Consider the following 72,089-nt stretch of genomic DNA (forward strand, 5'->3'; position numbering starts at 1 on the left):
CCCATGATAATGGAAGCTCCATAAAATGTGTTTAGATTGTAGGCATATTGTATTACTGTTTTGAAGAGTGAGAGTGGAGCAGCTCAACCACTCTAAACAGACAGTGTGTTCATCCCAAATGGCACCCTATTCACTATATAGAGCATTACTTTAGACAACAGCAATATGGGCCCTGGTCAAAAGTAGTGCACTATGTAGGAAATAGGGTGCCATTTGGGACTCAGGCGGTTATCCTCTGCTGGTTCTGAACAACAATAGCTTTTAGGCCACATGCAGTCAAGCTTTTTCCCATTAACCTCTCAGCTAATTTGAGGGCACCTACTGTAGCTATATTTTCCTTTCAAAAGCCCACCCGTATAAAAAACAATTTTGTACACAAAGCAATAGAGGGTAAAAGTGTAATAAGATGTTTACCCGACTTCACTACCTTAAGGAAAAACAGTTAGTAAAATGAACAACTAGTAGTCTACGCAGCATGTTCTCCATATTACATTACCACACAGTATCTCTCTGGATTCATCCCAAATAGCACCCTATTCCATATAGTGCACTACCGTAGACAGGCTCTGGTCAGAAGTAATGCACTATAAAGGGAACATGGTGCCATTTGGGACATACTCTATGTATTTCCTTGGCTCAGTACTTTGTAACCAGAGTAGATGTAAGTGAGCACATTTAGCCAGCTACGGCTAGCTGGGTCCCTCTGTAAGCTGTTTAACAAATTTAGGCTTGTGTGTCTGATGCGACATGCCTTTAAGCTGTTAGTGTATGATACAATTCCAGTGAGACAGGCAGCCTGGCGGCCATGGAATCGCATCAAAGAATTCTCAGGCACGCAATTGACAGAGGAATTACTTTTGGTCTGCATCTGAGAGAAAAGAGGCCATTACTGAGGAACACTGAAATGAGCTTGGCACAGAGGGAGAATGCTAAATAGACCACTAAAGTGACAAAGCACATAGGCTTACACACAAAGGCCCCCACACAGCGGTACTGTAGGCTAATGCCTAAACAAACAAGACCCCCTGTGCACTAATATATCAATACAAATAGTTATGTTCTCTTTATGTATAATAGTGTAGCATAGGAACTCAGTTATACACACTTACCTGTGGCTGGTTCAACATTGATTTATGTATCTGATAATTTGCTAGTTTAACCCATTTTGGCAGACACTGTTCAGCACGGTGCTCAATCCACCAGGAGTAACTGCTGGTTTTACAGCAAATATTTCAGGATATGGTATTTGCCTCCAACATTGCAAGCTGTAAATGTGGGAATGGGTCTTCTCATCATTGAACTTAATTTTGCCTGACGGTTTTGAAATCTGTTCATCATGAGCAATTACACCTCATGGCACAACAAGCTGATTATTAATACTAATGTAGAAGTATACTTATATTTCTTCAAACATGCATACAACATTGTGTAAAATAATCATGAAGTCAGAAAATGTTGAATTACCTACAGTCCTCAAAAACAGCCACATGGCAAGATAGGAAGTGCAAGGAAATTAAAACCAGACTTCCAATGAGTTCAATAACTACATTTTCTCCGTATTTGGTTATCCTCGTAAAATATATTTACATTTTGAGCAACATATTACGTTGGATTTATTTTTTGTAAAATGAAATGAACAAAGCATTGCATTCATTTTATTAAGTATATGTTGTTGTTTTTTTTGTTTTTTTTTGCCAATTTCAATTCACCCCAGAATATATCTTTTTTTTACAGTGTGGCTGTGTTGATTGTGAAAAATGCCATTGAAATTCCAATCAAATTTACCATTTTACTGCCCCAGAAGTCAGGGGTTAAATTCCCACTTCCGCCTGTCTCACGTTCACGCCTTCTCTGTCTTCTCCTGTTTCTAATCTGTCTAAATAAAGGTGGAATTCCACAACAAACATTTCTCTGTATACCCTTATCATCAATCAATATTTTAAGCTATAAACCATTTGCATTTCTCAGTCTCACACAGTCTGCAACAAAATATATTTCTCTGTGTTTTGATACTGCCTTTTACATACACTGAAACTGCAAAAAGTATTTTCAAACTCTCTCTTAAAAACACTAATATTCAGATTGAAGAACCACTTTGGGCGTTTCAGAACAATGCTATTCTGTTTTCAAAACACTTTCTGTGCATCATAACACTTACATTGGGTTTACATTCAAACACCCTCCAAACACCAGATCTCAGCTTAGGTGCACTGCTTTTCATGGTTTCATGCAACACAACCAACATTACACAATACCAGTGTTTTGAGTCTTTCTATTTTTTTCAGTGAAGCCACTGTTACCGCCATTGCTGCCTGATCAATTTCTCAATTTAGAAACCAATACACAATTTCAGCTTACAGACTATGATCATGTATTACTTCAATATCAATGAACAGAGGTGTATGTGAAATTAATACCAGTATTTTGGGATATGAGCCAAATCAAATAACTCCCAATGGACTAAATAGACTACAGGCCAGCTTTAGTTTAATAGACCTGTGACAAATAAATAAATAAAATACTAGAATTGAGGGACATGTTTTCTTAATCATAAAAATCACCAAATATTAGGCCTACTCCCATATCTCTCGTGCGCTCCCTGTTTGAATTTCCCACGCTCTGGCATGTCACTTCCTGGTTCAACACCGTGGACAGCTCCGCCGTCTCTCTAATTTTTTCACCCATCGCTATTCTGAGGCTCGAGGCAGGGGAGGAAAGTTTTGGCAAAATCTGAGTAACCGGTGCAGCTTTCCGTAAACCAACATCTTCCTTAGCAAATGTTTATCAGAACCCGTGGTGGCGATTAGAGGAAGAAAGGGAGGACGAAAGAGGGAGAGCAGAAACACGGAGACTGAGAGGAGCCGAGATGAAATAAAAATATGCGAAGAGACTGTGATTCCGCACAGATTTATCGCTTTCCACTATTTGGTTGCTGAGGGATAAACAGAGGGCAAGCGACCGCAGCGCTACGAGGGAGCCGAGAGGAGTGGACTGCCGTGCGGTGGACGTAAAGGAACCGATCTGCATGTGAGAGCGTTGGTACGTTCCACACAGCGGAGGCAAGAGATGCAGCCCTCGAGCAAGATCCTGAGTCTTATCGTCCTCGTCTTGATGGGCACAGAACTCACCCAAGTAGGTTTGAACACACGCCATTTTCCCCTCTGTATTAGAGCTACAACGTGGCAGGCGGTTAATTGGCTCGAGATCCGATAAAAGATTAAGAGTACCCAGTGCCTGCTAGCTAGACAGAGCTCTGGTAAATCTGACAGTTTTAGCACTTAAACAGATTAACGGGTGGGATTACATGGCGATGATGTGGATACATTGTGCTACACGGGCGCAGATAGCGCCAGCAGCGCCTATTGAATGTCACATAGCCTGACCCTACCGGGCTCTCTGTCTAACGCGCAGAGATAGAAAGATATACAAAATCCTAAACGCACAAATATGTGTCAATATACAAATATATTACACACGTATAAATTATGAGCAAATGTAATTAATCAAATGACAAATCTACCCATCCAAATAATCCTTGTGCGGGTTAGGATTATGTCAGAATGGGTATAGTTTTTAATTCCAAATCGAATCGTTGTGATTTGTCTGCTAGATGTAGCGTTATTCTGCATGTGTCGTTTGTTTTGAATAACAAGCAGTCAAAGATGATTGCATTTCAAGTAGCACAGCTCAGCTGGTCCTTTGAAGATGCCCAAAGGAGCAGGAAGAATTTGACTTCTGAGAGGAGTAAGGTCTTCATTTTAACCAACGAAGTACATTTTATTTGTCTGGTATAAACCATTATCCAACATATCGATCCAATCACCAAAAATGGATCCAAGGCTGTAATGCATGAGTTGACAATGTGATGGAAGAATGTTGCCAAGTGTTGTTCTCTGTCTGAACCACACACACAGCACTTCTGGGAGATGCTTACGGTGGTGCTGTCCATGGTGCTGATGGTTGGTTTATTGTTGTGAGGGAGTTGCCTTTAACTCACAGTGTGCACATTTTACTCTATAGTTTAAAGCAAAGGGTTACTCAGATATTCTAGCATTTATTTCTGTTTCACAAAACTACAAGTGTGTCTGTTCATTCCCAGAGACGTACAGAATAATGGTTCTAAATAGTATCAGATTGAGGTTATTTGGCTTGTAACCATAGCTGAACCCTTTTTGGTGCTATATAGAACCCTTTTTTCAAGGTTCTATAAAGAACCATGCTCATGAGGTTCTAAATGGAACCCGTATGATGCTATAAAACACCCTTTCCTAGGGTTCTATAAAGAACCATTAAAAAGGTTCTATATAGCACCAAAAAAAAAGGGCTCCGCTATGGTTACAATCCTTTTTGGGGCTATATTTAACACTTTTTTATGGTTCTTTATAGAACCTTTATAGAGAAAGGTTATTTTATGGAGAATGGTTCTATACACAACTGTTATCAATCTGAAAGGTTATTTGTAGATCCTTTTGAAGAACCATACAGGGTTTTTTATTCTGGTCAGCCATATTGCTAAAATTCCATAGGTGTTAATAGACAAGTTGAATCAAGTTAGCTACCTCTGGAACAGCTGGGGTCCCTGAGGAGAGAATTGAGAAACTCTGACTGATTTAGTCAACCATTCTCAATTGACACAAGGCCATACAAAATCTTTCACAAGACATGCCACTGGCCATAATCATAGCATAACACAACACATTAGATAAACTGGAATGACACTCTCACTCACGGTTGAACAAAAAGAGCCCCAAAATATCTTAATGAGCCACCTCCCCTGCATTGTAAGTACCACTTAAAGAGCAAAGAACCCTTATGTGATCTGTAAAGAACCATTGAAGAGCTCAAATGGGTTCTTGAGTCATTATGGTTCCACATAGAACCATCACCCTTCCTAAAGAACCCTTGAGGAATCCTAATATTTTTTTGTCTGTACACTGTCCTTTCCCCCTAGGCATAAACAAGTGGACAACTGGTTAACAAACAAAATGGACATTAGTTCAACATAATAATCCTGTCAACATGAATACATTATGTGGAAATCTATCTGGCAATGCACAAACATAGACCACACAATATTCTACCAAATTTGAACCCTGCTTTTAATTCAAATTCAACCCCAGGCCTCAAGATTTAACTAATTTCAGATTGCATTAATGCATTAATGTTAGGGACCGATCAAAATTTACTGGGGACTGGTCTACCTCAAGGTGTCATAAACAAAAATGCACCCCCCTCCCCAAAGTTCAAAATATTCTCACATGACCCTCCCCTTGTACTGTACAATATATGGAACACCCTCCCCCCTCATAGAATTAACTCAAAATAATGTGTTTATGACCACAAATAACAATAACTCTAGGGATCCTGTGTTTATAAACGTGGATATCGACTTTGCCACTTCAGCATGCTTTTGTGGCACAGTTGATGCCACGCAGGGCTACGGGCCAAAAGGTTGAGGGTTCGCCGACCACCCCAGACGAGCTCCCTCTCCCTGCCTGTTTCATTACACTACGATTAGAGCTGGCTGCAGACAATGATCAACTAGGGGGAAATCAGATTTTCAAAATTCTGATGCAATATTTATAATTATATAAAATGTATGCAACGAATTTTCCACCAACAGGTTTCTGTGCCAATGCACCACACAATCAATAAACAAAGCATACCGACTTCGGGCACTTCAATATCATGGTTTGCATTTTCAACACAATAACTAGATTATATCAATCTCGACAAACAGAAAATACCTTCTAGGCTTACCCAGTATCAAAGGCTTGGCTTGACAATGTCTGAACGTCATTAAACTTTTTGGTGTTTTGTAACAGATGTCTCTTTCCATTCATCAATTGGCTGCTGCGCAGTTTGGATTGATTGATTTTATTTGTCAATTAAAAAAACACATATATACACAAAAAATATTTTAAGTGACAGTGATTGCACATTAATGTCAGGGACTTATTTCCATTGTGGTGCCTATTTTTTACATAAATACATATACAATTACATAGATACAGACACATTACAGAGATAGAGACTAAAATAATGCTAGTGAAGTTATGATCACAACTATGAAATAACACATATGGAATCATGTACATTTACATTTACATCATTTAGCAGACGCTCTTATCCAGAGCGACTTACAAATGTAGTAACCAAAAAAGTGATTCCTCAAGGCTTCTTTAGGAAGGGTGATGGTCCTATGTGGAACCATAATGACTCAAGAACCCATTTGAGCTCTTCAATGGTTCTTTACAGATCACATAAGGGTTCTTTGCTCTTTAAGTGGTACTTCTGCTAAATCACTAAAATGTTAATGTAAAAATTGCAAAGCATGCTGAGTGTTATTCTAATGAGCTCTGTATCGAAACGAGGCCATTAATAATACCCAGTGTGCTTTGCTGTTCATTTTGGTATGTTCATTTTCACATTTACATTTTGGTCATTTAGCAGACACTCCTATCTAGAGTGACTCGCTCAACTAAGGTAGATAAAGAACAACATTTCACAGTCATAACAAGAAAAAGGTTTTTGTAACCATTACTGAAAATGTTGTTGCTGTTCGGGCTGGCTACTTGCACATTTATTTTTGCATTTTAATTAAATACATTACTAAATACAAGTGTTTTGTAGTTTATTTTGATACACTGATCGTCATTGTATTTTCTATCAGAATTATGTAATTATATTTTGTAGTTTTTGCCCATCTCTGTGCATCACACAAAAAAATTGGGTTCTTCAAATGTTCTTTGGGACGGGTGATGGTTCTATGTGGAACCATAATGACTTGAGTATCCCTTTGAACTTTGGTTATTTACAGTTCACAAAAGGGTTCTTTGGTCTTCTAGTGATAATTAAAATGTAGGGGAGGTGGCTTATTCGAATATTTTTGTGCGTGGTTTGCGCACAGCTCTTTTTGTGCAACCGTGAGTTAGGTCATTCCACTTTATCCAATGTGTTGTGTTATGCAATTGCATGTTATATATGCCTATGGTTAGTGATAGTGTTGTATGAAACACTCATGTATGGGCTTGTATCAATTGAGAATGGTTGAGTAAATTTGTCAGTATTTTGTAATGCTCTTCTCAGTGACCCCCAGCTGTTCCAGAGGTAGCTCACTTGATTCAATTTGGCAATTAACATTATAACACCTATGGAATTTTAACAACATGAGATGGCTGACCAGAATAAAAATGGTATGGTTCTTCAAAAGGATCTACAGAGAACCTTTCAGGTTGAGAAATGTACAGTGCCTTGCAAAAGTATTCATCCCCCTTGGTGTTTTTCCTATTTTGTTGCATTACAACCTGTAATTTAAATGGATTTTTATTTGGATTTTATGTAATGGACATACACAAAATAGTCCAAATTGGTGAAGTGAAATGAAAAAAATAACTAATAATAATGTGGTGCGTGCATATGTATTCACCCCCTTTGCTATGGAGACCCTAAATAAGATCTGGTGCAACCAATTACCTTCAGAAGTCACTTAATTAGTTAAATAAAGTCCACCTGTGTGCAATCTAAGTGTCACATGATCTGTCACATGATCTCAGTATATATACACCTGTTCTGAAAGGCCCCAGAGTCTGCAACACCACTAAGCAAGGGGCACCACCAAGCAAGTGGCACCATGAAGACCAAGGAGCTCTCCAAACAGGTCAGGGACAAAGTTGTGGAGAAGTACAGATTACGGTTGGGTTTTAAAAAATATCTGAGACTTTGAACATCCCACGGAGCACCATTAAATCCATTATTAAAACGTGGAAAGAATATGGCACCACAACAAACCTGCCAAGATAGGGCTGCCCACCAAAACTCACGGACCAGGAGAGGAGGGCATTAATCAGAGAGGCAACAAAGAGACCAAAGATAACCCTGAAGGAGATGCAAAGCTCTACAGCGGCGATTGGAGTATCTGTCAATAGGACTACTTTAAGCCGTACATTCCACAGAGCTGGGCTTTACCGAAGAGTGGCCAGAAAAAAGCCATTGCTTAAAGAAAAAATAAGAAAACACGTTTAGTGTTTGCCAAAAGGCATGTGGGAGACTCCCCAAACATATGGAAGAAGGCTCTGTCGCCGCCGGCCGCGACCGGGAGACTCATGGGCGGCGCACAATTGGCCCAGCGTCGTCCAGGGTAGGGGAGGGAATGTCCGGCAGGGATGTAGCTCAGTTGATAGAGCATGGCGTTTGCAACGCCAGGGTTGTGGGTTCGATTCCCACGGGGGGCCAGTATAAAAAAAATATGTATTCACTAACTGTAAGTCGCTCTGGATAAGAGCGTCTGCTAAATGAATAAAATGTAAAATGTAATCTAAATGTACTCTGGTCAGATGAGACTAAAATGGAGCTTTTTGGCCATCAAGGAAAACGCTATGTCTGGCGCAAACCCAACACCTGTCATCACCCCGAGAACACCATCCCCACAATGAAGCATGGTGGTGGCAGCATCATGCTGTGGGGATGTTTTTCATCGGCAGGGACTGGGAAAAACTGGTCAGAATTGAAGGAATGATGGATGGCGCTAAATACAGGGAAATTCTTGAGGGAAACCTGTTTCAGTCTTCCAGATATTTGGGACTGGGACTTGGGGTTCACCTTCCAGCAGGACAATGACCCTAAGCATACTGCTAAAGCAACACTTGAGTGGTTTAAGGGGAAACATTTAAATGTCTTGGGATGGCCTAGTCAAAGCCCAGACCTCAATCCAATTGAGAATCTGTGGTATGACTTAAAGATTGCTGTACACCAGCGGAACCCATCCAACTTGAAGGAGCTGGAGCAGTTTTGCCTTGAAGAATGGCCAAAAATCCCAGTGGCTAGATGTGCCAAGCTTATAGAGGCATACCCCAAGAGACTTGCAGCTGTAATTGCTGCAAAAGGTGGCTCTACAAAGTATTGACTTTGTCTTATTTCTTGTTTGTAAAAAAAAAAAAAAAGTTTTTTGCATCTTCAAAATGGTAGGCATGTTGTGTAAATCAAATGACACAAACCCCCCAAAAATCCATATTAATTCCAGGTTGTAAGGCAACAAAACAGGAAAAATGCCAAGGGGGGTGAATACTTTCGCAAGCCACTGTAAATAAGTACCACCTTGTAACCAACATCGGAGAAGGCATGTTTGGAGAGGGGCATGGTTTATATAGCTAGATAGCTACTCTACCGGGGCCAAAATTTGACTGTAGGGTCTCTGCAAATAGTGTATAATTAAACGTTTACCCGGTTCATCTATGGCAAAGATACGTATAAGTTTCCCCTTTCATCTGTGTCTGGTGTTTGCTAGTTACTGGCTAGCTAGGTCTTCAGCCAGCATGGAACAAAAGTGGAGGAAGGGTCGTTCAAAACTCTGTCACAGTTGTCATGTCAACACATCAATCAGTATTGCTGTGAACTGCATCACAAGAGACATGCCAAATGGTATATATATATAGATATATATATATATCTATATATATATATATATATATATATATATAAAACGTTATTTTTTTAATATTTCTTAACATGAACTCATTGAAGCAATTTTGATGTTGTATGAGTTTCTTTGTGTATCTCCAAATTTGCTTGAGATGATTTTACTGCAACACTGCTCACTGAATCCAAGTTGCTTGACATAGGTGTTTCAAAGAGCTGTCAGTCAAGGCGAGCTCATAAATTTAAGCTCCCTGCCCACTCAGCCTGTATTTTCAAACTTCCTGGTAACTAGCCATGAGATAAAAAACAAATTTTCTCACATTTTGAGCATTTCTATCCAAAACAAATATTATGGGTGATATTTTAGTCACTCTAAAGGCTATTTTATATGGGAATCAAAATAACTGTTCGAGACCTTTAATGGTTAGGAAAGGGTTCTATATAGCACAAAAAAAGTGTTCCACTATGGTTACAATACATTGTTTTTGTGTGTACACAGCTTCGGCGAAAAATAGCTGACCTCACACATCACATAGACACTCTACTGCCCTTATCTCTCCCAAAGCTTGTGCCCATGCACCTCTCACCATGACCAACAACCTACTGTAGTCTCACTGTAACACTGTGACACAAACACAGTGCTGAGCTCTCAGTAATGCTGACTCTGTTGTACCTATTGCCCTTCTGATCTCATTGATTGAAGAGGAAAAGTCATATGATGTTAGGGAACGTACTGTGCTTTGGGCTTCATACTGTGTTATGCAGTTTGGGTGCTGCATGGTGTAGTCAGTAAGAGGCTGTGGATGTGTTCACACTGTAGTCTGTGGCCTTGGATGGCACTGGCGTGTGATTGTGTGAGTGTGTTTGAGTGTGTGTGTGTGATTGCGTGCGTGCGTGCGCCTTGGATGGATGCAATTTGTACAAGGTCAGTCAATAGATTCTGTACCATTCAAGTTTCATCATAACATGCCCACTTCAATTTCCCCCTACAGCCTAGGCAGATACAGATGTCTTTCTGAAAGCTATGCCACTGCAGGCTATTGTTTGCTTTTAGAGGGAACAGTGAGAGTATATAGGAATAGCCATGGAGGTAGCCAGTGTACAGATACATCTGGGTTATTTCACTGTCAGCAGTATGTGCTGGAATGAAATCTATTATTCATACCTGTGTACTGTGGAGGATCATTTGTGTCAGATTCTGGAGCAGAACAACAAGTCACAGTGCTGGAAATCATCTTTCTCTCTCTCTGTTGTTTTATTTCTCTCTCTGTTTCTCTCTCTATCACACACACACTCATTCACGCAGACACTCACTCTCTCTCAACCCCACAAAGACACACAAACACAAACAGAAAGAAAGAAAGAATGAAAGAAAGAAAGAAAGACAGACAGACAGACAGACAGACAGACAGACAGACACACACTGTTCGTCAATTCTTCAGGCAATGTAACTGACATCCCTCCACACATCTTGACAGATCTACTACCATAAGACATCACATGATTCCCGACCACATTCATTACATCATTATGGGCTAGATTAAATCAGTTCATCATTAACCCGCGATAACTGACAACTGCATAGCATAATCATTACTTTTGTTTAGATGTCAGAGGTGTAACTTCGTTGGAGCTGTTAAATCAGCGAGCGGTTGCTGCTCTTATTTATTTAAAAACTTTAATTTAAATGAAATAATAAGGATTTGTATCAGCCTAATCTACAGTAGGTGTAGATTAGATCACACATTCCAGTGTTTAAACTTGTTACATGGCTATATGGGTTTTCTACTAATGTACGCGATAGGTATAACACTGGTAGCCGCTTGTGGATTTGACATTGAAATTATATGCTATACAGTTGTCGGTTATCGTGGGTTAACGCTGTACTGATTTAATCTAGGCCTATATTAGCATACATTATATTAGCATACACTTCAGACCCCCTAGAGCAGGGGTCAGCAATATTACTTTTGTTTTTTGTGGATTTTAGGTTTTTGTCAAAAAATACTCTAAAATCACCAGGAATTCAGCTAAAATGTGTTTAATTTAGGAAATCTGTTTCCAAGTATTCCCACACAAAAAAAAGAGACGTGATTGTTTCTCAATGTAATTAAGGTCAGCAATTATTGTTATTTTCAAATCAATCTCTATTTGGGCTTAGTTTTGGTCAATTTGCAGTGTACAAATTATACTGAACAAAAATATAAACCAACATGTAAAGTGTTGGTCCCATTTTTCATGAGCTAAAATAAAAGAGCCCAGAAATGTTCCATATGCACAAAAAACGTATTTCTCTCAAATTATGTGCACAAATTAGTTTACATCCCTATTAGTGAGCGTTTCTCCTTTGCCAACATAATCCATCCACCTGACATGTGTGGCATATCAAGAAGCTGATTGAACAGCATGATCATTACACAGGTGCACCTTGTGCTGGGGATAATAAAAGGCCACTAAAATGTGCAGCTTTGTCACAGAACACAATGCCGCAATTGGCATGCTGATTGCAGGAATGTCCAACATAGCTGTTGCCAGATAATTGAATGTTCATTTCTATACCATAAGCCACCTCCATTTTAGAGAATTTGGCAGTACGCCCAACCAGCCTCACAACTGCAGACCACGTGTAACCACGCCAGCCCAGGACCTCCACATCCGGCTTCTTCACCTGCAGGATCATCTGAGGGTGTGCTGAGGAGTATTTCTGTCTGTAATAAAGTCATTTTATGGGGGAAAACACATTCTGATTGGCTGGGCCTGGCTCCCCAGGGGTGGGCCTGGCTCCCCAGTGGGTGGGTCTATGCCCTCCCAGGCCCACCCATGGCTGCACCCATGCCCAGTCATGTGAAATCCATAGATTAGGACCTAAGACATTTATTTCAATTGACTGATTTCCTTCTATGAACTGTAACTCAGTAAAATCATTGAAATTGTTGCATGTTGCATTTATAATTTTGTTCAGTATATTATCATTATTATAAAATAGTTGCCTACTCCTGCCCTAGAGCACTACATATCCCATAGTTCCTTAATGAAGATGTACTCAGAGCATAGCTAGTATGTGGGCAGTATGTATTCCAGAATTCCTTAATTAACATGTTTTTAGCATAGATAATGAGGGCAGTATTTGTTGTTGTTGTTGGTTCAGGTTATCAGTCGTGCAGAGAATGGCCAGCTGTTCACCTGGCAGCTCCCTCAAGGCTTAAGGCCCACTACATCTCCCTGCGTGGCAGCTTTAGACCACTCTCCATGCCTGCCCTCTCTGTAACCCTCAAGGCTTAAGGCCCACTACATCTCCCTGCGTGGCAGCTTTAGACCACTCTCCCTGCCTGCCCTCTCTGTAACCCCTCAAGGCTTAAGGCCCACTACATCTCCCTGCGTGGCAGCTTTAGACCACTCTCCCTGCCTGCCCTCTCTGTAACCCTCAAGGCTTAAGGCCCACTACATCTCCCTGCGTGGCAGCTTTAGACCACTCTCCCTGCCTGCCCTCTCTGTAACCCTCAAGGCTTAAGGCCCACTACATCTCCCTGCGTGGCAGCTTTAGACCACTCTCCCTGCCTGCCCTCTCTGTAACCCTCAAGGCTTAAGGCCCACTATATCTCCCTGCGTGGCAGCTTTCGACCACTCTCCCTGCCTGCCCTCTCACAGAGACCTGAAAAGCAGCTGCTGCTGTTACAGTAATATAACAACCCTCTGTAACCCTCAAGGTTTCAGGCCCACCTCTCCCTCCAGCTTCTGACAGAGGCCTGCTCTCCTGACCTGGGTTCAAATACTATTTGAAATCTTTCAAATACTTAGAGTGCCTGGAGTGTCAGGTGGGCGCAGTTTGCACGTTTGAGACTTTTCTATTGGTTACATTGCACCTGACAAGCTCAATCAAGCACAGTATTTGAAATGATTTTGAATAGTATTTGAATCCAGGTATGCTGCTGTAACAGTAGGATAACAGCCCTCTGTAACCTTCAAGGTTTCAGATCCACTATATCTCCACCTCTCCCTCCACCTCTCCCTCTCCCTCCACCTCTCTGTCCCTGCATTCTTACAAAGGCCTGATGTTCAGACCTGGGTTCAAATACGGTTTGAAATCATTTCTAAATACTATTTGAAATCATTTCAAATACTTTATCTGTGCTTGAATGAGCTTGCCTGGCTTAATTTACCAATATAGTAGTCCCAAAACGGTATACCCACATTTGGCACTCTATGCAGGCTAGAGCAAAGTATTTTTTAAATATTTGAAATAGTATTTGAGCCCAGGTATGCTGCTGTTACAGTAATATACCAACTTTCTCCTCTGTAAACCTTAAGGTTTCAGGCCTACATTCCCATGCTACATATCACACACCTACAATCCGCAGCAAAGTGTAAACCTCTACATATCACAACACACCTACAACAAATACAAACCCACACACAGTTACAGGCTAACTCAGAGCAATATGTAACATACTCCCACTAATGCAAATACATGCGGACTCCCTCATAGATCAAATCAAATGTATTTATGAAGCCATTTTTACATCAGCAGGTGTCACAAAGTGCTTATACAGAAACTCAGCCTAAAACCCCAAACAGCAAGAAACCTAGAGAGGAACCAGGCTCTGAGGGGTAGCCAGTCCTCTTCTGGCTCTGCCGGGTGGAGATTATAAGAGTACATGGCCATTAAGGCCAGATTGTTCTTCAAGATGTTCAAACGTTCATAGATGACCAGCACGGTCAAATAATAATCACAGTGGTTGTAGAGGGTGCAACTGGTCAGTACCTCAGGAGTAAATGTCAGTTGGCTTTTTCTAGCCGAGCATTCAGAGGTCGAGACAGCAGGTGGGTAGAGAGAGGAGAGAGAGGGAGAGAGAGGGAGAGAGAGAGAGAGAGGGAGAGAGAGAGAGAGGAGAGTCGAAAATGGCAGGTCCGGGATAAGGTAGCACGTCCGGTGAACAGGTCAGGGTTCCATAGCCACAGGCAGAACAGTTGAAACTGGAGCAGCAGCACGACCAGGTCGACTGGTTACAGTAAAACCTTGAAATCAGCCCTAGCCTTAACAGGAAGCCAGTGTAGAGAGGCTAGCACTGGCGTAATATGATCACATTTTTGGATTTAAGTCAAGATTCTAGCAGCCGTGTTTAGCACTAACTGAAGTTTATTTAGTGCTTTATCCAGGTAGCCAGAGAGTAGAGCATTGCAGTAGTCTAATCTGAAAGTGACAAAAGCATGGATTAGCTTTTCTGCATAATGTTTGGACAGAAATGTTCTGCTTTTTGCTAAGTTACGAATATGGAAAAAAGCTGCCCTTGATATATTCTTGATATGTTTGTCAAAAGAGAGATCAGGGTCCAGAGTAACACCGAGGTCCTTCACAGTTTAATTTAATACGGGTGTACAACCATCAAGATTAATTTTCAGATCCAACAGCAGATCTCTTTTTTTCTTGGGACCTATAACTAGTATCTCTGTTTTGTCCGAGTTAAAAGTAAAACATTTGCCACCATCCACTTCCTTATGTCTGAAACACAGGCTTCCAGGGTAGGCAATTTTGGGGCTTCACCATGTTTCATCGAAATGTACAGCTGTGTGTCGTCCGCATAGCAATGAAAGTTGACATTGTGTTTCCGAATGACATCACCAAGAGGTAGAATATATATTGAAAACAATAGTGGCCCTAAAACGGAACCTTCAGGAACTCCGAAATGTACAATTGATTTGTCAGAGGACAAACCATCCACTGAGACAAACTGATATCTTTCCGACAGATAAGATCTAAACCAGGCAAAACCTTGTCCGTGACGACAAATTAGGGTTTCCAATCTCTCCAAAAGAATGTGGTGATCGATGGTGTCAAAAGCGGCACTAAGGTCTAGGAGCACGAGGACAGATGCAGAGCCTTGTCTGACGCCATTAAAAGGTCATTTACCACCTTCATGAGTGCAGTCTCAGTACTATGATGGGGTGTAAAACCAGACTGAAGCGTTTCATATACATGATTTGTCTTCAGGAAGGCAGTGAGTTGCTACACAACAGCTTTTTCTAAATGTTTTGAGAGGAATGGGAGATTCGATATAGGCCAATCGTTTTTTACATTTTCCGGGTCAAGGTTTGGCTTTTTCAAGAGAGGCTTTATTACTGCCACTTTTAGTGAGTTTGGTACACATCCAGAGGATAGGGAGCCGTTTATTATGTTCAACATAGGAGGGCCAAGCACAGGAAGTAGCTATTTCAGTAGTTTAGTTGGAATAGGGTCCAGTATGCAGCTGGAAGGTATAGAGGCCATGACTATTTTCGTGAATGTGTCAAGAGATACAGGATAAAAAAATATTGAGTATTTCCATTGATTCTAGGTCCTGGCAGTTCTGTGCAGACTCCAACTGAGCTTTGGAGAAATACGCAGATTCAAAGAGGAGTGCGTAATTTCCTTTCTAATGATCATAATCTTTTCGTCTAAGAAGTTCATGAATTCATCACTGCTGAAGTGAAAGCCATCCTCTCTTGGGGAATGCTGGATTTTAGTTAGCTTTGCGACAGTATCAAAAATAAATGTATTCCACTGGACAAACTAGATCCAGGGTATGACTGTGGTAATATGTAGGTCCGGAGACATGTTGGACAAAACCCACTGAGTTGATGATGGCTTCTTAAGCCTTTTGGAGTGGGTCTGTGGACTTTTCCATGTGAATATTGAAGTCACCAATAATTTGAATATTATCTGCCATGACTACAAGGTCCGATAGGAATTCAGGACCGCTGTATATGGCCCAGGAGGCCTGTAAACAGTAGCTATGAAAAGTGTTCAAATAGGCTGCATAGATGTCATGACTAGAAGCTCAAAAGACGAAAACGTCTTTTTTTTTTTTTATTAGAGAAAAATGCGCGGGGGATATGGTCACTAGTGTAACCAGGAGGGGAGGCCTCATTTAACACAGTAAATTCAACAGGCTTGAGCCATGTTCCAGTCAGGCCAATCACATCAAGGTTATGATCAGTGATTAGTTCATTAACTATGACTGCATTGGAAGTGAGGGAACTAACATTAAGTAGCCCTATTTTGAGATGTGAGATATTATCACAATCTCTTTCAATAATGACAGGAATGGAGGATGTCTTTATTCCAGTGAGATTGCTAAAGTGAACACCGCCATGTTTAGTTTTGCCCAACCTAGATCGAGGCACAGTCACAGTCTCAATGGGGAGAGCTGAGCTGACTACACTGACTGTGCTAGTGGCAGACTCCACTAAGCTGGCAGGCTGGCTAACAGCCTGCTGCCTGCACCCTATCTCATTGTGGAGTTAGTGGAGTTAGAGCCCTGTCTATGTTGATAGATAAGATGAGAGCACCCCTCCAGCTAGGATGGAGTCTGTCACTCCTCAGCAGGCCAGGCTTGGTCCTGTTTGTGGGTGAGTCCCAGAAAGAGGGCCTATTATCTACAAATTCTATATTTTGGGAGGGGCAGAAAACAGTTTTCAACCAGCAATTGAGTTGTGAGACTCTGCTGTAGAGCTCATCACTCCCCCTAACTGGGAGGGGGCAAGAGACAATTACTCGATGCCGACACATATTTCTAGCTAATTTACACGCTGAAGCTATAATGCGCTTGGTGACCTCTGAATGTTTCATCCTAACATCATAGACACATTCAAATGCATTCACTAAACACATACATAAATCCTCAGCAAATGTACACATAACCACAAACACACTCATGCAGACAAGACATTTGTAGAAACAAAATTCCAAACACTTATGTCCCCTGTGCTGTTCAGCTTCAGCTAAATATCTCACCCAGTTAGAACTACACTCTAAAAATTAGGTGTTCAACAAGGGTTCTTCTAAGATCCTCAAAGTTCTTTGAAGAACCTTATGGTTCTTGGCTCTGAAAATTGCCTCCAAAAGGTTCTTCCAATAACCCCATAGGAGGTGGGGTTCATCGAGGAACCTCATTAGTTGGTGGGGGTTCTTGCAGGAACCTAACTGCCCAACTGAAACATTTGGATTTAAATTTGAAAGGACAGCAGGTGAAGGCACTTAACTGAAAAATGTGAAGATCTCCTCAATTTAAGGTAAGGATTGTCCCTTGTATGATCTAAATTGATATTGTTTTATGATGATACCATCTATCTTTTCATATTTGTGCAAATCTTTCTAAAACAGATAATGGATACAATTCAATGGATATCAATCAACAAAGAGGTAAGAATATGTATGCTATAAGAATATGTTGAAGGCTAGCTGTATTGGCTGCAGATGACTGAACTGTTCACTTTTGTGTCTGTGTCTGCAGGTTTACAGAAGAGTAGGCATACAAAGGTATGTCAATTGGTGTTGGTATGTTATGCAGATCACATGTACCATCCTCCTCCCTTCCCTCCTCTTCAATGAAAATCCCATAGACCTCTACATTATGGACAAGGTATGTGCATGAAAATCATTATCAAAATAGTTTTTTTCATTCACATTTACCACAAAAACCAAGGTATGAATACTGTCGTGTGCATGTTTTGTTAATCATCTGTATAATTACAAATTTTTGGATTCACAGACCCTCCCTACACCTCTGATGAATATAACAGGAAAGCTGTTCGAATACCATGCACTGCAAAATCATTCTGGCTATGGATACAGAGAACATCAACACATTAACATCAACATGCCAGAGGATATACCAATTGGACTTGGGGCTCTGCTGGGAGTTTACCTCATATTTAGATTTTTTTATTCTGCTTTGACACTAAAATCCTAATAAACACTGACAACTAAAATATTGTGTTATTGTTGTTATTGTTAAGCATATTACTACTAATAATAGGGAAGGGGGGAGTAGTTCAAAAATTAACCCCAAAACGTTCTTCGAGGTCCATTAAAAGGTATTCTTTGAAGAACATTTATATTTTAGCAGACGCTCTTATCCAGAGCGACTTACAGTTAGTGAGTGCATACATTCTTTTTTATACTGGCCCCCCGTGGGAATCGAACCCACAACCCACAACCCTGCCATTGCCATACTCTACCAACTGAGCCACATCCCTGCCGGCTATTCCCTCCCCTACACTGGACGACGCTGGGCCAATTGTGCACCACCCCATGGGTCTCCCGGTCACGGCCGGCTACGACAGAGCCTGGATTCGAACCAGGATCTCTAGTGGCACAGCTAGCATTGCGATGCAGGGAGACTCCTATATTTAAAGAGTTCTTCGAATAACTTATAGGGATTTCCCCACAGTTTCAATTTGAAGAACCCCTAAAGAATCCTCCAAGGACCTTTACTTTTTAGTGTGTAGGGATCCAAGAGAAGGATTTCAGAGAGAGAGAGAGAGAGAGAGAGAGAGAGAGGGGGAGGGGGGTTAATAATGCAAGGTTTACACTATAATCAATTCAGTCTCTGCAGCTGCATTGCATTATGTTGTGATTGACATCTTGGATTTTATTTATTCATAATTCAGTTTGAGTGAAACTATAAAAGTAAGTGATTTGGCATTACAGAGTTGTACTAGTGTACATATGTTATACTGTACTTTTTCAGTTGTACACATAGAAGCTCTGAAAAAAAACATTGTCCTTTTACAGTAATCATACAAACATAGGAGAAGTTGTCCATTTTAATTGGCACATCTCCATCTGACTCAATGGGAGAGATAATTGACGATCATATGTCATACTGTACTTTCACAGTTGTGTATGTAGTAGTAGCAGCAGCAGCAGTAGTTATGCATGCCATATGGTCATAGTAATCATATAACATGGGAGAATATAGCAGTTTTAAATTACATATCCCAGTCTGACTCAATAAGAGACGTAATTGGTGATGTGTGAACCTCAGGCTTTTCTGCCAGTTTGCATGATAATTTCTGTAATGTTCCTTTTATTAAATATGACCTCTGACCCCTTAATTTCCTCTCTGTCACTCTCTGTGACACGGTCAGCCAAGCCAGCCTAGCGTGACACGCCTGAGCCAGTTCTCCACTGACTGATCTGTTCCAGTGGTTTATCCCGTATTAGCTGATCTGTCCAGGGGATGGTCAGAGGGACGGTTTCCCCTTCACAGATTAAGCCTAGTCATGGACTAAAAACCATGCTCAAGGACTAGGTTGAATTTGTGTGGGGGAAACCGACCCAGAGAGTGTTAAGGCAGAGTATTAATGCTTAGTACTGCTATGCTAACTGGCTGGCAGAGATGAGATGGGATGGGATTGGGTGAGCAGAGCTGAGCTGGGAAGGGAAGGACAGGGCAGGGCAGGAGAGAGGAGGGGAGGGGAGGTCAGGGCTGGGATGGGCAGGGTAGGAGAGGGCACACACAGAGGTGAGCTGACCCCCTCTGATACCTCACACTGTCCTGTAGAGTCATAACTGCTGTGTACTGTACACTGACAAAGGTCACAGAGAGAGGGGGGACAAAGGGACAGATGCATAGTAGGAGGGGGGAGAGAGGAAAAGGGAAGGAGGAAAGAGAGACTGAGGGTGAGAGAGAATGGGAGACTGAGTCTTTTATTTATATCAGCATACTGCATTACTGAGAGGACAGAAATACCCTATATAACACTGTGGATATTTTGGGTCGTGATGTAATATCTTCTATCTCACAGCTAAGCCTATAGGTAGAGCACTACCCAAGTATTGTGATGCTCTTTTGCCCCAGCCCCAGCTAGCACACCTGAATCCAATAATAAACTAATCATGATCTTCAGTTTAGAATGCAATTAGTTTAATCAGCTGTGTTTGCAAGGGATGGGAAAAAAGTGTGACACCACTCCGGTCACATGAACCAAAACGCTGTCTAATTCTATTATTTATTGAGTCAAATTGTGGGAATTATTAAAGTGAGGATTCAAAATAGTCACAAGGTGATGGGAGAGAGGTGATATGATAAAAGTATGGGGTCTAGAGTACTGGTGTGCCATCCTTCTGCTGTGGCAATGGCTGTGGTTCAGGGCCTGTATGCAGGGCCGGCCCTGGGCATAAGTAACATAAGCGGTTGCTTAGGGCCCCGGCAGCTAATCGAAATTGGTAGTGCATCAGCAGTTTTTCTCTTGTAATGTCAGTCACTCAATTAACCCATGTCAGCAAACATTTTTTTTTTTTTTTACATTGATAGGCATCTATCTACACCTTATAGTAATCATGTCCATATTACTGACCAGGCACGCAGGGCATGTGCCTAGGGGCCCTGACCTTCAGGTGGCCCCCATTGATTTTGTTAGTCACTCTCACTCAGGTATCATATGAACAAGGGCATAAGTCATGGTAAAATGACTAGAGTTGCATGAAATTAGTTTTAAAACTGCAAAAATGTATCTCCACCGCATGGCACAATGAGTAGAATTGCATGAAATGTGTTTTAAAACGCAAAGATTTTCTCTCCACCCTGTGGCAAAATGTGTAGAATTGCAGAAAATGTGCTTTAAAACTGCAACATTTTCTCTACGCCCAATGGCAAAATGTGTAGAATTGCAGGAAATTAACTTTAAAACATCATTTGTTCTCTTCGGCATCAAGAGGTGGACCACTAAAATGCTTTACCCGCGAGGTGGGGGGCTCCCAAACCAAATCTCGCTTCTCAGAGTAGGAGTGCAGATCTAGGATCAGGCCCCCCCTGTAATCTTATTCATTGTGCGCTTGAAGGCAAAACTGATCCTAAATCAGCTGAGAAGCGAGATTTGGTTTGGGAGCCTATATGGCCTATAGCAGGGTTTCCCAAATTCTTGTTTTTGCCCTACCACTACACGGCTGATTCAAATAATGAGTGAGTGAGTGAGTGAGTGAGTGAGTGAGTGAGTGAGTGAGTGAGTGAGTGAGTGAGTGAGTGAGTGAGTGAGTGAGTGAGTGAGTGAGTGAGTGAGTGAGTGAGTGAGTGAGAAAGAAAGAATCAATCCACCCGAACCTGTATCTCAGAGGTAGGCAACCCTGGTCCTGTTGTGCTGCAGGCACTTCATGTTTTTGATTTAACCGACCTGGAAGACCAGGTGTGTTGAATTTAGGCAATCACTGAACTGATCAATTAGCTCAGTTGGCCAGGTGTGGTGCCTAGTTGGAACAAAATCCTGCAGTACCTGCGGCACTCCAGGAACAGGGTTACCTATCCCTGCTGTGCTTGTTCTTTTGCCTGTAACACCTTCAGAAATCATTTTTGGTGACAATTTTAGGCACACATTCCAGCACGAAATTAGTCGCCAACTGTTGGGTAATTCATTCACACAACACATCTAAATTGGGTTGTGACATTTATGTGATATTTCACTGCTATTTAATGAAGAACAGTATTGCCTTAGGACTACTGTCCCTTTAAGACAGTTTGATGTACCAGCAACACCGAAAGCAGCTACAAGATGGTGCCAGAGTCTTCCACATCATCAGTTTTAGATGATACTGTAAACGCAGTGTTGATGATGATAGGGGCTCGCTTTGGGGACTTTTGAATAAAGCCTGGGTTTGTGTTAAAATCGTTTATGTGTTTTAATGCACTTTTTTGCATTATTGGATGATATATGCTTGTTATCCTTATTGTGTGCCCTATTACGCATATGTACGACCCTTATTTGCCTATCTCACCTTAATATGCCCACCACAACCTCTGATCAACTTCTGAACTGGGGGAGTGTTTGAATCAAATCATAATGAACTTTAATTGCATGAGGTTGTTCATTTAATTAAGGTCAAGTTGATTAATTCTCGGTACCTTAACATCTCGGGGTCCGTGTGGGGTGTGGGAGTGAGAAATTTCACCTGCCGCGGCCCGGGATAATTGCCACGTTCATAACAACTCGGAATTTGGGAATCTCCAACTTCCGACTTCAGTGCGTTCAAAACAACTGGGAACTCATGAAAAAAAACGATCTCCGACTGGAAAAAATCTATTTGAATGGTCATCCAACTCGTAGTTCCAACTCGGGAACTCGGGCCTCTTTCTAGAGCTCCGACTTTCCGACTTGAAGATCACTGACTTCATGATTTGACCTCATATTTTTCCGAGTTCCTAGTTTTTTAAACTTGGCAATAGAAGCGCTCAGCATCTTGCGACCAGACAAGTGGGGCAACCTTATCGGGAACTGCTCTTTCCCCTATCTCCTCCGTGGGCGCGACTGAGGACAATAACGGAGCGCAATCCGAGATAATACCAGCCAAGCAGTCACGGGCCTCCGGTGGGACGGGGAAGAGAGTCTCGAACCTGGCTGACATCAATACCTTTGCGCGTTGATTGCGTTGCTATACACACTAAGAAATGTGGGTTCCTCAAGGGTACTTTGGGAAAGGTGATGGTTCTATGTGGAAACATAATTATTTAAATAACCCTTCGAGCTCTTCAATGGTTCTTTACAGTTCACAAAAGGGTTATTTGCTCTTTTAGTGATCATTAAAACGTAGGGGAGCGGCTCATAAGAATATTTTGGGGCAAGGTTTGCGACCAGCTCTTTTTGTGCAACCGTGAGTGAGAGTGTCATTCCAATTTATCTAATGTGTTGTGTTATGGCATTATATATGACTATGGCCAGTAAATATGGCCAGTAACGGTGTTTTGTGTTAATTGAGAACGGTTGCCTGATCAAGCCGTGGGTATCAAGTTTCCGTAGCTGTTCCAGAGGGAGTTCACTTCATTCACCTTGTCAATTAACACAATAATAACACCTAAGGAATTTTAGCAGTATGATATGGCTGACAAGAATATACAAAATAAAAAACGGTGGTTCTTCAAAATGATCTAGAAAGAATCTTTCAGATTGAGAAAGATTATTTATGGAACCGTTCTCCATAAAGTTATATAAAGATCCATAATAAAGGGTGCTATATAGCCCCAACAATGGTTGTAGCCATAGCGTAACCCGTTTTTGGTGCATTATAGAAAACATTTTAATGTTTCTTTTGGAACCTTGGGAAAGGTTTCTTTATAGCACCGTACAGGTTCCATTTAGAACCTTCAAAAAATTGTTCTGTATAGCACCAAAAGGGGTTCCGCTATGATTACATGCCAAATAACCCCTATCTGGCAGTATTTACATCCATTTTTTTGTGTGTATAGATCCGAAGGCACGTCCTCCCTCTTTCTCCTTTTGGAACAGCCTGTATGTAGTCACTCGCACTTATATTCACGGAGCGCACGAGGCAGGAGGCGGACTGAGGGCGTGAACGAAAGAGGAAGGGAGAACGGGAACGCCACCAGAGCGCGGGACAGCACACAGAGAGAAAGCCCTTTGAATTGAATTGAAAGAGATAGGCCTATCCATCCAGATTTATCCATCTCTAACCCACTCCTCAATCTCACTTTCTCCCGACAATCGGGTCTGTCCGATTGGCTTTATTCTCATTAACCTGATCCAAACCTGCTCCTCCGAGCTTTTTCCAGCTCCGAACCCTTCCGCCATTCACAAGTGATGTCCAAGAAACGACCGTCCGAAACGGGGTTACGGGTGTTACACCAGCAGGCTATGGCTTCACCAGGCAACATGGATTGCCTTGCTCGTTTCTCGCCGGATTGTGCTGAAATAGAATGAAGCTAGTTTGGGTTAAACGCGGAGTGAAGAGATGTCGGTACCGTTGTTGAAGATCGGTGTAGTGCTGAGCACCATGGCGATGATCACTAACTGGATGTCGCAGACGCTGCCCTCGCTGGTGGGGCTCAACACCACCAAGATCACCGCGGAGAGGGCAGGCTACCCGGACAGGAGTACCGGAGTAAGTGTCACCACAACTTTTCGCTTCTCGCGGCTTCATTTTGGCTGCATATTATTTTCTCAACTATTATTTTTCATTTTATTCGCTCTCATTGGTTCATTAATTATTAAACATATAAAAGAGCTTCTCTTAAAGCTCTTTTTTTGGGGGGGGATTGACAGGGTCACTAGTATTTTTTTATGTTGTGCTGTCTATATTTCCAGCGCTTGGCTGGCTTTCAGATCTTAAAGCAAATGGAATTTCAGAGGCATGATTGATATCGCATCTCTCAGCTTGATATCACTCGAGGGAGATGGAGAGAGAGATAGCCTAGTTGTAGGTTACTGTATTTTCGAGGTGGGGCGGGGGAGCGCGCTGAGAGGTGTAGGAGAACAAGGGAGCGCGGTGGAAACTGAGAGCGTTAATGGACTTGGATGCTGTCATTGATAAAACGCTGCAAGGTGAAAATTAATTGAAAAGGACATTTCGCAGCCAGACCTTTAAAGTGAAGACAGCTGTGTTCATATTTGTCCCCGGCATTCAGGCACCCTCAGTGGGGTCTCTGATTCTCTAAACATCGAATGAAAAGCGCACCAGATAAATCATTGGGTCCTGTTATTACTTGGGGTACAGGGCTTCTTCTCGTTGTATCTTTGTCAAGCACTATCTGACCTTTTGGTTAATCGAAGAAAATGTAATTATTATTAAACATAAATAGCTAACACTTTGTGAAATATTTTGTGAAACCTATAGAATGATTTTTCAATGTGATTTTACGCAATGAGGTTGAGTAAGAAACTATTCATAAAACGCACTCCTTCATGGTTTACATTTTTGGCAAAAAGCTATTTGATTAAAACATAAACAATTTCAATAATGTCTTAATATATATATATATATATATATATATTATCTAGTCTAATATAAAGGCTGCACTGTAATGTAGGGGCGACATATTAGAGTATAATTTAACAATAACAATATAATTTGGCTGACCAGAATAAAAAACCCTGTATTGTTTTCCGAAAGGATTTACAAATGACCTTTCATGTTGAGAATGGTTCTTTATATCACCATACATGTTCCATTTAGAACCTTATTAGCATGGTTCTTTATTGAACCTTCAAAAAAGGGTTCTATATAGCACCAAAAAGGGTTCCGCTATGGTTACAAGCCAAATAACCCCTATCTGGTATTATTTAGAACCTTTATTGTCTTGTGTGTAGTTGAGCATCTACCTTTTCACTATATTCAGTCAATGCCTCTGTGAAGGGAATATGGAAAGGTTGCCAGTTGGCTTTAAACATTCAAATTAATTTACCACATTTTAAGTCAATTGTTGGTGATCTCTTTGGTTCCCTTTAGGGCTATAAGGTAGGGATGTATGTAGGGATAACTGAAACTGCATCCAAGCACTATCCATTCACTCTCAGCAGCCACCTGACATTTTACTCAGATTAATATTCACTATTGGAATAGGCTTCTCTTGCACCCTGGTCATGATGTACAGTCGAACTATGGATTGTGGAATGAGTGTGTGGATTCAGGATCAGGACGCTGTTGGCTTTTATGTACAGTAGTAATGAAAGTGCTATGATTTCAGATTAATCCTGCAGATATGTAATGGCTCAGGTATAGAGACTGAATGGAATGGAAGTGCAACGGTTTCAGATGAACAATGCAGATATGTATTGGCTATTTCCTATGTTCATGCCTGTAGATACATGTACAGATGGAGCAGGAGTCTTTGGCTGACAGGCTTTGTGATTACTAATTTCTAAGCTATCTGCATTCTAAAAAGTGCTGGGTTAAAAACAACCCAATTTGGGTAAATATTGGACGGAACACATATTGGGTTATTTTGACCTAGCCAGTTGGGTCACAAACAACCAATTGTTTTCTTTAAGTTGGGTTGTTGATGCTGGGTTATTGAGCTATGATCCACCCGGTCAGATCAGAAGACTAGAGGCGTGGCTTAGTAGTGCCGTGGCTTTCCGGTAGTTATCTTTGGCCAACCGTGAGAGTGAATGTCATTCCGGTTAATCAGTTCTGTTGTATTGTCAAATACTTATTAGGGTTGAGTCAGTGAAAGACTCGGTGGAGAATCGGCGAAGCTGTTGTCTGTCCTGCTGAGTTTTGATGTAAGTCTTTCCATGACAAGTTCAAGTTAGGATGTGTTAGTTATCCTGTGAGAGCTTTTGTTCTGTAAATACTGTGGTGTATTAGGATCCAAGCTCATGGTTATGTTGCAGAAGTGTGTAGGAGGGAGATTCCTACATGTGACAAGTGTGCAGGAGGGCATGAGACGAAGGAATGTGTAGTATCGGTGGAGAAAGTTGTGTGTTAGATGTGGCGGTATCTATGGGGCTGGAGATCGGAGATGTCCGGTGAGCCAAAGGCAGGTTGAGGTTGCCAGGGTCAGAGTAGTACAGAAAGTGTTATATGCTGAAACAGTGAAGAGAATGGTAGAGGAAGATGGGTACATGGTGAGGGATCCTGAGAGGATTTCTGTGAGTATGCAGAGACCAATAGAGAGGGATGTGAATAATATGTGCTTCAGTAAGGTGGGTTTCTAGCACCGTGGTTGTCAACTGTACTGCGAAATGGAGCGTGAGTAACAGAAAATAGAGGTTGTGGTGGCAGCTGCAGAGAAGTACTTGGGATTGTGAGGTTTTACTGCAGAAGATTTGCAGGGGGTGTTGAGTGGTAGTTATTTCCTCCCAGACCTTTGGCCTGGAGTAGGATTAGATAGGGTTAAATGGTAGAATGGGGTGGTGTTTTTTTTAGTGAGGGCTAATAGTTGGCAGGGTAATTTTCTTTTTCCTTTTTCCCAATTTTGTATTACCGGAAGTTAATGTAGGTAGGCCGTGACTGGCCTCAAACTCCAGTACAGTAGGTGGCAGTGTATGCACCTAAAAGTTGGATGCGACCCGCCAACCCAATCCCAACGAAGAAGAAGAAGAAGAGTCAGTGAAAGTAACTTGAATTGGACTTGTGATGATTTCTTGCATTTCTTCCGTCCAGAGGACACGGGCGCTCACAACCACGCACCTTGGGACAAGAACTGTGACTTGTTTTTCGCTCTGGAGCAGGGTGCCATCGAAGGGAGTGATGGTGTTAAGTGTTGAGGAGGATCAACTGAAATGGAAGATCCAGGTGTATGTGATGCCCGCCATTTGGTGCGACGCAGACCCAGTGGAGAGCGTGGTGAAACAGAGAAGAGACTGTCTGTCCTGCTGAGTTTTGATACAGAGTCTTTACCCTATAGCCATTGTTATCAACTGTACCGCAGAAATGGAATGTGAGTCACGGAAAATACATGTGGTGGCAGCTGCAGAGAAGTACTTGGCATTACGAGATTTTACTGCAGAAGAGTTACAGGGAGTGTTGATTTGATAGTGTTCTGTCATCCCAGGCACTCGGCCTGGTGTAGGATTGGAAAGGGTTAAAATAGTGGAATGGTGTGTTTTTTTTTTTATGAGGGTTAATAGTTGGCTCTTTTTTTTGTGTGTGTAAGCCTAATTAAGCTACCTACAAAAGTGTCCATGCTCAACCTTAACATGTGGTGACTATACAACAGAACAGATCAACTGGAATGACATTTACTCAAAAAAATTACTATCTGTAAGCCATGCCCCGACTAAGCCATGCCTCTAGTCTTCGGCTCTGACCTGGTGGATCATAGCTCAATAACCCAACTAAGTCAATCAAATGGATGGGTCAAAAATAACCCAACGTGTGTTCTGTCCACTATTTACCCAGCACTGGATTGATTTTAACCCAGCATTTTTTTGAGTGTGGACAGAGATATGTCAATCAACACTGTTGTCAGATCCCTATCAGATTGTGGTTCATTGGTTGTGAGACCAGCATCAGCACCACATTCAGTATTCATTAATGACCTCACTGCATACCCAGTTTAGCCCAGTCTCAATGCAAACTGATTGGACTATGTTCATTGTTTAATCTTGACAATCTCACACCTCATACTCGTATTGTTAAATAGTTGGACACCAATAACTTTGATAATGTACACATACATGAGTATTCCGACATCTTGACCAGTTCGATTGGCTGCTGTTCCCCTCTGTTGTCATTTGATGATTGGATGGAGCGGGCTGGGAGGTTGGAGGAGTTCAACGATTCTCGTCATTGCCATATGTCCCCGTGCGTAATCCTGTGTTTGCATGCCTCCCACAGACAGACATTATGTAAGCGCTCATTGTGGAGAGAAAATAAACATGTAATAGTGAGGGTTTAACCACTCCAAATGGTGCGATACGTCACCACAAGCCTAGAGTGGATGTTTGAAATGTGCTGCCAAGCTAAGCCTATGCAGTCAGAGAGCAGGCGGGGATAGATGGGGTAGAATAAGTTATTTGTTCAACAAATCCCTGACAATTGGATTATAGGATGGATGCTTTTGTTATTCTCTTGTCTCATCTGTTTTTTCTGTTTTTTTCCCCCTCTCTATCTCTCTCCTCCAGGTGTTGCCAGCGAACCCAGAGGAGTCATGGCAGGTGTACAGTTCAGCCCAGGACAGTGAGGGGAGGTGTGTGTGCACCGTGGTGGCACCGCAGCAGTCCATGTGTTCACGAGATGCCCGCACCAAACAGTTGAGGCAACTGCTAGAGAAGGTAACTACACTGAACAAAAATTTTAACGCAACATGCAACAATTTCAAACATTTTACTAAGTTTATATAAGGAAATCAGTCAATTGAAATACATTAATTAGGCCGTAATCTATGTATTTCACATGACTGGGAATAGAGATATGCCTCTGTTGGTCACAGATACCTTAAAAAATAAAGGTAGGGACGTGGATCAGAAAACCAGTCAGTATCTGGTGTGACCACAAGTTGTTCAGGATGTTGATCGTGGTCTATGGAATGTTGTCTCACTCCTCTTCAATGGCTTTGCGAAGTTGCTGGATATTGGCGGGAACTGGAACACGCTTTCGATCCAGAGCGACCCAAACATGCTCAATGGGTGACATGTCTGGTGAGAATGCAAGCCATGGAAGAACTGGGACATTTCTGGGACAGCTTCCAGGAATTGTGTTCAGATCCTTGCGACATGGGGCTGTGTATTATCATGCTGAAATGAATGGCATGACAATGTGCCTCAGGATCTCGTCACCGCTTCTCTGTGCATTCAAATTGTGTTCGTTGTCCGTAGCTTATGCCTGCCCATACCATAACCCCACCGCCACCATGGGGCACTCTGTTCACAACGTTGACATCAGCAAACTGCTCGCCCATACAACGGCATACACACTGTCTGTCATCTGCCTAGTACAGTTGAAACCGGGATTCATCACTTCTCCAGGGGCCATCGAAGGTGAGCATTTGCCCACTAAAGTTGGTTACGACGCCAAACTGCAGTCAGATCAACACCCTTGTGAGGACGACGATCACGCAGATGAGCTTCCCTGAGATGCTTTCTTACAGTTTGTGCAGAAATTCTTTGCTTGTGCAAACCCACAGTTTCATCAGCTGTCCGTGTGGATGGTCTCAGACGATCCCGCTGGTGAAGGTGCCGGATGTGGAGGTCCTGGGCTAGCGTGGTTACACGTGGTTGTGAGGCCGGTTGGATGTAATGCCAAATTCTCTAAAACGACGTTGGAGGTGGCTTATGGTAGAGAGATGAACATTCAATTATCTGGCAACAGCTCTGGTGGACATTCCTGCAGTCAGCATGCCAATTGCGCGCTCCCTCAAAACTTCAGACATCTGTGGCATTGTGTTGTGTGACAAAACTGCACATTTTAGAGTGGCATTTTATTGTCCCCAGCACAAGATGCAGCTGTGTAATGATCATGCTGTTTAATCAGCTTCTTGATATGCCATACCTGTCAGGTGGATGGATTATCTTGGCAAAGGAGAAATGCTCACTAACAGTGATGTAACAAATTTGTTCCCAAAATTTGAGAGATATGCTTTTTGTGCGTATAGAAAATGTCTAATCTTTTATTTCAGCTCATGAAACATGGAACCAACACTTTACATGTTGTGATTATATTTTTGTTCAGTATATTATTACTTAATGTCCACAGCAACACCAACCAATGGCCTGTCAAGTCTTACCTCACAGACTCAAGAGTAATTATTCAACTCACCCAGACAAGGCACTACTGCAGCATCCTGCTTGAACTTGTTCATCCCAAATCTCTCCCCCAGAAAAAGTTATTGGGTTATTTAGCATTGTTTTCTTTAACATTTGTTGACAATACAACAGAACAGTTAAACCGGAATGACTTTTCCTCTCACGGGTGGCCAAAAATAACAATCTGCAAGCCACGCCCCTACTAAGACACACCTCCAGTCTTCTTATCTGACCTGATGGATCATAGCTCAATAACCTAGCATCAACAACCCAACTTGGGTTGTTTGTGACTCAACTGACTGCGTCAAAATAACCCAACATGCGTTCTGTCCAATATTTACCCAAATTGAGTGTAGCTACACTGTAAAACCATGCAACATGTGACACGTTTATAACTTAAACGTCAGTGTTTAAAACTTAAACATTAGGCATTTAGATTTGCCAATAAGTGTTCTCATAAACACAGGCGTTTAGAATGCAAGATTAAACATGATAGTCATCTTTTCCCAGTCTGCTTCCAACCAGAAGAACACCTATATCTCCTAAGTGTTCAGATTTTATAAACTAGTGTTTACTTTCCAATCGTCCTGTTTAGAGTGCATTTAGTGATTAGAAATTGATGGAACTTGCCATGCCTTTTATTCAGATCAGTGTTAGGAATGTCTGTCACCTTACCTACATTTCAGCACAAGTGAATAAGACCTTTGATTAAATAAATATTTTCAATCACATGGTGTTGTTGTTACTCAACTGTGTTGAATTCATTTCTGTTAACTCTCTCTGAGTGAAAAAGACGTGGGAAGGGTTTCATGATCATATTTCCCAGCATGCTTTGTTCTAGGTAGATTTTTAGAGTAGTTTGTTTTAATATCTATGTTTCCTCATACAAATTGATTGATTAATTGATCTTATACTATACAAAGATAAATAACTAATAACTAATCCAGTCTGTAAGGGTTTGGATTTATTGTACCCATTGCTGAGATGGTTGTTCCAGTTTAGATGGTTTAGGTAGTCTCCTTTGTTGGATCCTTCACCATAACAGTCATTCTGAGTGCAGGTTGTGGGTGATAAAATATTATGATTGTTGGATGTTCTCCCTCTGGTTTGATTTTGATAGCAGTTATATATCGCTTCTCAAACTTGTGTGTTGTGACTTGTGGGTATTATGAGGCCTGTGAGCCAGGATTTTCAGATGCCGATGGCCAGGATAGCTGATTGCCTTATAAAATGTGGTCATAAAGGTTTTACTTTCACTTAGGCGGTCACTTCAGGATTATACGTTTTTGAATGCAACAACCATGTATGTCTCTGTCACTAACAAACACAGTCGTATGTGGGTATTTCTCACATTCATTCGAAAGGTATGCTGGGAAATATGCAAATATAGCTTTACACCCTACAGCAGGGCTCTCCAACCCTGTTCCTAAAGAGCTACCGTCCTATAGGTTTTCGCTCCAACCCTAATCTAGTGCACCTGATTCTAATAATTAGCTAGTTGATAAGATGAATCAGGTCAGTTACAACTTGGGTTGGAGTGAAAACCTACAGGAGGGTAGCTCTCCAGGAACAGGGTTGGAGAGCCCTGTCCTACAGTGTTAAAACAACATCCCAGTGTTTATAACCTAAACACCTTGTGCTGAATAAACGTGTTCATGTGTTTACAAAGTGTTAGAGCAAATAAACATGTTCTGGTATGTAGAATCTAAACACTGTGATGCATTTTCATTGAAATTCTAAATGTCTTTAGGTGTTAAAAGTGTTTAGTTGTGTTCAGATCCTAAACACTTGATTTTATAGTGTAGCTATACAGAATGGTTGGCACGCACGCACGCACGCACGCACGCACGCACGCACGCACGCACGCACGCACGCACGCACGCACGCACGCACGCACGCACGCACGCACGCACGCACGCACGCACGCACGCACGCACGCACGCACGCACCTACCTGCAGGCCCCATCATCATCCACCCTGTTGTTCATAAGACTAGAATGGGAACCGGGAACCAGTCAGCCACTAATGAGTTCCCTGGAAACCTCAGGCAGGAAGCAGGCATTATGGGAGTCACTATTACATCACTGTACACTAGCCAAACAACACCACAGATGATGCAACCCAGCTCAATGCATATACAGTACAGCAGGGTTTTACAAACTCGGTCCTGGGGCTCCCCTGGGTGCACGTTTTGGTTTTTACCCTAGCACTACACCGCCGATTCAAATAACCAACTCATCATCAAGCTTTGATTATTTGAATCAGCTGTATAGTGCTAGGGCAAAAACCAAAACGTGCCCCCGGGGGACAAAACTGAGTTTGGAAAACCCTGCAGAACAGTGCTTAGAGAGGGAACAATTATAAAATGTTTGTGGTATTTATGATGCAAGGTTTGTGCTGGTTTGGCTAGCAAAGGGTTAGGCTAATCTCAAAATAACCCAGAGTGTATTAGAACAGTTGGCGAGTGTCCATAGTATTGAACAAGCTGCCAATAAGTATAACTGATGCATAACAATCTCTCTTGCGTAGACTAAGTGATTTGTTGTCCAGTCACGTCTGTGGAGTTGTCTGTGGCATACAATAGGCAACTAATAATGCATTGCATTATTATGGACAAGTATAGAAATAGAGTACAATACAATTGGACATAACAACATCACCTACTAGAGAGGATCAGGCCCTTTCTCGTCTCACCAATTAGTACCAATCACTGATTTCACACGAAGCTAAGACGTGTTCTGCAAAAGTCAGACTCTGAGCCCAGACCATAGAAATATCATGACTAGAATGGGCATTCCCATTCAAGTCGATGTTCTGTGATGAATGAATCGGTGGCCATGTTGAGTGTAGGCATACCCATCTCCATATCTTCCCTGTTCTCCCCTGTGTAGGTCCAGAACATGACCCAGTCCATCCAGGTGCTGGACCAGCGGACCCAGAGAGACCTGCAGTACGTGGAGAAAATGGAGGTGCAGCTGAGGGGTCTGGAGACCAAGTTCAGACAGGTGGAGGAGAGCCACAAGCAGAACATTGCCAAGCAATACAAGGTACAGCAGCAGACCAGCATACCTAAACCTATGTGGGCTATCACCATCACCATCACCACCACCACTCATCTGATAAAAACCACCTCCATCCACCATGGATCGGTTTATGTGTGTGCCCACTGCCCACTCTGGATATGGTCCAGCATCAGATGATGAACAACGACATTCTCACTCAAAAAGTATTTGAAAAAATAGTAGGGTGCTGGATCCTCACAGATAATCAATGGAGTGCACTCCCAAAAATGCAATTTCAATACTTCTCTATTATCCATGCATGTTTAATCAATGGTTAATGAATGAGTATTGATATTGAACCATTGGAGTGCTGTATATTTCCTTTTTCTATGGTTCACCATTACCAACCTCGTCTAGAGAGCTTTTTATATTCTCTAGGAAAAGCTCTCAGAATTTAATGCATCAGTATGTATCAAAATTAACTTTTGAATAGTAACATTTTGAATTCTCTCTTACTGAAAAACAGTCTTCTTCCTCCACAACAATAACCGTTATTACAACAACTACCACTGCAACAAATACTACTACTACTACTAATACTAGTAACGATAATGAATTCTAGTGTATGAGCTGGTACTGGAGGGATTCTGGACCATTCAGTGGGCACATGCAAAAACTATCAAAAACTATCATCAACCAGATATTCATTCATAGCTCTCCTTCCTTCCTTCCTTCCTTCCTTCCTTCCTTCCTTCCTTCCTTCCTTCCTTCCTTCCTTCCTTCCTTCCTTCCTTCCTTCCTTCCTTCCTTCCTTCCTTCCTTCCTTCCTTCCTTCCTTCCCTCCCTCCCTCCTCCCTCTGCTCCCTGTTAAATGATTATCAACAATGCAAATTAAGCACCACATAGTTTTTTTATTGATTGAGTTGACTAATCAATGAGAGAGTAGATCCACCTGTAAGTCATAGCTAACCAACTACCCCTTTTAAACCACATAATCATAAGCTACACCTGCACATTGATGTTACTTTCCTGGCACTCTGAAAAATAGATACATTTTGTACATCTTTGGACATATTATACATCTCCACATAAACAGCAGTGTCGATGACAATTTCGAAACAACTATTTCCACCTCCTGCATTCCTTTCGGAGTATCTACATTTCCAATGCATGTCCCCCACCTTCATATCATGAATGCAAAATCAAAGCCTGCTTAACATACTCTCTAATCCAGTGTGTATTACTGTGTGCGTTGTTTTGTGTCTGTTAGATAGGTTAGTGAGCTAGATGTCAACAGTGTGTTATGTTCTTGCTTGCAGGGCTAACTTTAGGACATGTAAAGAGAGAAGAAGGGGCAGGTCAATCCCATGTTCCACCTGAACTGGGCTACCACAGTACTGAGCATCAAACAGTTTATGATTTACCTTTAGCACCATTAGTACTACAACTAAGAAACTCCACCTATCGCCTTTCCCAACCAGCCAGCCTACCTACCTATCTGCCTACCACTGATCACTTCCTGCATGTTACTGTTACAACATTTTCCATACAAAAGCTTTTTCAAAAGTAAAAATTGAGTTATTTACAATGATTAATATTGTTAATTTATTATTATTATTATTATTATTATTATACATTACTATTACTATTATTATTATTATTATTATTATTATTATTTGTTCTTTTACTTTAGTTTTTTGTCTATGTATATTTGGTTACTAAAGACTACAACGTACTTATAAACATTAGTGATAATAAAATCCCAAACACTTTGTTGTGTGTGACATGTAAAAGCATGTAACTTTTAAAGATGTTGCATTTTAAACGATGATGACCAATAAAGAGCTTTCCCAATTGTTTTCTGGTGTACTGAGAGCTTGTGTTTAACGCAACGGCTCGTCTGCATCAGGATGGAGCCTCTGCTAGCTCGCCGATACGGTGGAACACACACTGGGTTTGTTCACTCAGACACACACATACACAGGTACAAACATTGTACACCCACAAACACTATCAAACAGGGTGTTGTTACAGAGTTGTGAATTGTCAGAGAGTCAGGGTAGGGAAGGCTAGAGTAGTCAGGGCCAGAAAGGTGTTTTCTCATTTTTTTTTTTACTTTTTTGGAGTTTCTTCTTTTTTGTCGCCAAGCATGACACTGAACCCAGTTTATTTGAATCCTTTCAGGCCATAAAAGTGAAAATGGAGGAGCTTAGGCCGTTGATACCCGTGTTGGAGGAGTACAAGGCCGATGCCAAATTGGTATTGCAGTTTAAGGAAGAGGTCCAGAATCTGACGTCAGTTCTAAGCGAGCTCCAGGAGGAGATGGGAGCCTATGACTACGAGGAACTCCACAGCAGAGTGTCAAATCTTGAGGAGAGACTCCGAGCATGCATGCAAAAATTAGGTAGGCTGAGAAAGTTTCTGACACACACTCACACGCTATGGCTGCGTTTACACAGGCAGCCCAATTCAGATATTTTGCCAATAATTGGTCTTTTGACCAATCAGATCAGATCTTTTGTCAATAATTGGGCAAAAGATCAGAATTGGCTGTCTGTGTAAACACAGCCTTTACACATTTATATTGTTCATGGACAAGTTCTTTATAGTTTTAGACTAAAGTTAGAGCTTCGGGCACATGTAGTACTCACCTCAGAAACATTCAACATCAAGGCATACAATGTACGCAATTGATACACCTTAAAAGAAACACACAATCCTTATTTTAACTCATTGGAACACACCTTAGCTTCTTTGGAAATCTCATGAGCAGACATACTATTACATACATTTGATCTATGCATTATGCAGTCAGGTCCATCAATATTTGGACATTGACCAAGTTATTATTATTTTAGCTGTCTACCACAGCATATTGGAGTTGAAATTAAATACTGAATGTGAACTGAAAGTGCAGACTTTCAGCTTTAATTTGAGGGTATTTACATCCAAATCGGGTGAACGGTGTAGGAATTGCAGCACTTTTTATATGTGGTCCCTCCCTTTTTAAGGGACCAAAAGTAATTGGACAATTGGCTGCTCAGCTGTTCCATGGCCTGGTGTGTGTTATTCCCTCATTAGTTCATTTACAAGTAAGCAGAAAAAAGGTCTAGAGTTGATTTAAAGTGTGGCATTTGCATTTGGAATCTGTTGCTGTTAACCCTCAATTTGAAGTTCAAAGAGCTGTCACTGCCAGTGAAGCAAGCCATCATTAGGCTGAAAGATCTAAACAAACCCATCAGAGAGATAGCAAAAACATTAGGTGTGGCCAAATCAACTATTTTGTACATTCTTAAAAAGAAAGAACGCACTGGTGAGCTCAGGAACACCAAAAGACCCGGAAGACCATGGAAAACAACTGTGGTGGATGACAGAATAATTATTTCCCTGGTGAAGAAAAACCCCTTCACAACAGTTGGCCAGATCAAGAATACACTCCAGGAGGTCGGTGTATCTGTGTCAAAGTAAACAATCAAGAGAAGACTTCACCAGAGTTTATACAGAGGGTTTACCACAAGATGTAAACCATTGGTAAGCCTCAAAAACAGGAAGTCCAGATTAGAGTTTGCCAAAAAAACATCTAAAAAAGCCTGTAGAGTTCTGGAACAACATCTTACGGACAGATGAGACAAAGATCAACTTGTACCAGAATGATGGGAGGAGAAGAGTATGGAGAAGGGAAGGAACTGCTCATGATCCGAAGCATACCACCTCATCTGTGAAGCATGGTGGAGGTAGTGCCTCCCGAGTGGCGCAGTGGTCTAAGGCCACTAGAGATCCTGGTTCGAATCCAGGCTCTGTCGTAGCCGGCCGCGACCGGGAGACCCATGGGGCGGCGCACAATTGGCCCAGCGTCGTCCAGTGTAGGGGAGGGAATGGCCGGTAGGGATGTAGCTCAGTTGGTAGCCAGTATGAAAACACTGGGGCCAGTATGAAAAAATTAAAATAAAATAATGTATGCACTCACTAACTGTAAGTCGCTCTGGATAAGAGAGTCTGCTAAATGACTAAAATGTAAAATGTAAATGTAGTGTTATGGCTGCCAATGGAACTGGTTCCCTTGTATTTATTGCTGATGTGACTACTGACAGAAAGCAGCAGGATGAATTCTGAAGTGTTTAGGGCTATATTATCTGCTCAGATTCAGCCAAATGCTTCAAAACTCATTGGACGGCGCTTCACAGTGCAGATGGACAATGACCCGAGGAATACTGGAAAGCAACCCAAAACTTTTTTAAGGCAAAGAAGTGGAATGTTCTGCAGTGGCCAAGTCAATCACCTGACCTGAATCCAATTGAGCATACATTTCACTTGCTGAAGGCAAAACTGAAGCCAAAACGCCACAAGAACAAGCAGGAACTGAAGACCGCTGCAGTAAAGGCCTGGCAGAGCATCACCAGGGAAGAAACCCAGCATCTGGTGATGTCTATGGGTTCCAGAGTTCAGGCAGTCATTCACTACAAAGGATTTGCAACCAAGCATTAAAACTCACAAGTGAATTTATGATTGTTAGTTTGTCCAATTACTTTTGAGCTCCTAAAATTGCGGGACTATGTCTAAAATGGTTGTAATTCCTACACGCTTCATACACTAATTTTGACAAAACCCTTAAATTAAAGATGGAAGTCTACACTTAAAGCACATCTTGATTGTTTCCTTTCAAATCCATTGTGGTGGAGTACAGAGCCAAAATGATGCAAATTGTGTCACTGTCCAAATACTTATGTACCTGACTGTATGTATCTTTCACACAGGTGTTTCAAAACACCTGTTTCTCAATATTCTACAGGCCCATCTTTGTTTAGTCCCATTTTACACTCATTATCCCATATGTTTGCCTCAATCTAGCCTCTGGTTAGCCAATTAGCCAATGTGGTATAGGTGAATTTGATTGACAACATAGATGAGTTGTATGCACAACTTATGCCCAATTTGAGGTGTGATTAACTTATTCATAAACGTATTCTGTCACACATATGCTAAACACACACACACTACTCTCTGTAACATACACACTCTCCCTCATTTTCTATTTCATGTTCTCTATCTCCCCCCCCTATTTGGGACACACACGAGATCAATCCACATGCAAAGCCTCTTATCTATGTAGAGTTCTGTGAGGATGAAGAGAAACAACTGCAGGAGACAGTCCACCCAGTATAGTTACGAAATAATGACATTAAATGATTTTACAGCTTTTTAATGGACATTCCAAAGCCAGAAAAGTGAACATTCAATTTCCAAAACATTGGAAGTATTCCACTATCTCTGTCAGGTCCACATTGGGTAGACATCAATAGAAAAATAGGAAATTACTATGAAATAATTAAATGTACCGTATATCATCTCATCTCTGCTCAGGCAGTAGCAGACAAACAGCCAGACAATGTTCTCTCTGCTCCCCAAACTGTAGGCCTACTGTCTTTAGTCATCTTATTTAGCTAGGCTAGCCTGCCTATGTATGCTGCAGAGCTGACTGACCAAATCGTTTTACTAGTTCTTCAAAGTAGTAGGCATACTTTCACGAACTGTCTCTATCACGCTCTCTCTTCGTTGTGTTGTGTACTTTCTTCTCTCATGCGGTCTGTGTGTATCTAATGTAACGTAGCAGGCGTAAAAGTGTATCCTAGTGATGGGTTGTTTGGCTCCCTGATTTGCATACTGTTACTACTGCTTTTTGAGCTCAAAACAATGTTTTTCTTCAGATAAGTTACAAAATAATTCTCTAAAGAGGGTGAATCCTCACTGCAGAAACAATAAAGAGTAGGGAGAGCGCATCAATCTGGTCCACGCAGATTTTGTCAGTGCCTAAAAACATCTAATAATTTGCCCCCCCCAAATACATTTTTTCACTCGCTTTTCACAATCTGACATAATGGTAGCCTACCTTTTGGGCTTTACATTGGAGATTTGCATTTTTTTCATTGTTTTACATCAATTTTTAAGCCAAATGAGCCGGCTCACCGAAAATACTCAGAATGTACATCAATAGTGTATCCATCGCTGTGCGAGCCGCAATGGATTATGGTCATTGTAGTTAATTACCATGTTTCTACGCTGAACTAGGTTGAATATTTGCTTAATGAAAACTATAACTCCCTTCAGCCCAGCGTCCCACTCTCTCGTGAATTATTTGATTTCTCTCTAGAGAAACAGCGAGTTGGGCTCAGAAAAAAACAGAACTAAATGGAATTCACACACACACAGCCACTGAACGCATTATGCAGCCACTCACACAGGAAACACAGGACACTCATACTCATTGGGACTGACCTGAGCAAGGTAAACAACTAGGTTTGCATCAGAAAACAGCAAATGGAGGGGGGAGAGAGAGGGAGAGAGTGGGGAGAGAATAAGAGACAAAGAAAAATGCAAAATCATAGAGCGACTGACAGAGAGAGAGCGACTCCGGAAATGAGAGACAGGAGGGAGTGATGGAGAGGGGCATAGGGAATGAGTGAGCATGACAGAGTGAAGGATAAATAGTGAAGGAGACAGGTAAAGGGAGAGAAAGAGAGCTAGAGAGAGAGAGAGAAGGTGAGTTAGAGCTAGATAGAGAGTGCGATAGAGAGAGAGACAGATGGATAGAGATAGAGAGACAGCTGAAGGAGAGCGAGAGATAGCGAGAATGGATTGCTGAAGGCCTTTCCTTCAGGCTGTTTTGTGGTAGAGAGAGTAACAGCGCTGTGACATTGGGGACACAATGGCCATCCATCACAGGGACATGGCATCTCACAGGGATATAATCAAATAAATAAATCACCCTGTAGTGCTCCTGGCTCTGGTTGTGCCGGTGACGTTCTGCATGACAGGGTGAGACGTGCAGCAGCTCCTTTCAGACCTGGGTTTAAATACTATTTGATATAATTTCAAATTCTTTAGCTGGGCTTGATTGAGCTAGACAAGTTGCAAAAGTGCAAACCCCGCCCATCTGGCACTTCATGCAGGCTAAAGCAAACACAATTTTTTGTGTAATATTTTAAATAGTATCTGAACCCAAGTCTGACTCCTGTGTGTGACATCACAGGCAGTGGAACGACACCATCACGTACTGATGGATAGAGCAGAAAGGCAATCTCACTTAGCTCCCCAGGCACCTACAGCTCTCTCTCTTTCACTGCTACACCTAGCCCCGAGATACCTACATCTCCCTCTCTATCACTGCTTCACATAGCCCCCAGACACATCTTTCTCCATCACTCTCCTTCTCCCTTTCTCTCTTATTCTCTCTCTCAAACACACAGTCACTCTTTCCCTCCCTCCCCCTCTCTCTCTCTCTCTCTCTCTCTCTCTCTCTCTCTCTCTCTCTCTCTCTCTCTCTCTCTCCTCTATATTTACACTCTTAGAAAAAAAGGTTCTATCTACAACCTAAAAGGGTTCTTCGGCTGCCCCCATAGGAGAACCCTTTGAAGAACCCTATTTGGTTCCAGCTAGAACTCTTTCCACAGAGGGTGCTACATGCAACCCAAAAGGGTTCTACCTGGAACCAAAAATGGGTTCTACCTGGAATCAAAAAGGGTTATCCTATGGGGACAGCCGAATAACCATGTGGTACCCTTTTTTCTAAGTGTATACATTACATCATGGCTATATCTTCCACTTTATCACTGCTGTCCTTTCTCTTTCTCTCTCTATGTCTCAGTAGACAATCCTCCTACTCTCTCCTATAGTCCTTCTCTCTGACCCCAGCTCAGTATATAAAACCTAAAGGTAATAAAACCAGTCTTCTCTATCTCTGAAATATCACTGTCCCCTTCACACTAGGATCAGGCTGTTCCCTCTCTTATGTGTCCACATTCATTCACTGATTTGATCATCCTCAAATCATCATTGCATTCCACAATGTCTGACTGATGGTGTTTGGGTAATTTCAATTCTATAGTCTAGTAGTGATTTACATGAGATTTCCCCTAGTCTAAGTCTGGTTGGCTGGAGCCATATTCAGGCCAATAGGGGATTAGATTAGACCTCATGTGCATATCTCTCCCAGAGGTCCAGACCAAAAGGTAATCAAATAAAATAAAATGTTATTTGTCAAATGCGCCGAATACAACAGGTGTAGACCTTACAGTGAAATGCTTATTTACAAACCCTTAACAAACAATGCCGTTTTAAGAAATAATACCTAAAAATAAAATAAAAGTTACAAATAATTAAAGAGCAGCAGTAAAATAACAATAGCGAGGCTATATTTTTAGGGCCTTCCTCTGACACCGCCTGGTATAGAGGTCCTGGGTGGCAGGAAGCTTGGCCCCAGTGATGTACTGGGCCGTATGCACTACCCTCTGTAGTGCCTTGCGGTCGGAGGCCGAGCAGTTGCCATACCAGGCAGTGACGCAACCAGTCAGGATGCTCTCGATGGTACAGCTGTAGAACCTTTTGAGGATCTGAGGACCCATACCAAATATTTTCAGTCTCCTTAAGGGGAATAGGTTTTGTCTTGCCCTCTTCACGACTGTCTTGGTGTGCTTGGACCATGTTAGTTTGTAGGTTATGTGGACACCAAGGAACTTGAAGCTCTCAACCTGCTCCACTACAGCCCTGTCTATGAGAATGGGGGTGTGCTCGGTCCTCTTCTTTTTCCTGTAGTCCACAATCATCTCCTTTGTCTTGATCACGTTTAGGGAGAGGTTGTCCTGGCACCACACGGCCATGTCTCTGACCTCCTCCCAATAGGCTGTCTTATCGTTGTCGGTGATCAGGCCTACCACTGTTGTGTCATCGTAAAACGTAATGATGGTGTTGGAGTCATGCCTGGCCATGCAGTCATGGGTGAACAGGGAGTACAGGAGGGGACTAAGCACGCACCCCTGAGGGGCCACCGTGTTGAGGATCAGTGTGGCAGACGTGTTGTTACCTACTCTTACCACCTGGGTGCGGCCCGTCAGAAAGTCCAGGATCCAGTTGCAGAGGGAGGTGTTTAGTCCCAGGGTCCTTAGCTTAGTGATGAGGTTTCAGGGCACTATGGTGATGAACGCTGAGCTGTAGTCAATGAATAGCATTCTCACATAGGTGTTCCTTTTGTCCAGGTGTGAAAGGGCAGTGTGGAGCGCAATAGAGATTGCATCATCTGTGGATCTGTTGGGGCGGTATGCAAATTGGAGTGGGTCTATGGTTTCTGGGATAATGGTGTTGATCTAAAGATTATTACTATAGTCTGGTACTCCCACCAAAGTATTATGTAAGGGGCTGCTAGTATTGGTGCTTGTTTGCACATGTGATGTTGTGTTTGTCTCGCTGCTGCAGATGTTTTCAAAGTGTGACTGTGAAAAAGGAATACAGTTGTCATAGAAATTGTGAGGGGTGAAGATGGACATGTGAGAGAGACTGAGGGTGGTGAAAGGAAAAGAAGGAGCAAAAATCTAATCTGGATTCTATGACTCCATCACATAACTGCATTTCACAACCACTTTAGTGCCAGACAGAGAATTGGAGAAGGAGGGAGCGAGCGGGATAAAGGAATAGAGAGAAGCATAGAGAGAGAAGCATAGAGAGAGAGAAGCATAGAGAGTGAGGCATAGAGAGAGAGACGCATAGAGAGAGACGCATAAAGAGAGAAGCATAGAGAGAGAGAAGCATAGGGAGAGAGAAGCATAGGGAGAGAAGCATAAAGAGAGAGAAGCAAAGAGAGAGAAGCATAGAGAGAGAAGCATAGAGAGAGAGACGCATAGAGAGAGAGAAGCATATAGAGAGAGAAGCATAGAGAGAGAAGCATAGAGAGAGAGAAGCATAGAGAGAGAAGCATAGAGAGAGAAGCATAGAGAGAGAAGCATAGAGAGAGAAGCACAGAGAGAGAGAAGCATAGAGAGAGAGAAGCATAGAGAGAAGAAGCATAGAGAGAGAGAAGCATAGAGAGAGAGAGAGAGAAGCATAGAGAGATAATTAGACCTTTTAAATTGTTATATACAGTGGGGAAAAAAAGTATTTAGTCAGCCACCAATTGTGCAAGTTCTCCCACTTAAAAAAATGAGAGAGGCCTGTAATTTTCATCATAGGTACACGTCAACTATGACAGACAAAATGATTTTAAAAAATCCAGAAAATCACATTGTAGGATTTTTAATGAATTTATTTGCAAATTATGGTGGAAAATAAGTATTTGGTCACCTACAAACAAGCAGGATTTCTGGCTCTCACAGACCTGTAACTTATTCTTTAAGAGGCTCCTCTGTCCTCCACTCATTACCTGTATTAATGGCACCTGTTTGAACTTGTTATCAGTATAAAAGACAACTGTCCACAACCTCAAACAGTCACACTCCAAACTCCACTATGGCCAAGACCAAAGATCTGTCAAAGGACAACAGAAACAAAATTGTAGACCTGCACCAGGCTGGGAAGACTGAATCTGCAATAGATAAGCAGCTTGGTTTGAAGAAATCAACTGTGGGAGCAATTATTAGGAAATGGAAGACATACAAGACCACTGATAATCTCCCTCGATCTGGGGCTCCACGCAAGATCTCACCCCGTGGGGTCAAAATGATCACAAGAACGGTGAGCAAAAATCCCAGAACCACACGGGGGGACCTAGTGAATGACCTGCAGAGAGCTGGGACCAAAGTAACAAAGCCTACCATCAGTAACACACTACGCCGCCAGGGACTCAAATCCTGCAGTGCAAGACGTGACCCCCTGCTTAAGCCAGTACATGTCCAGGCCCATCTGAAGTTTGCTAGAGTGCAATTGGATGATCCAGAAGAGGATTGGGAGAATGTCATATGGTCAGATGAAACCAAAATAGAACTTTTTGGTAAAAACTCAACTCGTCGTGTTTGGAGGACAAAGAATGCTGAGTTGCATCCAAATAACACCATACCTACTGTGAAGCATGGGGGTGGAAACATCATGCTTTGGGGCTGTTTTTCTGCAAAGGGACCAGGACGACTGATCCGTGTAAAGGAAAGAATGAATGGGGCCATGTATCGTGAGATATTGAGTGAAAACCTCCTTCCATCAGCAAGGGCATTGAAGATGAAACGTGGCTGGGTCTTTCAGCATGACAATGATCCCAAACACACCGCCTGGGCAACGAAGGAGTGGCTTCGTAAGAAGCATTTCAAGGTCCTGGAGTGGCCTAGCCAGTCTCCAGATCTCAACCCCATAGAAAATCTTTGGAGGGAGTTGAAAGTCCGTGTTGCCCAGCGACAGCCCCAAAACATCACTGCTCTAGAGGAGATCTGCATGGAGGAATGGGCCAAAATACCAGCAACAGTGTGTGAAAACCTTGTGAAGACTTACAGAAAATGTTTGACCTGTGTCATTGCCAACAAAGGGTATATAACAAAGTATTGAGAAACTTTTGTTATTGACCAAATACTTATTTTCCACCATAATTTGCAAAGAAATTCATTAAAAATCCTACAATGTGATTTTCTGGATTTTGTCTGTCATAGTTGACGTGTACCTATGATGAAAATTACAGGCCTCTCTCATCTTTTTAAGTGGGAGAACTTGCACAATTGGTGGCTGACTAAATACTTTTTCCCCCCACTGTATATTGTTTTCCATTAGCATACTAAACAAGTTCAGTGATATAAATAAACTCATCAAAAATGATCTAATTCACCTTCAATTCATCAAACAAAGCGTTAAATCCATTTAACAAAATATTGCCTTTCAAATGAATGAACCATAATCTCAGTGTGTTTGAGCTGTTTGCTCTTTAGTTAACATTAAGATCTAACCACTGGAACGAGGTTGTTCCCCATCTGTTTAAAGGAAACAGCCCATTAGTCCAACTACCTGGCTGTCATCAGGGAGGGAGGCACAGCCGAGCATTCAGCGCTAGATATGTCAACTTCATATTAACACCTCAATCAAGCCTAATTAACAATATGCTCAGCTCACACAGTTTAGAACAAATAGAAGCAGGAGCAACAGCACAATCCTACACAACTGGAATAACAATTAAATCACAGACACAAACATAAGCACAGAATACCAAAGACCATTACCTCTATTCTCTCAGGATGACAGACAGATGGAGGAACGAACATAGACACACACAGCAATAAAACACACACATTCCATTCTCCTTTTGTGAATGAAGGCTACAAGTGAATGTTTTGTAAATTATGCTATTATGTGCAAGTACAAGATGCTTTCTTTATTACAGCACGCTAGACAATATAAATCATACAGATGTGCCCTTGAATGCTGAATCTATGAGAAGTATATGTATCTATGAGAGGTATTTCTATGTTCGTTATTCCTTCACAGCATGTGGGAAGTTGACGGGTATCAGTGATCCTGTCACCATCAAGACGTCTGGATCCAGATTCGGATCCTGGATGACCGACCCTGCAGCGCCGGAGGGAGATACACGGGTAAGACACAGACAATGAATCACATTTTTTTATAAAGCCCTTTTTACATCAGCAGATGCCACAAAGTATTTATACAGAGACCCAGCCTAAAACCCCAAACAGCCAGCAATGCAGATGTAGAAACACAGTGGCTTGGAAAAGCTCCTTAGAAAGGCAGAAACCTAGGAAGAAACCTAAAGAGGAACCAGGCTCTGAGGGGTAGCCAGTCCTCATCTGGCTCTGCCAGGTGGAGATTATAAGAGTACATGGCCATTAAATCCAGATTATTCTTCAAGATGTTCAAACCTTCATAGATGACCAGCATGGTCAAATATTAATCACAGTGGTTGTAGAGGGTGCAACAGGTCAGCACCTCAGGAGTAAATGTCAGTTGGCTTTTCATAGCCGAGCATTCAGAGGTCAAGACAGCAGGTGCGGTAGAGAGAGAGAGAGGGAGAGTCGAAAACAGCAGGTACGGGACAAGGTAGCACGTCCGAGAGTGAGAATTAGAGGGAGCATACTTACATTAACACAGGACACCAGATAGGACAGGAGAATTACACCGGTCTCGGACAGTGAAGACTCGTAATTTCTTCCTGGGACCAGCCGAGACCAGCAGAGTAAAAAAACTCATAATTATCAGCTTCCATTCAGTCAGTGCATAAAACCACTTCTCCAGGCCAAATATATACATTCATATCTTAACAGCCTATATATCTATTATAGACATGTTTATGCAGTGGCGAACCTGTAGGCCTTCAGTGTGTGACAGGTTTGTGATTCTGAAAGGACAGCAACCGTAATACCAGCGCACTCATGTTTTTTTTCAGTGGGCATTGCATATACTCACTTCTTAATCCCCACTGATGCGTATCAAAGTAGTGTAGTGGAGGTATACAATTTATCAATTATGTAGTACAATAGAGAAATCATGCACAAAGTAGCCTACACAATCACAAAGCACGTGAAATATATGAATATGCTCGCCGCACATATAGCCTAGTTTCAGCAGAATATCATCTACAGGCAGCAAGAGTGTGCAGCTCTCAACTGGTTTTGGCATGGAGCAGCTCCCAGAAGAATGACATCGGTAGCCGGTAGGGTAGGAAAGACGTTTCAACCTATGATATCAACCAGTAAATGCAAAGTAATGCAACAATGGGTTTGCAAACCACGTATTGAACAAGTTTAGTCCGAAGTGTTGGTTAGTAGGCTATTTGTGATGCGCAATTGTCATCATGCACTGTTTTTATCAGGGGCGTAGACATGGATGGGCCTGGGTCGACAGAGGCCCACCCACTGCAATTTTGACAGCCAACTAGCTGAAAAAGTTTGAGCGTTTATCAAATGTTCCTTCATTAGGTTTTTAGCTCATCTTGCTCTGGCTAGCAATAGTTGTTGATCTTGTTGTTGTTGATGTGCATAACTGACGGAGAGAGAGCCTACCTTTTCATGGTTGTTTGATCAATAGAACTGTAAAGTTCCCAAATGTTAGAGGACTCCCGTGGTGTTTACATACAGTCAGTGGTGTAAAGTACTTAAGTAAAAATACTTGAAAGTACTACTTAAATAGTTTTTTGGGGTATATGTACTTTACTTTACTATTTATATTTTTGACAACTTTTACTTTAACTTCAACTACATTCCTAAAGAAAATAATGTACTTTTACTTCATATATTTTCCCAAAAGTACTCGATACCTTTTGAATGCTTAGCAGGACAGGAAAATTGTCTGTTTCACACACTTATCAAGAGAACATCCCTTGTCACCCCTACTGCCTTTGATCTGGCATACTCACTAAACACATGCTTGGTTTTATAAATGATGTCTGAGTGTTGGAGTGTGCCCCTGGCTATCCGTAAAAAAAGAAAAAAGAAAATGGTGCCATCTGGTTTGCTTAATATAAGGAATTTTAAATAATTTATACTTTTACTTTTACTTTTGAGACTTAAGTATAATTAAAACCGTTTTCTATTAAGGTATTTTTACTTTTACTCAAGTATGACAATTGGGTACTTTTTCCACCACTGCATACAGTATTTGCAGAAGTTCATTCAGGTGTATTTTGTGGCTTTTGGAGAATGCATTCTAATGATCTAAAGTCACGTTGTTGTAACTGCCTGTAAACACACAGTCCAGTTCAAAGTGAATGATGGCAGGCCCTTGTGGCAAATGGCTTGTTTGTATAAAGGCCTACTATAGCTCTGATTGGCTATAGTGCACCGGTCTGTGTAGACTCCGGTCCTGGACAAGACAGATGTTTTTATTTGGTTTTATTTACTGCAGTGTCTATTAATTATCAAAACTAATTTTCACAAAAGTTTCCATATGTTTTTGTAAAAACGGTCCCACCCATTAAGTCAAAATGTGATTGCTTGATTCCGCTGTCACTTAAAATGTTTTGCCCTAATATAGTTGAATGGCAGATGCCTTTATCTAGCTTCTGACGGCTTAGCCAATGGCTGACTTAGCTAGCTAGATTTATCTCCCCAGAGAGCAAACGTGTTAACCCCAACAAAAACTAAGGAGATTAAATCAGAGCATTATTTAAAATAATATTATAATTATCATTATTATTATATTATTATAATCATTAATTTATAAATCATTAGCCCTTCTCTGAAGGTGTAGAAGGCCCATTGTTCCCCACTGTGTTTGGGTTAGTAGTAATTTGTAGGGTGGCTTTATATTCCCTCAGCATGCATCTTTTCACTATTCTGAATGTCTAAAGAATCCATATGTTCTTCTGAAATATGAACACAGAAATACTGGATATTTTTAACTCTTATTATGTGGTGATGTGACAAAATTACAATCATGGTCTTGAATTGGACTCGCATTGATCTGGTCTCGGTCTTGACTCAGTCTCGCACCTCTTGTCCCCCTCCCGGTCTCGGTCTGGCCTCGGTCTCGCCCCCCCTCCGATCTTGGTCTTGACTCGGACTCAATTTGCTCTGGTCTTGAATCAGTTTTACTTTAGGTGGTCTCGAACACAACACTGGCTGAGACACACACACACACACAAACACATGCACACACACACAGAGACACACACACACACGCACAGTATACAGTGCCTTCGGAAAGTATTCAGACCCCTTGACTTTTTCCACATTTTGTTAGGTTACAGCCTTATTCTAAAATTGATTAATTAATTTTCCCTCATCTAGCTACACACAATACCCCATAATGACAAAGCAAAAGCAGGTTTTTAGACATTTCTGCTAATTTATGAAGAAAACCCCCCGGAAATATCATATTTACATAAGTATTCAGACCCTTTACTCAGTACTTTGTTGATGCACCTTTGGCAGCGATTACAGCCTTGAGTCTTCTTGGGTATGACGCTACAAGCTTGGCACACCTGTATTTGGGGAGTTTCTCCCATTCTTCTCTGCAGATCCTCTCAAGCTCTGTCAGGTTGGATGCGGAGCGTTGCTGCACAGCTATTTTCAGGTCTCTCCAGAGATGTTAGATCCGGTTCAAGTCTGTGCTCTGGCTGGGTCACTCAAAGACATTCAGAGACTTGTCCCGAAGCCACTCCTACGTTGTCTTGGCTGTGTGCTTAGGGTCGTTGTCCTGTTGAAAGGTGAACCTTCGCCCCAGTCTGAGGCCCTGAGCGCTCTGGAGCAGGTTTTCATTAAGGATCTCTCTGTACTTTGCTCAGTTCATCTTTGCTAGTCTCCCAGTCCCTGCTGCTGAAAAACATCCCCACAGCATGATGCTGCCACCACTATGCTACACCATAGGGATGGTGCCAGGTTTCCTCCAGATGTAATGCTTGGCATTTAGGACAAAGAGTTCAATCTTGGTTTCATCAGACCAGAGAATCTTGTTTCTCATGGTCTGAGAGTCTTTTGGTGCCTTTTGGCAAACTCCAAGCGGGCTGTCATGTGCCTTTTACTGAGGAGTGGCTTCCGTCTGGCCACTCTACCATAAAGGCCTGATTAGTGGAGTGCTGCAGAGATGGTTGTCCTTCTGGAAGGTTCTCCCATCTCCTCAGAGGAACTCTGGAGCTCTGTCAGAGTGTCCATCGGGTTCTTGGTCACCTCCCTGACCAAGGCCCTTCTCCCCCGATTGCTCAGTTTGGCCGGGCGGCCAGCTCTAGGAAGATTCTTGGTGGTTACAAACTTCCATTTAAGAATGATGGAGGCCACTGTGTTCTTGGGGACCTTCAATGCTGCAGAATTTTTTTGGTATCCTTCCCCAGATCTGTGCCTCGACACAATCCTGTCTCGGAGCTCTATGGACAATTCCTTCGACCTCACGGCTTGGTTTTTGCTCTGACATGCACTGTCAACTGTGGGACCTTATATAGACAGGTGTGTGCCTTTCCAAATCATGGCCAATCAATTGAATTTACCACAGGTGGACTCCAAACAAGTTGTAGAAACATCTGAAGGATGATCAATGGAAACAGGATGCAACTGAACTCAATTTTGAGTCTCATAGCAAAGGGTCTGAATACTTATGCGTACTGTGTTTTAGTCCTGTTTCTACTGGAAGATCAGCATTCAACACCATAGTACCCTCCAAGCTCATCATTAAGCTTGAGGCCCTGGGTCTGGACTTCCTGATGTGCCACCCCAGGTGGTGAAGGTAGGAAACAACACCTCCATTTCACTGATCCTAAACACTAGGGCCGCACAAGGGTGCGTGCTCAGCCCACTCCTGTACTCCCTGTTCACCCATGACTGCGTGGCCATCAAGTTTGCAGATGACACAACAGTAGTAGGCTTGATTACCAACAATGACGAGACAGCCTACAGAGAGGAGTTGAGGGCTCTGGGAGTGTCGTGCCAGGAAAATAACCTCTCACTCAACGTCAACAAAACAAAGGAGATGATCGTGGACTTCAGGAAACAGTAGAGGGTGCACCCCCCTATCCACATCGACGGGACCACAGTGGAGAAGGTGGAAAGGTTCAAGTTCCTTGGCGTACACATCACTGACAAACTGAAATGTCACAGGAAGCCCATAAAGATCATAAAGGACATCAACCACCTGAGCCACTGCCTGTTCACCCCACTATCATCCAGAAGGCGGGGTCAGTGCATCAAAGCTGGGACCGAGAGACTGAAAAACAGCTTCTATCTCAAGGCCATCAGACTGTTAAACAGCCATCATTAGCACATTAGAGGCTGCTGCCTATAGACATAGACTATAAATCACTGGCCACTTTAAGAAATTGAATACTAGCCACTTTAATAAAGTTTACATATCTTGCATTACTCATCTCATATGTATATACTGTATTCTATACTATTCTACGGTATCTTAGTCACTTTAATGTTTACATATCTTGCATTACTCATCTCAAATATGTATATACTGTATTCAATACTATTCTACTGTATCTTAGTCCATGCTGCTCTGACATAGCTCATCCATGTATGTATATATTCTTAATTCATTCCTTACTTAGATTTGTGTGTATTGGGTATATGTTGTGAAATTGTTAGATATTACTGCACTGTCGGAGCTAGAAGCACAAGCATTTCGCTACACCCGCAATAACATCAGCTAAACACGTGTATGTGACCAATAAAATGTGATTTGATTTGAAGTGCTTGACATTGCATTACCCTCACTCAGATCACACACACACACACACGTTTGTTTTACTATCCTTGTGGGGACCAAACAATTTATTCCCATTCAAGCCTATTTTCCCTAACCCCTAACCCTAAACCTAACCCTAAAATAGCCTTTTTCCTTGGGACAGGCGAAATGTCCCCACTTTTCCGGCTTTTCCTTGTTTTACTATCCTTGTGAGGACTTCTGATCTCCACAAGGATAGTAAAACCAAAAACACACACACACACTTCATTACCCTCACTCAGATGACATCACTAATGGCGCTGAGTTGAAGTGGCTAGGCTGTTAAAAGCCCTGACAAACCCACACACCTTTCTGTCAGTCAGTCGGTCTGTTGAAAAAATTAAAAGGCGAGGCTTTCATTACTAAAACACATAAAAATGCAAATGCAGAGGATACATCTGTGTGGTTTACACCTGAGCCCAGACAGCTAGGTCACTAATGAAGGGAGGGTGTCAGCAAAGATTTTTATACAGTATGTCAGCCAAGATGTTTTTTTTAAAACATACACACGATTCTTTCATTGTCTTAATCATGTGTACATGAATTTGATTTGTACGTTACATTATTAAGTCATATGTGGGTATCCTAGCTATTGCTTTTTACCCTTGGTTTGTCTGTGTAACGTTTAGGATTAGGGAGTAACGGATTACATGTAATCGTCAATCATGCAACAGATTACAAAGACTATAACTGTAATCCGTTCCGTTACCAGCAAAAATATTTTAATCAGATTACAGATACTTTGAAAAACTAGATGATTACTTCTAGGATTACTTTTAAATTCAGAAAGGTTGTTTGCGATAAAAAATATATTTGGACACTTTTTTGTTTTCTCAATGATATTCAAATCAGCATTGAAAAAAGCTGCAATTTTAAGTTTGTTCCACCTGAGCGAGTCTGACCACAAGTCAGATACCACTATGATGACACACCAAATGCATTTACAAAATTATAGTTTTAATTATAATTTCCCAGTGTGCCTTGCCTTTTCGATTGAATTGTAGAGTTACCAAAAAAAAGTATTTAGTCAGCCACCAATTGTGCAAGTTCTCCCACTTAAAAAGATGAGAGAGGCCTGTAATTTTCATCATAGGTACACGTCAACTATGACAGACAAATTGAGAGAAAAAAAATCCAGAAAATCACATTGTAGGATTTTTTATGATTTTATTTGCAAATTATGGTGGAAAATAAGTATTTGGTCACCTACAAATAAGCAAGATTTCTGGCTCTCACAGACCTGTAACTTCTTCTTTAAGAGGCTCCTCTGTTCTCCACTCGTTACCTGTATTAATGGCACCTGTTTGAACTTGTTATCAATATAAAAGACACCTGTCCACAACCTCAAACAGTCACACTCCAAACTCCACTATGGCCAAGACCAAAGAGCTGTCAAAGGACACCAGAAACAAAATTGTAGACCTGCACCAGGCTGGGAAGACTGAATCTGCAATAGATAAGCAGCTTGGTTTGAAGAAATCAACTGTGGGAGCAATTATTAGGAAATGGAAGACATACAAGATCACTGATAATCTCCCTCGATCTGGGGCTCCACGCAAGATCTCACCCCAAAATGATCACAAGAACGGTGAGCAAAAATCCCAGAACCACACGGGGGGACCTAGTGAATGGCCTGCAGAGAGCTGGGACCAAAGTAACAAAGCCTACCATCAGTAACACACTACGCCACCAGGGACTCAAATCCTGCAGTGCCAGACGTGTCCCCCTGCTTAAGCCAGTACATGTCCAGGCCCATCTGAAGTTTGCTAGAGTGCATTTGGATGATCCAGAAGAGGATTGGGAGAATGTCATATGGTCAGATGAAACCAAAATATAACTTTTTGGTAAAAACTCAACTCGTCGTGTTTGGAGGACAAAGAATGCTGAGTTGCATCCAAAGAACACCATACCTACTGTGAAGCATGGGGGTGGAAACATCATGCGTTGGGGCTGTTTTTCTGCAAAGGGACCAGGACGACTGATCCGTGTAAAGGAAAGAATGAATGGGGCCATGTATCGTGAGATATTGAGTGAAAACCTCCTTCCATCAGCAAGGGCATTGAAGATAAAACGTGGCTGGGTCTTTCAGCATGACAATGATCCCAAACACACCGCCCGGGCAACGAAGGAGTGGCTTCGTAAGAAGCATTTCAAGGTCCTGGAGTGGCCTAGCCAGTCTCCAGATCTCAACCCCATAGAAAATCTTTGGAGGGAGTTGAAAGTCTGTGTTGCCCAGCGACAGCCCCAAAACATCACTGCTCTAGAGGAGATCTGCATGGAGGAATGGGCCAAAATACCAGCAACAGTGTGTGAAAACCTTGTGAATACTTACAGAAAACGTTTGACCTGTGTCATTGTCAACAAAGGGTATATAACAAAGTATTGAGAAACTTTTGTTGTTGACCAAATACTTATTTTCCACCATAATTTGCAAATAAATTCATAAAAAATCCTACAATGTGATTTTCTGGATTTTTTTTCTCATTTTGTCTGTCATAGTTGACGTGTACCTATGATGAAAATTACAGGCCTCTCTCATCTTTTTAAGTGGGAGAACATGCACAATTGGTGGCTGACTAAATACTTTTTTTCCCCCACTGTATTTGTTAGTGACAGAGACATGGTTGTTGAATTAGTTCATTTTCAGTCCAGTGGCCTTCACCAAGTGAGTTTCTAAGCTAATCTTAACATTATGATTGAATCATTACATATATCAAAAGGCTTTATACAGTGACCTGAAACTCATAGTTCACAGGGGTGGGGGTGGGGGGGGTGGGTGTTGAGGTGTGTAAGAGCTTGGAGGAGGGAGGGAGGGAGGGAGGGGGAAGTGGTCCAAGCTGGTGCTCCGGAAGCGCCTTCCTTAATGCCACAACCAAAACCACAGGGAGAAGGCAGCTGAGACTAGCCTTTTATCTGGAATGATCCGCATTATCCCTGTGGTGCTCATCCCCGATCTTGGCCTCCCTCCACCTGCAGCTGCCTGTCATTCCTGACTGTCTGTATTCCGAAGCAGCAGGCAGAATCTCAGCTTGGTCTGCTCCATCAGGAGGCAGGAACATTGCTCCCCGCTCCGCTCTGAGCCGAGCCTCCGATTTAATGAGGCTTTCTGAGATCCACATGTATATGGCTACCATCTACGTAATGGTGCACCGAGGAGTTTGATATGAGGGTTTTAAAACGACTGCAGGGTGTGTTTTATCTTGTTTGTGTTATAGAGTTGCTTCTGACTGTTAATGTTTCCTCTGTTCTTCCTTCTTATCTGTTCTGTCTGTTAGGTGTGGTACATGGATGGTTACCACAACAACCGCTTCGTGCGGGAGTACAAGTCCATGGCGGACTTCATGACGACGGACAACTTCACGTCTCACCGCCTCCCGCACCCGTGGTCCGGGACGGGTCAGGTGGTCTACAATGGCTCCATCTACTTCAACAAGTTTCAGAGCCATGTCATCATCAAGTTTGACTTCAAGACCTCCGCCATCAGTAAGTCCCGGCAGCTGGACAACGCTGGCTTCAACAACATGTATCACTACGCCTGGGGCGGCCACTCTGACATCGACCTCATGGTGGACGAGGGCGGGCTCTGGGCCGTCTACGCCACCAATCAGAATGCGGGAAACATCGTGATCAGCAAGCTGAATCCCAGCACGCTTCAGATCATCAAGAGCTGGACCACCAACCACCCCAAGAGGAGCGCCGGTGAAGCCTTCATGATCTGTGGTACTCTCTATGTTACCAATGGTTACTCTGGAGGGACTAAGGTGTACTACGCCTATAGCACTAACTCCTCCACATACGAGTACATAGACATCGCCTTCCAGAACAAGTACTCCCATATCTCCATGCTTGACTACAACCCTCGGGACCGTGCGCTCTACGCCTGGAACAACGGACACCAGGTTCTATACAACGTCACACTGTTCCACGTCATCAGCTCACAGGAACTGTAACCACAGAGACAGGACTATATACAATATGCTATATACACAATAGAGAGAGAGAGATCATCCTATATATGAACATATATCTATGAGAGAAATACTTTATGGAAAGAGCATCATATATAGTATATCGTAAGACTGTACTAAGAGAGATTAGATTAAATGTGAATGGAACTGCAACGTAGATGAATGTGTACTATCTATTGGAATTAAAAAGATAACTGTTTGCTAAAAAGAAAGGGAACATGATACATTTAGAGTTCAAAATGATATATTGGACTGAAAAGAACAAATGCCAAAAAAACATCATGCCTTTTTTAATAATGAATAGTAACCATCGTAGAAGATTGTCTTTGTGGCTCTGTTTCTGTCTCTGGAAGTACTGTAACTCCCTCCTCCCTTCTCCTTCCTCCCTCCTGGACTTATCTCAGGGTCAGGGAGGTCCTAGCAAAAGACTATGGGATTGGTTATTAACTGTTTGCCAACCTGGACCCTCAGCTAGAGAGGGAGAACCTCGCCCCTCGAACAGATAAGGGGAAAACCGAGGAGAACCTGGTCAAACGGTTAGAACTAGGACATTATTTGGAGAACCATGGGAAGAACCAGGATATTATGTCCAGAAGACCACGGAGCCTATGACCACAGTCTGTCACACACATATCATTTTTATCCGTTCAGTAGAAAATAAAGAAGTCTGTAAACAAGTAAGCAACAACAACATCAACATACATGAGAAGACCTGGGCCTTTACTCACCAAGAGTCTCAGATCAGGTCCCCTCTTTTATGTGTTATGTTTGAAGGGCAAATCTTATCCAAGATCAGCACTCCTACCCTGAGACTCTTGGTGAATACAGGCCCAGGTATTCTCATGGATGTTTGAATACGGTCCCTGAAGGCACTGACTGTTGGGGCGAACTGTTGTACTGTACAAGAAGAAGGTTGGGATTCAATCAAAGCCGTGTAGTAGCGCACTTGACATTTAAAGGTACATTGATTGAGCCAACATCTGCAGTGTTTACGTAGGCGCGATCTCCGCGAACTTTGCCTTTAAAAGCCAAATTGTCTACTGCGCTAAGACACGCCTATTGGATTGAATCCCGGTTGAAGACTTTCCTGTGTTTGTGACTCCGTGTAAAACAGCCTTGATTTGCATGAGTGTTTTTTACCACTCTGGTCTGCTACCTTCTGAACGTCGTTTTGCTGTATGATGCTATACCTATAAAAGAGGGGGATGGGGCGGGGTAAAGGGTTAGTGTAGTTACCTTTGGGATTTCGGGGGAGGGGAGTTGCAATGCTGTTTGCTTTTTCACTTGTTTGTTTTTAGAATGTTTTTTTCTTCTTCCATTCAGATTTTTTTTTGGGGGGGGTAATGTTCTTGTATCACCCCCTAACTGTTGGCACCGGCTTTGCTTCTCTGTCTGTGTTTACTTGGAACGTGCGTAGGAGAACCCTAGCTCATATCCAGCTTATATATTTCAGAAGAATAGAAAACAATAGAATGTACCACGTAATGTATCCTGGAGACCTGGGCTCAGTCCTATGGCTTCAACTGAATCATCATCAGCCTATTGTTTGAAGTATCCCTCTTAGTCGAGGGTAATGCTATTAAATGTATATCTCCCCTCCCACCCACCTAGCAAAGGATTATGCTGTTTAAATGTAAATCCTCTTGCAGAGGACAATGGCTTTTCACTCTTTTTGTGCTTTTGCTGGACGTGTGTTGTACCTGAGATGAGATAGTTAATGATTTGTGTCAATAAACAGAGAATCTTTGTTCTGAGCTGATGCCTCACGCAGTTTGAATGACCCATTATTGATTGCCATGGAGTCACAACAGGGCAGTTGAAGAGCCGCACAGAACCACAGATTGCAGACCCCAGGTTATGGCTGCTGTTTCTGTGCGTGTGCGTGTGACTGACTGCAAGATCAACTCATGTCTTTGAAGTTTATTCTGCTTCAGATAAAACTTAAAGAAAGATTAGTCCCTGAATGTAGATAATTTACTGTAGATATTTCCTGTATGTGGACAAGTGTTTCAGAATCAGTGGTGGGAGTAGTGAACTACATGTAGTTAAACTAGTAATTGAACTACAGTGGCTAGTGAAAGTATTCACCCCCTTGGCATTTTTCCTCTTTTGTTGCCTCACAACCTGGAATTAAAATGGATTTTTGGGGGGTTTGTATCATTTGATTTACACAACATGCCTACCACTTAGAAGATGCAACATATTTTTTCTTGTGAAACAAACAAGAAATAAGACAAAAAAACAGAAAACTTGAGCGTGCATAACTATTCAGTTTTGGTGGGCAGCCCTCTCTTGGCAGGTTTGTTGTGGTGCCATATTCTTTCAATTTTTTTTTACGATTTAATGGTGCTCTTTGGGATGTTCAAAGTTTCTGATATTTTTTTATAACCCAACCCTGATCTGTACTTCTCCACAACTTTGTCCCTGACCTGTTTGGAAAGCTCTTTGGTCTTCATGGTGCCACTTGCTTGGTGTTTCCCCTTGCTTAGTGGTGTTGCAGACTCTGGGGCCTTTCAGAACAGGTGTATATATACTGAGATCATGTGACACTTAGATTGCACACAGGTGGAGTGGACTTTATTTAACTAATTATGTGACTTCTGAAGGTAATTGGTTGCACCAGATCTTATTTAGGGGCTTCATAGCAAAGGGGTGAATACATATGCACGCACCACCTTTCCGTTATTTCTTTTTTAGAATTTATAGAATGTCACTTCACCAATTTGGACTATTTTGTGTATGTCCATTACATGAAATTCAAATAAAAATCCATTTAAATTACAGGTTGTAATGCAGAAAATAGGAAAAACGCCAAGGGGGATGAATACTTTTGCAAGGCACTGTACATTTTGTAGTAACTTGGTGGTAGTTTACCTACATTCAAATCTTGTTAGTGTTTTCAATAGTTATTTACTTTTCTGCCATGTTAGCGGTGTACTTAACTACTGGAACTACACAGTACTTTTTTTGCGGAAAGAAAAGACAATCGGCAAGTATTTCCTTTCTTTTTCATCATCAGAACTGCCTAATACTCACTTGAAACATAGTTTTTGTGTTTAATAGACTAAATTACACATTCTGTCAACATCTGACTCCCGAGTGAACTGTTCTTGCAATTTGTAGTCTTTTTCATTAAAACAATTTTTTATGTTGCATTACAAAGTGGGATTGAAATAGATTAGTGATGTTTTTCATTGATCTACACAAAAAAATACAATTCTACACATTTTTACAAATTAATCAAAATTATATAACTACATATAGGTGTTGCATAAGTATTCACCCCCATTGTTTAGGTAAGCCTTAATGAGTTCAGGAGTAAAATTTGGACTCCCGGTTGGCATGATTTTTAAACGACTACCCCTTCCTTTCTTCCCCATGCATACAACATCTGTAAGGTCCCTCAGTCAAGCATTGTATTTCAGGCACAGATTCAACTACAAAGACCAGTAAGCCTTTCGAAAGGCTCATAAAGAAGGGCTGTGATTGGTAGATGGGTAACAATAACAAATCAGACATTGAATATCTGTTTAAGCATGGGCAAGTTAATAATTATGCTGTCGATTATGTATTAAACCACCCAGACACATCAAAGATACAGTAGTCCTTCTGAACTGAGCTGCAGGACAGGAATGAAACAGCTGAAGGATATCACCATGATTTTAAAACAGCTACAGAGTTCAATGGGTGTGATGGGATAAAACTGAGGATGGTGCCACAACATTGTACTGACTTCACAATAATGACTTAAATGACAGAGTGAAAAGAAGAATACAAATATACAGAATACAAATACTCCAAAACATGCAACAAGGCAATAAAGTAACGCTGAAAAAAACCCACGGCAAAGCAATACACTTTTTGTGTAAATACAAAGCTTTATGTATGGGGCAAATCCAACACAATACATCAGTGAGTAACTGCCTCTTTATTTTCAAGGTGGTAGATGCACCATGGAATGGGTGTACTTGACATCAGCAAAGACAGGGGAGTTTTTCCGGATAAAAATAAATAGGGTGGAGCTAAGCACAGGCAAAATCCTAGAGGGAAACCTGCTTCAATCTGCTTTACACAGACACTGGGAGAGGAATTCACCTTTCAGCAGGATAATAACCTACAACAGAAGGCCAAATCTACATTGTGGTTGCTTACCAAGAATTCAGTGAATGGTCATCAGTGGCCAAGTTACAGTTTTGACTTAAATCTGCTTGAAAATAGCTGTTTAGCCATGATCCCTTGACAGAGCTTGAAGAATTTTGAAAATAATAATGGGAAAATGTTGCATAATTCCGGTCTGCAAAGCTCTTAGAGACCTACCCAAGAAGACTCACAGCTGTAATCACTGCCAAAGGTGATTCTAACATGTATTTACTCAGGGGGGTGAATAATGATCTAATCAACGTATATTAGTGTTTTATTTTGTAATTAATCTTTAAAAAATATGAATTTCTCTTCCACTTTGACATTACAGAGTATTTTGTGTAGATCATTGACAAAAAATGACAATTTAATCATTTTTAATAAAATGTGAAGAAATCCAAGGGGGTGAATACATTATGATACCCACTGTAGATATAAAAAAAATGTATGAAGGAATTTTGATGTAGTGAACTACTTTTTCAAAGTAACTTTAGTTAAGTAAACTATATTATTCTTAAGGGTAGCTTTAGTGTAGCTTAATGTCTTCCTGTTTGAAGTAATTGGTAGCTTGGTAAACTATATTTTCAGAGTAGCTTCCCCAACAATGTTCAGAATTGCGGATTAGACTTCATGTGCACTATCTGCTTGCCTGTAGGTCACATTCACAACAATGTGGGAAAACACTAGTCCTTTATAATGCTAATTTCCCAAACATAATTACCGGTAAGTGTCATAATTGTGTTATCACACGTCTAACATCAAACATCACAAAGCACAATGTAACCCATTAAATAAAGTATTTATTTTAAGCAGATTTTTTTTATATCACAGTGGGATTTCACAGAGACTGATAGGGATGGGGGTTGTTCATGTTTCCTTCCTTAGTATAACTATTTCTCAGCAATCTGTGGAGTCTCCTTAAAATGGGTCAAATCTAATCTCTTGTGGAGATAAAATACTTTGGTGTAAAGTGACTTTGGTGTAAAGTTCACAAAGTCTACCATTCTCACTCTCTGCCACTATCTCTCTCTTTCCCGCTCTCTGCTTCTATCAAACTCACTCTCTCTCGATCTTGTTTGATTTCTCTGCCCGCTCCATATATCTCCTCTTTCTCCATCTCGTTCTGTATTTCGCCTCCAACCCTTTCTCTCCCCTCTCCCTGTTTAACCCTCATTCTCTCTCCCCTCCCTATTCCTGTCCACTCTTTCCCCCTCTTCATCCTTCAGCCATTCTCTCTCTCTCTCTCTCTCTCTCTCTCTCTCTCTCTCTCTCTCTCTCTCTCTCTCTCTCTCTCTCTCTCTCTCTCTCTCTCTCTCTCTCTCTCTCTCTCTCTCTCTCTCTCTCTCTCTCTCTCATGCTTCCAGAGTCCTCTGATGTTTCAATCGATGAATAAATGATTGCTTCTATTTTCAGTGAGAGTGCTTGGCCAATACATGCATCCTTGGTCTCCACAAGGAAAGATATAGCGATGGAGAAAAACTGAAAGAGAAAGAAGAAAGAAAAAATAAACAATAAGAAAGATATAACATGTTCTGAACAAGGCCTTTGAGTGTGTTAAAATGAGCTGTCAATCAAGAACCGAATACATTTCCATGTTTAAGAATGTGATTGGCGGGCACACTGAGACTCACAACACCGCTACATCAACCTTCAGCATCCTCTACCCCCCATCTCTCTCACACACAACACACACACACACACACACACACTGCACCCCTACGACTATCCCCCCCCCCCCACCACACACACAACATACCCCCTAGCACTCTGAAAGTTGCATTTCATTTCATCATGCTGCATAATGTTTGTTTCCTGTATCTATTGTCTTGTGTGTTCCAGATTCCTCTAGCTATGCCACTTGCTAATTATTTAGCAACAGTAATACTGAAGCCTACCCTAACTTTGAAGCATCAGGTGTCTGTTGTGACTTTTCCAGGAGCACAATTACACAAAGCAGAGCAGAGGGGAAGCAGAGGAGAGGTGAAGGACACAGAGACCCTGGCCTGTACGCCCTTGTTTGGGCCAACATCAAGGTAGATCACCCACCAAGGACAGAGACACTTGTGTGTGCGTGCGAGCGTAAGTGCTTGTACAGGGCTGTCCATGGTGCTGAAAATGAGAAGGGTATTGATGCCTTGTCAGAGATCGCTGTCCAGGGTGGTGTGGTGATAAATGGACAGCTCCCACGTCACAGTTCAGGCGTGCCCTCTCATGAAGCCCTACACAAATAAAAAAAATGCTGGGTTAAAAACAGCTAGTTGGGTCACAAACATCCCATTGTTTTCTTTAAGTTGGGTTGTTGATGCTGGGTTATTGAGCTATGATCCACCGGCATGGCTTTGTAGGGGCATGGCTTTCAGATAGTTATTTTTAGCCACCCATGAGAGTAAATGTAATTCTAGTTAATCTGTTCTGTTGCTATGCTAAGGTTGACCACTAACACTTTTGTTGCTTTAATCAAGGCTTACACAAGAGTATGAGTTTCTTAAGTGCCTATGCATATCGCAATGTTGAGGTAGTTACCACTTTGTAATAATATTTAAATAATAATGTGATTAATTTTATATTAGAATGTCATTAGAAACATTTCTGAAGACAAATGTTAATGTAAAGTGTACAAACGTAAGATGATGAACATGAATGAAATGTACTCTCACTGGTGGCCAAAAATAACTATCTGGAAGCCACGCCCCGAATAGGCCAAGACCTTTTAGGATTAACCAAACATGGGTTAAATGAACCATCAGTTGGGTTTTCATTTACTTTCATGTGGGTTGACCCAGGAGATGGGTCAAGATTATTTTCAGGAGGCATGGCCTATTGGGGGCATGGATTTCAGATAGGTATTTTTGGTCATGTGAGAGTAAATATCATTGCTGTACATCATGTTATGTCCGTACTCTGCTAATTTGAATTTCCCTTTGACCTTTTTGGCACGTTACATATTTTAATACACAATTAACATACAAAAGCATGCAAGCCACATTCAAAACTGTTTGGGAAAAAAAAACAAATACATTCATATTTTAATACACAATTAATAACATTATTATTTAAACATAATAAGAAAGTGGTAACACTGGAATACACATATAGGCACTTCAGTAACTGAACTTATGTACAGCTCATTATGCTACAAACATGTCAATACTCTACCATATGTTGACAATACAACAGAACAGATGAACGGGAATGACATTTTCTCTCACGGGTGGCAATAAAGATCAATCCGAAATCCACGCCCCTACTAAGCCACGCCTCCGTCTTATGACCTGTTCCGGTAGATCATTGCTCAATAACCCAACTCAGTGACACAGCTGGCTGAATAAAAAAATAACCCAAAGTGTCTTCCGTCCACTACTTTCTTGAGCTCTATTGAATCTGTATCGCTGAAGCGTTACAGATTGCGCAGTAGAAATGGTAAGGTATTTCCAATTGAGCCAACATACACTATATATACAAAAGTATGTGGACACCCTTTCAAATTAGTGGATTTGGCGCTTTCAGCCACACCCGTTGCTGACAGGTGTATAAAATCGAGCACACAGCCGTGCAATCTCCATAGACAAACGTTGGCAGTAGAATGGCCTTATTAAAGAGCTCAGTGACTTTCAACGTGGCACAGTCATAGGATGCCACTTTTCCAACATGTCAGTTCGTCTTAATTTCTGCCCTGCTAGAGCTGGTAGGCCACACAAGCTCACAGAAAGTGACCGGCGAGTGCTGAAGCGCGTGCGCTTAAAAATTGTCTGTCGTCGGTTGCAACACTCACTACCGAGTTTCAAACTGCCTCTGGAAGAACTGTTCGTCAGGAGCTTCATGAAATGGGTTTCCATGGCCAAGCAGCCCCACACAAACCTAAGATCACCATGTGCAATGCCAAGCGTCGGCTGGAGTGGTGTAAAGCTCACCGCCACTGGACTCTGGAGAAGTGGAAACGCGTTCTCTGGAGTGATGAATCACGCTTCACCATCTGGCAGTCCGACGGACGAATCTGGGTTTGGCGGATGCCAGGAGGACGCTACCTGCACGAATGCATAGTGCCAACTGTAAAGTTTCGTAGAGGAGGAATAATAGTCTGGGGATTTTTTTCATGGTTCGGGCTAGGCCCCTTAGTTCCAGTGAAGGGAAATCTTAACACTGCAGCATACAATGACATTCTAGATGATTCTGTGCTTCCAACTTTGTGGCATCAGTTTGGGGAAGGCCCTTTCCTGTTTCAGCATGACAATGCCCCCGTGCACAAAGCGAGGTCCATACAGAAATGGTTTGTCGAGATCGGTGTGGAAGAACTTGACTGGCCTGCACAGAGCGCTGACCTCAAACCCATCGAACACCTTTGGGATGAATTGAAACGCCGACTGCGAGCCAGGCCTAATCGCCTAACATCAGTGCCCGACCTCACTATTGATCTTGCAGCTGAATGGAAGCAAGTCCCCGCAGCAATGTTCCAACATCTAGTGGAAAGCCTTCCCAGAAGAGTAGAGGCTGTTATAGCAGCAAAGGGGGGAACAACTCCATATTAATGCCCATGATTTTGGAACGAGATGTTCGTCGAGCAGGTGTCCACATGCTGTTGGTCATGTAGTGTATTTCAATCACACTGTAATGCTAAACATCCGCAATACGGGTTGAATAGAGCCCTTAGTTTTCTAAACCAGTTTTCCCAAACCTCTTATTTTGTCTGTTTCAATCTGACAGGCCCAGTTGACAGCATACTCACCGCCCTATTTCACTATTCTTCAAACTTATTCAGGCCTTTCAGATTGGATAAGGAATAACAGTACTTTACCACATTGTCCTAGGCACTTCTGCAGGCTCTAGACCTAATGTGAGCTTCAAGAGTTCCATTTGAAAACCTACACAATATTTCTTAAAAGAATGCAGATGTTACGATGTTGTTATAACCATGAGAAATGAAACACAATGGGAAGTATAACCTGTGAAAGTTTCTTTATTCCTGATTTTAAAAAATCTCTGATAAAAATCAAGAACAGCTTCACAAGACACCATAACTAAAGTTGCCCGTGTGCAGTAGATCACCTACTGGGTGTCAACAAACAATGGCGATTCAGCTTGTAGAATCGTCTGGAAATGAAAATGACGGCCAATGTTCTGTGGTCAGAGGCAATAGCACAATCACCTGCTGCTTTTTACTGTTCAACAGCACGGTCTGTTTTGTCCTTTATTTGTTGTTTATTCTGGTCTCACAGGTGTTCATTTCTTTTTAAGATTTATTGGAGATCTCGTAATGAACTGCTTTTCTTCTTGCTTTAACACTGACATGTTGGAATTGTTGTTTGAGCCTCATCACCTCTTCCCCCTCAAGAACATCTGGACATCCACAATGGACACACACATCTGGGAATGACACTGTGATCGCTGTGTAATACTGCATCTCCACTTGCATTCCACAGGTTAGCCCCTTGAAAGCAACTATCTGCTCGTGATATGGATTGTAAAAATGTTCAGGAACAGCAGAGGGAGTACCCCCCTATCCACATCGAAGGGACAGCAGTGGAGAAGGTGGAAAGTTTTAAGTTCCTCAACGTACATATCACTGACAAACTGAAATGGTCCACCCACACAGACAGTGTGGTGAAGAAGGCACAACAGCATCTCTTCAACCTCAGGAGGCTGAAGAAAATTGGCCTGTCACCTAAAACCCTCACAAACATTTACAGATGCACAATTGAGAGCATCCTGTAGGGCTGTATCACCGCCTGGTACGGCAACTGCACCGCCCACAACCGCAGGGCTCTCCATAGGGTGGTATGGTCTGCACAACACATTACCGGGGGCAAACTACCTGCCCTCCAGGACACCTACAGCACCCGATGTCACAGGAAGGCCAAAAAGATAATCAAGGACATCAACCACCCGAGCCACTGCCTATTCACCCCGCTATCATCCAGAAGGCGAGGTCAGTACAGGAGCATCAAAGCTGGGACCGAGAGAATGAAAACAGCTTCTATCTCAAGACCATCAGACTGTTAAAGCCATCACTAGCACAGAGAGGCTGCTGCCTACATACAGACTTGAAAATCACTGGCCACTTTAATAAATGGAACACTAGTCACTTTAATAATGCCACTTTAATAACTTTTACATATCTTGCATTACCCATCTCATATGTATATACTGTATTCTAAACTATCTATTGCATCTTAGCCTATGCCACTCTGACAATGACATTGCTCATCCATATATTTATGGATTCTTATTCCTTTACTTAGATTTGTGTGTATTAGGTATTTGTTGTGGAACTTTTAGATATTACTTGCTAGATATTGCTGCACTGTCAGAACTAGAAGCACAAGCATTTCGCTACACTCGCAATAACATCTGCTAACCATGTGTATGTGACCAATAAATGTGATTTGATTTTTATTAATCGCTTCTAATAGATCTGAAAATGATGCATTAACCATGAATTTAACCGACTGTTTGTTTATAATGAGGGATGTCCCACGTTTAACCTGGACACATAAATAGTAGGATTTTGCGCTGGCTTCAGCCATGACAGAATGAGAGAGAAATGAAACATCTGCACGTCGCCTGCAGGTGCGAGCGTGTGTGTTTCACTGTCCTATCCGAGGCTCGAACATGATCTGAGGCTGTTTGGTCTCTTGTTTATCAACTTGTGAAAGCCTCAAGGGAGATTGGACAGTGCATTATAAACTAAGCGCTGCATATATTATCCCCAAAACAACACATCAGATTTTTTTTTGGTGCGGGGTGTGGAGAAAAGAAAGGTGGGGCATCCGTTAAACAGTAATTCAACTTTGTCCGGCCTAAAGTAAGGCGATATACGCGGGGTACCGGTACCGAGTCAATGTGCGGGGGTACAGGTTAGTCGAGGTAATTTGTACATGTAGGTAGGGTAAAGTGACAATGCATAGATAATAAACAGCGAGTAGCAGCAGTGTAAAAACAAAGGGGGTGGCCATTTGATTAGTCCGGGTGGCCATTTGATTAATTGTTCAGCAGTCTTATAGCTTGGGGGTAGAAGCCGTTAAGGAGCCTTTTGGACCTAGACTTGGCTCTCTGGTACCGCTTGCCATGCGTTAACAGTCTATGACTTCGGTGACTGGAGTCTTTGATCATTTTTTGGGCCTTCCTCTGACACCGCCTAGTATATAGGTCCTTACAACTTCCTTATAGATATACAAGGTTGATTCAAACACTGTAAAGAGAACCAAAACAGTCATTTGATTCCTACAGGCTTGGAGCTGCTCCAGCACTCTGCCAATTACTATGACCCTTATGGAAAAACCATATGAATTTCACATGTGAACACGTGATCTTGTGTGATCTCACGTTATTTAATGTAAAGTTAATGTGATAACATGTGGCAACATGTAAAGCAACATGTGGCAACATGTGATAACATAAAACTGCATGTGACAACATGTGAACATGATCTCATGTGAAATTGTTGGAAGAAATGTGACAACATGGGGATGCAAAATGTCAACATGTGATAACATGAAACTACACGTGACAACATGTGAGCGCATGAAAACCCAGGTGTAAAATGTCATTTAGAATATTTTACTTTAAAAGGCATATTTAACATTGATTCAATTTAAACAGTCATGGTCACCTGGAGGTTTCTGTCTAGTTGAGGTGAAAATACAGTAAATCTGCAACTAGTTACAGTATTTTTACAGCTAAATTCAGGTGTTAATGTTAAAGGACAGTATGCTGTTGTATGTTGGGATTTGAACTCACAACATTTAGGTTGTCATCAACATTAAGTTCTTGCTGCACCACTAGGTCTCTGGACATAATTGCAATTCCTAAAGTTGCAGTAAAAATAAAGTAAATATATACAACAACTTTAAGGTGTTATTTCTATAAACATTATGCAGCTGTATTCTGATTTCAATTATTGTCAAAAAAACTTGGGGCTGAGCCTTAAATTGGATTTGAACTCTTAACCTCTTGGTTGCTAGCAACCTGAAATGTCCTGCTACAGTGCAGCTAAACCACTAGATCTGTGCGCGTGAAAGAGATATGGCCAAAGACTTATTGGCAATACTATTTTTCTGCACTTTGCTAAAAGCTGCCCAGAGTCAAGTCATTAATTGTCCAGTTATCACCACCAATGTAAAACTTGAAGTGTTCAATGATACTTGACGTAGAGTATAAATTAATTATTTGAGGATTTGAACTTGCAACCTCTTTGTTGGGAGTGCATCAATGTTTCTGCAGTGCCACCAAGTTCATAATTATTCATACTATATTCTCAACAAATGGGGGTATGGTTATGGTACAGTGTTGTTACCTGGGGTAAAAAAAGGTCAAAGGTACACATCACAACCAATATTTTTTATATAAGGTATGATCATCACTGCACTTTCTTAGGTGGGGGCAATGTACTAGACGGGCTCAATAGCATGTTTGGGGGTGTGGTCAAATATATGCGTATTTGTGCCAACCGTCAGTAGAAGTGTTTTAGCAGTTTAAGTGTTCGATGGCTACGCCAATGCTAATGGAGCAAATCCTTTGACACTGTCTGTTCTACAAACTTACCAAGAGAATTTGTCAATACTGCACTGTGAAGAAGTTATTATGAATTCACCAGTAATTTAATGGCAACTTGTTGCTGTGAATTTGACATTTCTTAACTGGAAACTGCTTAAAAGGCACAATAACTTACTGGCAAAATGTTGCCGGTAAGCTACAGAGCAATTGCTGCTGCTAGCAATCTTGCCGGTAACCTGTTGTGCCTTCACTGTCTCTTCTGTTGACAACATGCACATCACCTGCTGATTGTCAGCATACTGTAACAGCGGCAGCCTATCAGAAGATTGCAGGTGTGGCTTATTCTTTGCGTGGCATTCAGGTAGCTCTTTTTGGTCTCCCATAAGAGTGAATGTTTTCCTAGTTAATGTGGTCTGTTCATAAACATAGAACTTGTATGCTGTCTATTCTGAAGCTTTGTTAAAGGCTGATGTAAGTGCATGTGATATCAAAGCACTGTAAGAAATGTCCTTTATAGCCATGCAATTGTATTACTCACTTACCAGACCATCTGGTCAGTTAGTGTGATGGATTAGCTTCATTAAGGTAATGTGCATTTTTACAATAACCTACACTGCACAAAAATCTAAACACAGCATGCGACACTTTACAATATTTTACTGAGTTACAGTTCATTTAAGGAAATAAGTAAATTGAAATATATAAATTTGGCCCTAATCTATGGATTTCACATGACTGGGCCCACCCACTTGGCAACAATGTCCACCCTCTGGGGAGCCAGGCCCAGCCAATCAGAATTCGTTTTTTCCCCACATAAGGTATTTTTACAGACAGAAATACTCCTCAGTTTCATCAACTGTCTGGGTGGCTGGTCTCAGACGTTCCTGCAGGTGAAGAAGCCGGATTAGGAGGTCCTAGGCTGGCGTGGTTACACGTGGTCTGCGGTTGTGAGGCCAGTTGGATGTAGAATGAAAAAAGTATGAAAATGTATGCACTCACTAACTGTAAGTCGCTCTGGATAAGAGCGTCTGCTAAATGACTAAAATGTAATGTAAATGTACTGCCAAATTCTCTAAAACGACGTTGGAGGCGGCTTATGGTAGAGAAATGAACATTAAATTCTCTGGCAACAGCTCTGGTGGACATTCCTGCAGTCAGCATTCCAATTGCATGTTCCCTCAAAACTTGAGACATCTGTGGCACAAGGTGCACCTGTGAAATAATCATGCTGTTTAATCAGCTTCTTTATATGCCACATCTGTCAGGTGGATGGATTATCTTGGCAAAGAAGAAATGCTCACTAACAGGGATGTAAACAAATTTGGGCACAACATTTGAGATAAATAAACTTTTTGTGCATATGGAACATTTCTAGGATTTTTTATTTCAGCTCATGAAACATGAGACCAACACTATGCATGTTGCGTTTATATTTTTGTTCAGTGTACTGTAGTTGACAGGAAGCTGAACCAGCTGCCATTACCCTACTGGAAAATGCAATGTAACCTCTTAACAGTGGAGTTCTTGATTACCACAAGTTCTTACAAAGATTGAGGGAACTGATAATGGCAAAATAAGTTCTCAACCTTCATCGACATAATGATAAAACTAGTGATGTTCCTTTTGATGCTGGAGCTCCGAGGTATGCGTCGAAATAGCTAAGCAGTGTACTATGAGCAGTGTGCTGTGGAGTTGAGAGGTTGGAAATCCCGATCGTGCTTGCGCATGGCTCCGGGTGCTCCATGTCCTTTCCAACCCCTCAGCTAAAAACAGCTCAGCTCTCACAGGAAAAAAGACTGCAGCTCCAAATTCGCTACATTCATTAAAATCACAATTTAACCAACACCCATCTATTTTTGTGACTACCTGGACCTACCAATTGTTTTTTAAGTATTGAAATCAAAACATATGGATTTGAATGAAAAGTATTTGAATAAACATGAAAAGGTGAATGCAAGAAGTCAACATAATTTCAAATAGGCTACATGTCATATTAAACAGCATATAAACACTAAAAATAGGTCAGGAGCCAGACAGGGAGCCTAAGAAGGAACGAAAATGAATTATTTCTGCTATATTATTTCAATTATTTCAAGGCTATAGCCTACAAAGAAATACATTGCAAAGCATTTGTGAGTGCGACAGAACAGTCTGGAATATTTTATATTCTTCAAATAGCCACCCTTTGCCTTGATGACAGCTTTGCACACTCTTGGCATTCTCTCAACCAGCTTCACCTGTAATGCTTTTCCAACAGTCTTGAAAGAGTTCCCACATATGCTGAGCACTTGTTGGCTGCTTTTCCTTCACTCTGCGGTCCAACTCATCCCAAACCATCTCAATTGAGTGTGCAAAGCATCAAGGCAAAGGGTGGCTACTTTGAAGAATCTAAAATCTAAAATATATTTTGATTTGTTTAACACTTTTGTGGTTACTACATGATTCCATATGTGTTATTTCATAGTTTTGATGTCTTTACTATTATTCTACAATGTAGAAAATAGTACAAATAAAGAAAAACCCTGGAATTAGTAGGTGTGTCCAAACTTTTGACTGGTACTGTATATATATATATATATATATATATATATATATATATATATATATATATATATATATATATAAAAGACCCATGTTTGGTCACGTTATTCGGGGCACTTTCTACCCACTATGCACGTTGTGCCACTTTTATAGCCCGGTACTCGGTTACAATTGCTTGTGTGTGTCACAAAACAGAGCAAAACAACCATCACCTTCGTGTTCTTGAGAGTCTCCCATTTCAATATTGGTGAGATATTAGTTTGTAGCTCCAACTGTTCGGTCTGGACAGTCGGTTTTGTGAGAAGACATCTTCAAAATTAGGACATCTGCGACAGAGTTCAGACGACTGCCGTAAAGCTTGTGGATAACGTAGAGCAAAACTGACACTGTCGTATTCGTGAGAGTCTCATCTTTCGATAGTGGTGACTTATTACATACTATTTCTTGATGATTTTCTTGTCCTTGTCCTCTCATGTGTAGAAAAAAAACACCTTTAGAAGCCCCATGTTATGGAATAGGCACAAGCTTTATATTGGCGGAAGGAGGGGGATTGATCTGCAGCCACTAGAAAAAAAGTCTCTAGCCTGAACACACAGGGAGCTATTCAATATTTAAAATGACATCACTGTTTGATGCTAGGGAGTGTCAATCGACTTTAGGGGGTTAAGTTACCGTCAATTCAGAAAGTAAATAAAATTGCAATTCCTAATTTTCCAGTATTGAAAACACTGTAACTGAATTAGAATTGACATTGTTGTGTACTTCCTGTACACAGTTCATTGCTGTATATTTACTGACAAAATACTGTTCAACTGTAGAAACACATAAAAAGTTGTTTCCACTATTTTCACCACAACTCAGTAGCCGTTAATTTACTATAAAATTAAAGGACTTTTTTTTTTTACAGTTTGTACCATAAGGGCATCTAAAGTATCCTATACATTTAAATGCAATTGCAAGTGAGGCATGCCAATTTCATTTGCAAGACGAGCCAAAAAGTACCCAAGTGCATTGTGATTGACAGTAAATATATAGCAAAACACTAATACAGTATCAGAAATGTACTGTACAATTTACAACAAAATTAACAGCAATGGCTAACAGTGTAGTTTCTTGTTATCACATGTTCAACCACATGTGTTTTTGGAACCCTTCACATGTGACTTTTTACATGTGAAACGTGAAAACTTGTTTTTGGAAAACTTTACATGACATTTCACATGTGTAAACATGTGTTTTTGGAACACTTCACATGTGATTACATGTTTTCAAGTGTGCAATTCCATGTGTTTTCGCTGTTCAGCTAAACTATAACCCCACCTGGAATTCTAACTCACAACCTCTGTATTTGAGGTACGCTGATCTTTCTGCTGCTCCACAAAGTCTGTAGCATTCCCCTAAACATTCATTACCTATAATACATATCTGCAGATAGCAAAAGAGTAGCATCTGCACTACTATTTTAGTTGTTTGTTTTTCAGACTATTTTCTCATCATTGATTCATTTACTTATTTAATACATTTTTGTTTTTTTCTGTATAGATGTCTAATTTTGGTGGGGTATATTATTCTGTTTGTCACGCCCTGACTTATGGGACTTTAGTATGTTGAGTCAGGGTGTGGAGTTCTATGTTGTATTTTCTATGTTCACTTTCTAGGTGTTGTATTTCTATGTTTGGCCGGGTGTGATTCCCAATCATACTTAGGCAGCCTGTTTGCTATCATTAGTTGTGGGATCTTGTTCCGTGTCAGAAGCTTGTATTGTGTTTAGCCTTAGGACTTCACGTTTCGTTGGTTTGTTCGTGTGTTTATCGGTGAAATAAACATGTATGCCTTTCACGCTGCGCCTTGGTCTGACCCGTACTTAAACGTCCGTGACAGAAGA

The 72,089-nt window shown here is 41.6% G+C and overlaps 1 protein-coding gene across 3 annotated transcripts; it reads left to right on the forward strand.

The window, feature by feature from the left end:
* Positions 1-2,643: 2,643 nt before the first annotated feature.
* LOC121541485 (noelin) lies at positions 2,644-56,787 on the forward strand. Of its 3 annotated transcripts, none has more exons than XM_041850522.2 (6): positions 2,644-3,132; positions 28,534-28,683; positions 33,045-33,200; positions 35,340-35,559; positions 45,378-45,484; positions 54,341-56,787. In XM_041850522.2, exons 1-6 carry the CDS (start codon positions 3,067-3,069, stop codon positions 55,013-55,015), a joined length of 1,374 nt encoding a protein of 457 aa, XP_041706456.1. In that variant the 5' UTR covers positions 2,644-3,066; the 3' UTR covers positions 55,016-56,787. The 3 variants fall into 3 exon arrangements, with proteins under 3 accessions (XP_041706456.1, XP_041706454.1, XP_041706457.1); XM_041850520.2 differs by lacking the exon at positions 2,644-3,132 and adding an exon at positions 23,455-24,067; XM_041850523.2 differs by lacking the exon at positions 2,644-3,132 and adding an exon at positions 26,103-26,187.
* The last annotated feature ends 15,302 nt before the right edge of the window (positions 56,788-72,089 follow it).

Source organism: Coregonus clupeaformis, chromosome 27 (genome assembly GCF_020615455.1).
Source record: "Coregonus clupeaformis isolate EN_2021a chromosome 27, ASM2061545v1, whole genome shotgun sequence".
Lineage (NCBI taxonomy): Eukaryota > Metazoa > Chordata > Actinopteri > Salmoniformes > Salmonidae > Coregonus > Coregonus clupeaformis.

Bases quoted from the DNA above. Each gene is read 5' to 3' on its own strand.
- LOC121541485 (XM_041850520.2), top strand. From the start codon at position 23,918: ATGTCGGTACCGTTGTTGAAGATCGGTGTAGTGCTGAGCACCATGGCG. The intron at 24,068-28,533 runs GTAAGTGTCACC...TCTCTCCTCCAG, and splicing joins ACCCGGACAGGAGTACCGGA to GTGTTGCCAGCGAACCCAGA. The intron at 28,684-33,044 runs GTAACTACACTG...TCCCCTGTGTAG, and splicing joins TGAGGCAACTGCTAGAGAAG to GTCCAGAACATGACCCAGTC.